General features: G+C 46.3%; 1 protein-coding gene across 1 annotated transcript; it reads right to left on the bottom strand.

The window, feature by feature from the left end:
• Nucleotides 1-38,356: 38,356 nt before the first annotated feature.
• On the bottom strand, nucleotides 38,357-64,314 carry LOC309856948 (matrix-remodeling-associated protein 5-like). The gene is made up of 7 exons (XM_082718750.1): nucleotides 64,122-64,314; nucleotides 61,957-62,172; nucleotides 56,251-56,380; nucleotides 55,642-56,032; nucleotides 48,355-53,304; nucleotides 44,827-45,727; nucleotides 38,357-41,412 (listed from the first exon to the last, which is right to left on the bottom strand). The coding sequence occupies exons 1-7, from the start codon at nucleotides 64,166-64,168 to the stop codon at nucleotides 39,504-39,506; spliced, it is 8,544 nt and encodes a 2,847-aa protein (XP_082574876.1). The 5' UTR covers nucleotides 64,169-64,314; the 3' UTR covers nucleotides 38,357-39,503.
• Nucleotides 64,315-72,089: the final 7,775 nt, after the last annotated feature.

The following is a 72,089-nucleotide window of genomic DNA, read 5'->3' as shown; positions in this document are numbered from 1 at the left end:
GTGGTTTCAAGACACAGAGTAAAAAGGGGAGACAGATGCCATGTGTGGCAGATACAAGAGTTCTAGGAGGTTTTAGAAGAGTAGCTCCCCACCAGGAGTCACTCTATCCCCCAACCAGGGGATGCTCAGCTATGACTGGGGATATTCTTAGGTGTCATATTGGGAAAAGAAGATTCTACTGGTATCTGGTGATGCCAGAGATGCTGCTCAGCACCCACAATGCACTGGGCGTCGCACCCCAGAGAATGGTCCAGCTCTGAGTGTTGTCATAGGAATGTTGAGAAGCTACACGTTAGCATGACAGACTATTTGCTGTTGGTTTATTGTCCTTCTATCCATTTTAGTGGTTAACCAATGAGGGGTGAACTCATCTCCCCCCACGGGAGGCATTTGGCAATGACTGGGGACAGTTGTGGGCCATTATAGTTGTGTAGTTGGCCAATGGGTGTTTCATGGGTGGGGAACACAAGAAAGCCCCCCCACCACCACAAAGAACTATCCGGCCCCAAATATGAGTTGTGCTGAGGTCAAGAAAGTGTGATAAATGACGTGTCTAGGAAAACATGGAAACCTAAAACGGAGACCGTGGGGGGAACACCACCACCCCAATAGGATGGTGAGGAACTGGAGCTTGCTTCCCATTTGTGTTGCTTTTGCTGTGTTTGTTTCCAGGATGGGAGTAGGGCTTGGGGCCAGGAGAGAGAGCAGCCAGAAACAGGACACCCAGGGGACCAGTCCCGTCCATGTTGCTATAAAAGTTGGGTGTTCATCCTTTCTGATGGAGGCATCATACTCCACAGTGTGTATGGACCACATCTTCCTTATCCATTCATCCATTGAAGGAAATCTTGATTCTTTCCACAGTTTGGCTACCATGGCCGTTGCTGCTATGAACATTGGGGTCCACATGGCCCTTCTTTTCACTACATCTGTATCTTTCGGGTTAATACTCAGAAGTGCAATTGCAGGGACATAGGAAAGCTCTACTTTTAACCTTTTGAGGAACCTCTGCATGTTCTCCAAAGTGGCTGCACCAGCTTGCATTCCCACCAACAGTGTAAGAGGGTTCCCCTTTCCCCATGTTGTTTCCTGTCCTGTTAATTTTGGCCATTTTAACTGGTGTCAGGTGGTATCTCAATGTGGTTTTGGTTTGAATCTCCCTGATGGCTAGTGATGATGACCATCTCCAGGTGGTGGCACCAAGAACAGCCCACCAATGCTAGGAAGGCTAAATGGAACATAAGAGAAGAAACTATTTCTTATCCACTCTTCAACTGTGCACATCTGCTCTTGCTGTCTGCCTCATTCCCTACACTTGTGGCAAAGCCTGATGTGCACAAAGAGGTCGTGCATGACCTAGTTCTCTTGCTCGTTCCTTCATCTGCTCCTAGAGGCAATGAAAGGGTTGTGCATGATTGATTTGACAAGGGCCAGGAGAGGGACAGCATGTGTTGGCTGGACGTGTGATTAATGGAATGAACTAGTGGGTCGAGCCACCCCCTCCCCACACCTTTCATTTGCTGGAACTCTAAGAAAGGCATCTGCTTTCCGTCACTCACAGGCTGGGGTACAGAGTGAAGCTTATCTACACCTCAAAGACCAACGTGACCACAAAGGTCAACCCTCATCAGAACGCCTCTTCTCCAGGTCCTAGGTCATGGGGATGTATGCGACAGGGTGACATCTTTGGGCCATGGGGTGAGATGGTCACTTTGCTTCATACCTGGACAAAACCTCAACCTAAGTTAAAGAGGATGCCGTGGGATAGCACCTCATGACTATAGATTATGGGCTTGCCTCCCAGCCGAAATAACCTTATAGAAAATTGTTTTGACATTTTTAATAAATAAACCCTCTCAAATAAGAGCCAATAAAAATACCCCTTATATTAAATCCTGCTGGGCTCTGGTAGCATAATCACAGAGGTCACGCCTTGCATTGGAACGTAGGAAAGGTACAGTCCTCTAAGAATATAATGAAACCCATTTGACTCGTTCCTTATCTAGAAAAGGAGGCTGAATTCACATAGGCTGGCCGACTTCCAGACCTGAGGCAAGTGTCCAAATCCACCCTGTATTTTCTTTACCTCCAAGAAACTTGACACCGTCTTGGCGATTAAAGCACAAATCTTTCCCAACCAGAATCCCAGTTTTATTTGGGAGGAAAAACTCATGTATAAACTGGAATTAAACAGAAACTTATTTATATGCACAGATACTTGAGATACTTGTATACACAGATAGAGTGAATTATTGACAGTTTCTTTATCTTTATACATGAACTGATAGTTTTTATAATTTGGAGAGTGACATAGTGTTTAGCTTGTCACAAACCCGCACATTTTCATGCCTTAGGTTATACCCAAGGCTGTATTTGGATCTGGTCATATTTGAGGCTAGCTTTGCCATGCACAGCTTTCATGTGCTTTCAACAAATAGAGGGAAGTAAAAGGAAGTGTGTTTGTGCAGTTCTATGAATGTGTGATACACCTTGGCCAGCATCTGGCCAGGGGCAGAATGGCCCCTGCAAGCGTGGGCAGTGAGCGTCTCATTAAATGGGAATGACAGCATTTTTCCCTCTCTGCTTCATGCTAAATTTAGCTACGGGGTTGCTTCATGTTGCTGTTCATGGAAGCGAAGTGAAGTCACGTTTATTTTTGGTTAATGTCTCCATGGAAGGAGCTTGCCAAGTCGGTTGCTAATGTTTCTGATGGAATTGTTGGGTTCCAGCCCTTGAAGAAGATGGTGCATGTCAGGATATGGGTATGTTAATGACACAGCTGGTGAGAGCAGAGGTGAAAAAGAGGAGAAGACATAGTCTCTCCTCTTTGGCATCTCAGAATCCAGTTTGGAGAAGAGACATTTATGGAATCAACAGGTCTTCAAGACATGCACATGCAATGGGAGAGGTTGTAAACACACAACAAAGCACTGGACAGGGAGGACAGATTCATGCCGACCTGGGGACATTATGAGACATTTCAAGGCAGAGGTTGCACTAACTAGGACTTTAAGTTGGCATAAAAATTCAAACGAGGGACGCCTGGGTGGCTCAGTGGCTTAAAGCCTCTGCCTTCGGCTCAGGTCATGATCTCAGGTCCTGGGATCGAGCCCCACATCGGGGGGAGGGGGGGGTCTCTGCTCAGCAGGGAGCCTGCTTCCCCCTCTCTCTCTGCCTGCCTCTCTGCCTACTTGTGATCAATCTCTCTCTTTTTGTCAAATAAATAAATAAAATATTTTAAAAAATCAAATGATAATAGAAGATGAAAGAGTTTCCAAACTGAGGTTAGCAGATGCAAAGAGCACTGTGGAGACATGAGGTCCCCCATCCAAGATACAGAGTGAGGCACAGCGGCCGTGGTGGGAATGGTAGGGGAAGATGGAACTCATGTGCGGAGCCAGAGCTGCTTTTCATAAGGGGAAGTGTTGGCTGAATGTGGTGAGATGGGGCTTTAGGTCGTCTCGGTGCTGAGAGGGATGCAGCTTACTTAAAGAGAGAGGGAAAGAAAGAGACAGAAAGAGAGAGAGAGAGATGGAGTGGGCAAAGAGGACGATGGAGAGAAAGAAAGGAAAGGAGAGGGAGAGGAGAGGAGAGGAGAGGAGAGGAGAGGAGAGGAGAGGAGAGGAGAGGAGAGGGAAGAGAGTGGGAGGGAGACAGGAAGGAGGATGGATAGGTAGACGATAGATATAGATGGTGGGTGGATGAGTGGATAGACACATATATACATATAATAGATGATATAGATTAGATAGATAGACAATACATGATAGATGGTGGATAGATGGATGGATAAATGATACATAGGTAGGTACGTAGGTAGAAACATTATGGATGGATAGATCGAAGATAGATGGATAGATAGATAGGGGATGGATGGTTAGATTGATGGTAGGTAGGTAGGTAGATAGGTGATGATATATAGATAGATGACAGATATACAGATAGATGATAGGTAGATAGATAGATAATGGATAGATAGATGATAGATGGATAGATAGATGGATAGATAGGGGATGGATGGTTAGATTGATGGTAGGTAGGTAGGTGATGATGATATATAGATAGATGATAGATAGATGATAGATAGATAGATAGATAGATGATAGGTAGATAATGGATAGATAGATAGATGATAGATGGATAGATAGATAAATTGATAGGGGATGGATGGTTAGATACATGGTAAGTAGGTAGATAGATAATGTATGAATAGATAGATGGTGGAAAGAAAGAAACAAAGAGACAAAGAAAGAAAGAAGAAAAAGATAGGAAGGGCGGGACAAAGAAATAAAGAAGATAGATGGATGATAGATAGATGGATAGAGAGGGGAGGGATGGTTAGATTGATGGTAGGTAGGTAGGTAGATAGGTGATGATATATAGATAGATGACAGATATATAGATAGATGATAGATAGATAGATAGATAGATAGATAGATAGATAGATAGATAGATAATGGATAGATAGATGATAGATGGATAGATTGATAGGGGATGGATGGTTAGATAGATGGTAGGTAGATAGATAGATAATGTAAGAATAGATAGATGGTGGAAAGAAAGAAAGAAAGGAAAAGAAAGGAAAGACAGAAGAAAGAAAGAAAGAAGATAGATGGATGACAGATGGTAGATAGATGGATAGATAGGGGAGGGATGGTTAGATTGATGGTAGGTAGGTAGGTAGGAGTGATGACATATTAATAGATGATAGATAGATAGATAGATAGATAGATAGATAGATGATAGGTAGATAGATAGATAATGGATAGATAGATAGATGATAGATAGATGGATAGATAGATTGATAGAGGATGGACGGTTAGATAGATGGTAGGTAGACAGATGATGGGGACATAGATATCTATCTAATGGATGAATAGATAGATGGTGGAAAGCAAGCAAGCAGGCAGGCAAGCAAGCAAGAAAGAGAGAGAGAGAGGCAAAGAAAGGGTGGAAGAAAGGAAAAAAGAAGATAGATGCATGATAGAGGACAGAGACAGAGCCGGACACAGACTGACACTGAGAGATGTCAGAAAGCTATTCCAAGAATTAGCATTGAGAGGCTGAAGGTTGACACCAGCATGACTGTTCTTTCTTCCTTTCCTTTTTTTTTCTTATTTTTAACTACAGAATCAGGGAGTTACTAAGGAGACTGACATCGTGTAATGGAAATGCCTTATGCGCTCAACATCAAGGGTCTATCTCCTAAAATGCCAATGCTCATCATTTCCCCACTTTCAATGCACATAACAAAAAAACTGGCCATTGTAATAACTTTGAAGAGTATCACCCAGGGCCATAAGTTCATGTATGGTATCGTGCAACCATCGCCCGTTTCCAGTTCTGCAATATTTCCATCACCCTCAAACCCACAGCAGCAGTATTCACAACAGCCCCAAAGTGTCCACTGAAGGAGGGGAGGATGGTCTCCCACAAGGTCATCCATCCATGAATGGACTATGACTCAGCCATGAAACGGAACAAAGCTCTGACTTCTGCTGCCCCCTGGAAGCACCTTGAAATCATGGTGGGTGCTCAGTGACAGAAGCCAGACGCACGAGGCCATCTAGTATATGATTCCATTGATAGGACATGTCCCCACTCTTTCTTTTAAAAGTCCATATATAAATTGATCGTGGTCATGGCACAGCTAACTGGAGGAAGAGGTAGGCAACCAAACAGAATTCTGAGTAAATCTCCTTCAAAGCAAAACCCACAATCTTACCTTTAATAGTAAATGGGGTCTTCCTGCACCTCATGGTGAAGTCTGCAGAGTTGCTGTTTCCACCATGGAGATGGGAGTGTCTGGGCTAGATCATGTCCACATCCTTGGGCCAACAGGCTTAAGGACGTGTTCTCCAGAAGGACAGAAATGCCATCATGCCCTCTGAAAACTGCCGTGCTATACCTTTTCTATGATTTCATTAGATGCCTCTCTTTTCTTCTTCTTTTGTTAAGAGCACTCCTTTATTTTTTTAAATAATTTTATTTTATTTTTCAGTGTTCCAACATTCATTGCGCATGTACCACACCCACTGCTCCATGCAGTACATGCCCTCCATCATACCCACCACCTGACCCTCCCAACCCCGCACGCCCATCCCCTCCAAAACCCTCAGATTGTTTTTCAGAGTCCACAGTCTCTCATGGTTCACCTCCCCTTCCAATTTCCCCCAACTCCCTTCTCCTCTCTAACTCCCCATGTCCTCCATGCTATTAGTTATGCTCCACAAATAAGTGAAACCATATGATAATTGACTCTCTCTGCTTGACTTATTTCACTCAGCATCATCTCTTCCAGTCTTGTCCATGTTGCTACAAAAGTTGGGGATTCATCCTTTCTGATGGAGGCATAATACTCCATAGTGTAAATGGACCCCATCTTCCTTATCCATTCATCCGTTGAAGGTCATCTTGGTTCTTTCCAGTTTGGCGACTGTGGCCATTACTGTTATGAACATTGGAATCCACATGGCCCTTCTTTTCACTACGTCTGTATCTTTGGGGTTAATACTCAGTTGTGCAATTGCAGGGTCATAGGGTAGTTCTATTTTTATTCTTTTGAGGAACCTATGCATTGTTTTCCCAAGTGGCTGCACCAACTTGCATTCCCACCAACAATGTAAGACAGTTTCCTTTCTCCACATCCTCTCCAACATTTGTTGTTTCCTGTCTTGTTAATTTTGGCCGTTCCAACTGGTGAAAGGTGGTATCTCAAGGTGGTTTTGATTTGAATCTCCCTGAGTTGCCTCTCTGTTCTGCCAATCTGGTTAGGTCATGCCAACAGGGACACATGTGTGCAGCTTTCCCCGTGCCCCAGGCGATGGTGGCCACATGGTGAGCCTTGGGAAAGTCACTGTTGAGTCAATGAGTGAATAAATAAATGAGCTGATTCGTTCCTGATAAGACCCAAGCACACTGGATGAGTCATCTACAATGTGGGCATATCAGAACTTTGATTTATCTCCAAACAGCCAACCCACAGCTCTCAAGGAGGAAACCACCACATTTTAATTTCATGTGTACCAATTATTTAGATAACGTCTCAAAACTGTTTTGCTAAGGATGTAGCCAGATAAACAGATGCTTATAAACTCAATTGCATAAAAGGTTTTACTCCAAGCAGATAGAGACATAATTTAGCTGAGTTTCAAAGTGCTTTTTTGGGGGGGAATTACTCCCCCAATGATTCATAGAGGCACCAAGGGCTATGGCCTCGGTTCTTACTGGCTCAGGATGACCTAACCCCAGAATGACGTCTTGTCAACCAGATGTTCCCTCTGTCAGGAGAACGTGATCCTGGGCCCATCCAACTTGATGTGGTGAGAGTCCCGTCCTCTGTTGTGTTTGGTTTCCGGGTTCAGATTGGAAATTGCACGCAACCTAACTAAACACGTAACCATGGATGGTCACAGACCTTGGCCTTAGCTGAGGGTGGGCTGGTCCTCCGGTGGTTCTTCCTAGATGTGGTCAAACAACACTTGGGTAGGTTTGCTTGACTCCTATATCCCCGAAAGCTGTGTGCTGTGGCACTGTTGCTCAAAAGTATTAGAGATTATTGGAACAACAACAACAAAAAAGCTTTTTTTTTTCCCTTTTTCATTTTTAATTTTACTTTTTACTTTTTCCCCATCTGATTTTGGAACATGTTAAAAACAACAACAGCAACACTTTTATTTGGAACAAATTGCTCAAAGTCCACTAACTGATGGTGAAAATAAAATAAAAATAAGAGACTTGCTGCAAACCAGAATCCATGGGGCTGTCTCTTTAGGGTTGCTTCCCCCTTCTGTAACCACGGCACATGCTACCAGCACTCTGTGACCCTGAGCCTGGGAATTCTATCATTCTGCTCAAGAGTCCCGACTGCTGGGCATGACGCAAGGTTTCTCCTTCCCCAGAACCTGAGGGGGAGCTTGGCCCATTTTCCAGAAGGAAGAAACCAGGCACTAGGTTACTTCATAAAAATCTGGTCCCGTGTTAATGGTCTTTGCCAGAGAGGTTAACCCTCCCTTCTGCATCACAGATAGAGATTGGTGATGCCCACCAAGATCCTTATGGTTCCCATTCCTTCTTTTCCTGAAAAACATAGGGGAGCCAAAACTTCCCAAGTTAGCACAATACGCCTGCCTCTCTGGTCTGTGGGGTTTCCTGAGCCTGATTCCCTGAGGGGGCAGGGATAAAGCATTCCCCTTCCAGGATAAGAGCAACCAGCATGTTCGGTGGGATCCCACCCTCAAGGCCATAGCCAGCATGCTTCAAAAGACATATGACTGTATTTATATCTTTTAATATTTTTAGGATTTTTAGCTCAAGCTCCCTTGGCTTGTGATATCATTTGAAATCTGCCTCTGTGTTTACGTGGCTTCCGTGTGTCTGTGTCTCCTCTTCTGTCTGTTAGAAGGACATCTGTCATTGGATTGAAGACCACCCCCAACCCAGAAGGACCTCATCCTGGTTCTTACTTTAATTACCTCTGCAAATGCTGTATTTACCAAGCAGTTCCCGTTCCCCAGGTAGCTGGTGTTAGGATGTGGACGTATGTCTTGGGGTTACCCTTCCACCCGCTCTAATATAGATGCTTCCTAAGTGAAGTGGGCAGAGATGTGTTTCCCAGTGAACTTATGCTGTCCCAGGCTTTGGTGGGCTGCTGACTTTTGGGGACAAGAGGACGTCTTCCTGTTTCAAGCTCCACCCTTGGCAGAGCATTTAGCGCTTACAGAACTGCCTCCGTTTTTGCTCTTCCAAGATGTCTGTAAACGGCACGGAAGCTCGTTATTCATGCTTCTTTCCCTTGTTCTCACGCTGGGAAGCCTAAAATACTGTTAATTCACCGAGGAGCATTTCAGACCATGTCTGAGTCAGTTATGTCACCCCCACCACTGTTTCTTTTTTCCACCAATTCCTCGGTATTAAAACCAAACACAACATTAACAGTAGCAACAGCAACGACGGCATACCAGTTTTAGTTAAATCATTGGAATCTAGAAAACATCGCCCCCTTTGCCAACATCCTGTTCCCGTGGCCACGGCAAAGTTAGGGCAACCGATGGGGGAACAAAAGGCTTTGCAAAAGGTTTCCTTGTCGGTAGGCACTGGCCCAGAGTACACCATGGTTCAACCTCATGACCATAGGTCACCATTTCAGAGCAGTGAGAAAGCATATTGTTTCCACGGTTCCTACAAGGAGCTCTCCCTCTTCCCAAGGTGGGGGATGAGGGGAGTCTTTGTGAATCCGGACACTGTTCAGCAGAGAATCATCCCCCCATCCCAAAATGGCAGAAGAGTTCTTGGAAGTTCATCTAGCACTGCCACCTGCTCCCCGGACAGAGGAGAAGGTGTACCACATTCTGTGAGCAGGTGCGTTGACCTATGCATGGTCTTGGGGAGGTTGTCCGTGATCTGCCCTTAGCAACGATCCCAGCTTCACACATTTCCTGGAGGTCAGAAGAGAAATGAACATGGGTTCTTTGGGTGCAAACACAACATCAAGACTCACTTGGTCTGAGCAGGGATCTTGGTCATCATATCTATGTACGCTTCTGAGCAATGCCCAGTAGGACTCAAGCATCTCCCAGTTGTTCCATGAATGAACCCAAGGACAAATGAATGCAGCTGGCACCACACCAGCCAAATTCCTCAGGGCATTGCAGATGCTACCTACAGAGCTCCAAATTTGGTGTTCACTTTTAATTCATGTTTAATTCATAATTCACACATGCACACTTGTTCCTTGCCAACGAGGCAAAACTGCTAAGCCTACATTCTTTCTCCACATACTTCCCACAGCGGAGGACAAGTCCAGATTTTACCCTTTTCCTTCTAGAGCCTCCGGGCTTGTTTTCACTTTACATTAGCTGGGTTCACCCATTGATTGTCTTTGAAAAAAATGACGTGATTTATGGGCTCTATCTGTCAGCCACAATTCTGAAGCACAGATGATAAGCATGTGTTTTTCATAGATTTTCCACTTAATGCAAATTTTTACAGTCCCCTGTTCCTTTTCCCTGTAACTGACTGCCATTAAATGAGCTTTTGTAGGATGAATGCCATCTTCCCTAAATTCTGGGAACATGCTAAGATAGGAATTTGGCCTGTTACTGAGATCCCATACTGCCGAGTTACCTCCTGGGAAACCTTGGGTTTATTTGTTTCGCTTCTCTGGGCATTTGCGTGGCGGTTCTCTCTGCTCTGGTGCTGAACCAGAAAAGTCATCTGCAGGAGCGTCCAGCTGACTCAGTCAGTAGAGCATGTGACTTGATCTCAGGGTGGTGAGTGTGAGCCCCATGTTGGGTGCAGAGATTACTTCAAAATATACTCTTTTTTAAAAAATCAAAAAAGAGGGGCATCTGGGTAGCTCAGTGGGTTAAAACCTCTGCCTTTGGCTCAGGTCATGGTCTCAGGGTCCAGGGATTGAGCCCGACATTGGGCTCTCTGCTCAGCGAGGAGCCTGCTTCCCTCTCTTTCTCTCTCTGCCTGCCTCTCTGTCTACTTGTGATCTCTGTCTGTCAAATAAATGAATACATTCTTTTAAAAAAAATTAAAAAAAATAAAAAGAAAAGAAGGATCATTTCCTACTTTCTGTGGTTCTCTGCATATGTGTTGAAGTGAGTAGGTTAATGATGGTCCTGAAAGTTATTTTTTATATCTGAGTCCCTGCAGTCTGTCTGTAGATATAATTAAGTGTTTTGAGATGAAGAGGTCATCCTGGATTAATCACATGACTCTAAATCCAAAGATGGCTATTCCCCCCCCCCCATTTTTTTCCCCTTAAGATTTATTTGAGGCAGAGGGAGAGAGAGAGTCTTTTAAGCAGACTCCATGCTGAGCAGGAACCTGATGCAGGGCTTGATCTCAAGACCCTGAGATCAGGACCTGAGTCCAAACCATTAGTCAGTCAGTTAACCTACTGTGCCACTCAGCACCCCAAGGATGAGGATTCTTGGATGACGTGCATAGAGAAATTATTTTAAGCTGTATTGTTCTTTTTAAAATTGTGTTATATTGGTCACCATAGAGTACATCATTAGTTTTTGAGGTAGTGTTCCAAGATTCATTGTTTGCGTGTAACACCCTGTGCTCCATGAAATCCGTGCCCTCCTTGATGGGTATCAAGGTATTACCAGGCTCACCCAACCCTCAAACCCCCTTCCCTTCTAAAACTCTCCATTTGTTTCCCAGAGTCCACAGTCTCTCTTGGTTCTTCTCCCCCTCCAATTTTCCCTATGTGATTCCTTAGGCTCCACAAATAAGTGAAACCATATGATAATTGACTTTCTCTGTTTGACTTATTGCACTTATCATAATCTCTAGTCCCATCCAGGTTGATGCAAAAGTTGGGTATTCATCCTTTCTGATGGCTGAGTAATATTCCATTGTGTATATGGACCACATCTTCCTTATCCATTTGTCTACACTGTTGGTGGGAATGCAAATTGGTGCAACCACTTTGGAAAACAGCATGGATGTTTCTCTTCAAAAAATTAAAAACAGACCTACCCTATGACCTGGCAATTGTACTACTGGGTATTTACCCCAAAGATACAGATGTAGTGAAAAGAAGGGCCATATGCACTCCAATGTTCATAGCAACAATGTCCACAATTGCCAAACTGTGGAAAGAGCCAAGACACATAGAGGAATGGATGGACACACAAGAAGAATGCAGTGTGGCTGTAAAGTCAGATATTTCAAGAGATGTGTCCACAAAACAAGTAATCCCTGCAGGTACCAGAAGCTGGGACAGGCAAAGAATGAATTCTCCCTAGCATTTGCTGAGGCAGAGCAGAACACCTTGATTTCGGACATCTGGTCTCCAGAAGTGTGAGAGGACACATTTCTTTTGCTGTTAGCCACCCAAATTGTGATCATCTGTTAACAGGAACCACAGGAAAACTCATGCCCCAGGTGTCTACACACTTGAGATTGTGTGCTCGTCATTTCTTCTCTTGTTTGAAGCACACGTTTGGTCAAAGTCAACGTTCAGGGAATCATTGCTTTCCTAAAACACCATTCACTATGATGCTGGGCTATAAGTGACCATTTTTTTTTCCCCATCATGGCTATTTTACATTATATTTAGACATGATTCAGTACAGAAATTTCATGCATTTCATTTCTCTGAGATCCCACCTCCTTAACAAATGGAATGCATTTTGCATTGTGGCTGGATGGCATTAAGTTAGATGGAACTGGGGTGCTCCTTGTAACCCTGTGAAGACAATTTTATTGCCCTGATGTTATCAAATGCCCATTATGAGTCCAGCATCAGTAATGAGCAGTAATGTAGAAACGAGCAAATCCAACGGGTTTCGAGTCAATGGAGGTCACCATCCAGCAGAAATAAAAAATGAGGATTACAGTCAGTTTTGTTATCTACAGTTGTGATGTCCTACAAAGTCACCATAAGCACTGAATTCCTAAATAGTGAACTATAAATACAGGATTAGGGTCCTGGGAGCTTCTGGTGGCATGACCACCCAATGGAACTGGGTGTTTTTATTTAAACATGTGTTTTTATTTAAAGACACCTTATCGACCAGACATAGTTGATTGATTTACATTGGAGGCCAACAACGTGAGAGCTCATGCCTGAACAATGCTTACCTGACACATGTATTTTCTTAGTAAGGCTCACCCCAACTTTCTTGCCCTTGGGAGTAGTGGAGAGTTCTTTAGTAGCACACATGGCACCATTTTAAACAGAAAATCACAAACAAGAAGCACGAAAACATGGCACCCAACAGACCACATGAAGAACACTTGATTTGATGTCTGAGAAGGGAAAGGAGGAGTCAGAGTGTCACCCTGGTCTTGCTTAGCTGACATTGTGTGTAGCAGGAGACACATTTTTTTTTTTTTTTTTTTTTTGCCACTCCGTGCTTGTCTGAAAATGACAGCAAAAGTTCCAAGTCTATTGACAGGGTCATTACCAATCAGCTCTAGTGGTAGGTGTACTGGTGGGTATGGATTCTGTAAGTAAGGAGGACAAGTGTGCTTGGAAAGAATATCCATAAAGCTCAGGTTTGCAGGGGCACCTGGGGGTTTAGTCCATTAAGCATCTGCCTTTGGTCATGATCTCAGATCATGATTTCAGGGTCCTGGGATACACCCCCATGTTGGGAATCCCTGCTCAGTGGGGATTCTGCTTCTCCCTCTCCTTCTGCTCCCTACCCCCCACTTCATGCTCTTTCTCTCAAATAAAATCTTTTTAATTAAAAAAAAAAGCTCAGGTTTGCAAACTTTTATAATGACACACCACTAACTCTTTGGGTCGTTAGTAAATTCTTCTGGCTTTGGATTTTTGTTGTTTTGATTATTTTATGAAGAACATGTTGTGTGAAAACCACTGTGCAAAGGCATTTCCATGCTTTTGTTTATTTTTAATTATTTTTTATTATGCTATGTTAGTCACCATAGAGTATGCCATGAGTTTTTGATGTGCCGTTCCAAGATTTCATTGTTGACATATAACACCCAGTGCTTCATGCAATCCATGCCCTCCTTAATACCGATGACCAGGCCAACCCATCTCCCATCCTGTCCCCTCTAAAACCCGCAGTTTGTTTCTCAGAGTCCATAGTCTCATGGTCTGTCTCCCCCTCTGATTCCTCCCCTTTCATTTTTCCCTTCCTTCTACTAATGGAAGATTAGTCAGCCATCAGAAATGATGAATACCCAACTTTTGCATCAACACGGTTGGGACTGGAGGAGATTATGCCCAGTGGAATAAGTCAAGCAGAGACAGTCAGTTACCATATGGTCTCACTGGAACATAAGGGATAGCATGGAGGACATTAGGAGAAGGAAGCATGCTTTTATTTTTCCCCTTACTCCGCACAAACTGGTGTGTGCAAAAGTCACTACTATTGCTTTTTTGTTTTGTTTTGTTTTGTTTTGTGTTTTTTTCTTTTTAATTGCACTTGAAGGATTAGGAAATATGCCCAAACTTGAAAGTAGTGACTCTGGGAATCCTTTCTGGGTCCGAGGAATATCGAAAGTTATTATTGGACATAAAATGGTGAATGGCTTCTGTCTGCATTTCCCAGTTCCTTAACCCCTTCTTCTGCTCTTCCTCTGGGTCCATGTGTATTTTCCATGTGTTCCCCCTCCCTGACCACACCCATGTCACTCCTCTGTCCCCACCACTCTGTGCCAGACTCCTAGCATTGCAAATCCCAACTGAAAAGTCATTTTGTTCCAGAAAATGACCATATTCATCTACCTGCAGTGAAACTGCCTTCTCTTCTCTCCTCTTCTTTCTTCTGGGGCTTTATTCCCACATGATATTTGCTCTTGCTGGTCTGCCTTGTGTCCATGATCTTTTTGCAGATGTCCCCATCTTCCCTGAGTCTCATCTACACAGGCAACGTTGAGTGTGTCCATGTTCATTCAATCGGCGGAAACCTATCAGCAACCAGAGATAGGCAAGATGGGTTCAAAGCCCTTCGTGCTGGCTTGGACAGGTGTGCAATGATCTAAGGTGTGGGGGAGGAGAGTGTGTTTCTGGTGGAAACAGCAAGGAAGAGTTTTTTTTCCACCTATGGGTTGAATGCTGGGGTGCTGGCAAGAGTTTTCACAGACCCTGGAGACAAGTTACTTGGGTTTCAATTCCGAGTACCAGGAATCCCTCCATTGATGCTGACAGTAAGAATTAGACAGGCCCAGGTAGGTCCACACCCCCACACAGCCGGCTGTATCAGGAACCCTCCATCTACGTTGGCCCACGCCACCATTAGCAACATATTAAACACACTTGCTTGCCTGGGGACACATATTTTAAAGCCACCTCATAAGAAAGGACATTCCTTTGATTTTGACCGCTAGGCTCAGAGAAATAAATATGGTTTTAAGAGACGGATTTGCATTGGAGCCTCTTAAAGACAACATTGAACTGGACAGGTAAATGAGATCCAGGTGCCTCCTTCTTCTTGGTCTGACCTGTGATCTGAATCCGCTGTGATAGGCATTTCCTCAGCTCTGATGCATGCGCGTGGTTGTTCCTCTGCTTTGCGCTGAACCAGAAAAAGGAGGCTTTCAGGCATTTGGTGAGCTCCCTTGCAAGTTATTTTTAAGAGTGAAAAGCATGCAAAAACATACGTATCTACCATTATCTTCACGTGGGGCAAGAGGGAGAGTCTGCTTGCTTTTTGCTAATAATGTGCATGCTTTTTGGCGCTACATTTTAAAAAATTGGGGTAAAAAACACACAATATAAAATGTATCATCTTAGCGATTTTTAAGCATATAGTTTGGTAGCTAAATATATATTCATATCGTTGTGCAACACATCTCCAAAACACATTTCATCTTGCAGAACTGAAACTTTACACTCACATAGGCCATTTTTCTTTTTTAAAGATCGTTTCATTTGATTTATTTTATCCATCATGATAAGTGCACGCCTTAATACCCATCCCTACTTTTCTATCCACCCACCCCCTTCTCCTCTGGTGACCCTCGGTGTGTTCTGCAGGGTTAAGAGTCTGTGTCTTTTTTTTTTTTTTTTTTTTTTTAATTTGACAGAGAGATCACAAGTAGGCAGAGAGTCAGGCAGAGAAGGGGAGGGGAAGCAGGCTCTCCGCTGAGCAGAGAGCCCAATGCAGGGCTCGATCCCAGGACCCTGAGATCATGACCTGAGCCGAAGGCAGAGGCTTAACCCACAGAGCCACCCAGGTACCCCAAGAGTCTGTGTCTTAATTTGTCAATATGAGTGAAATCTTATGATATGTGGAATTGAAGAAACAAAACAAATCAGCAAAGAGGAAAAAAAAAGAAAGAGACAGATCAACATTTTTTTGCTGAGTCATAGTCCATTGTAGCTATAGTGCTGGATACTCGACAAGTGAAAACATTTTTTAAAAATGTGCATTTAAAATGAGATTAGTATATAGAATTGTTTACTATCATACAAGATATGCAGTAGGCATTCAATTAAAAAAAAGCTGTTAAGAAAATAATAATAAATAATTGTATGAAGTAGGACTAAAGAAACACTCTATCATTAAAGCCTGTTTCCAGTGTTCTGGAGAAATGTTCTCAGATTCCTCCCATATTTGATTATAGGAATATTGTTTTAAAACTGTGTAAAATTGTAGAAATGTTTACGGTATTTTAAGGCATGAGAATCCATAAATCCACACAGGCACACAGGTAGATATCAATTTCTGCCCTTTGGTGGTTTAGAGGAAGAAAAATAAAATCTCCCTCTACCCTCTTATGTTCAGTCCCTGGGACCCTGTAAATTAAACTGACAAAAGACAAATTATCAGGAGAAAAGGCATGCTCATTTTCTTCAATATTAATATTTTTAAATTAATTGGTTTACCAACACATTAGAAAATAATCTAGTGAAAGAGAAACGGCATTAGCAAAGAACTCAATGGCCTGTATTCAATCAACAAGAGATTTTTGTAGATTGATATAGTATCCTGCAACTTTGCTAACTTATGAGTTCTAGTACCTTTTTTTGGTAGCGGTCTAAGAATTTCCTAAGATTATCATATCCTCAGTGAATAAAGACAGTTCTACTTCTTCCCTTCTGATAGACCTTTTATTTACTTATCTACCGATTTTTAAACCTTATTTCAATAGCCAGGATCTGTGTTGTAATGCTGAACCCAAAGGGTGAGGATCTGTTGTAGGGTTTTTGTTTTTTGTTTTGGGGGGTTTTTCTTTGTGGATGCCTTTTTATAAACTGGAGGAACTTTTTTCTTTTCTCAGTTTACTGAGAGTTTTTAGCATGAATAGATGTTGGATTTCCGTCAAATTATTTCCCTGCATCTGTTGAGAGGATCATGTGGTTTTTCTTTCTCATTCTGTTAACATGGTGAAGTCCACAGATGGGTTTGAGACGGCTAACTCATCTTGCTTGGCCATTTTGTGTTTTGAGACCTGTGTCAACCCCATTAGAACAAGCCCAGTGATCGAAAATGGGGGCCTAGCTGTAGTATAGTCTTGAGGGGATTCCAAGTCCCATCTATCCTGAAGGATAAACCCCAGGAGATTGATGTTGCACTGCCAGGGGACCAGGAAGGAACAATGGGAGATGATAATAGGGCCATGTCTCTATTCTGTGTCAGGACATTCAATAAATAGGCTCCTTTTCTCCGTTTCAGTGCCTGTCCAATTCAGGTGAACCACATGGCTGAACTGGGTAAAATTTTCAATGTCTGCTTGAATTTTCCAAAGCTGGAATGAAATCCATTGTTTAACCAATGCCAACGCTTTCCATGATAGAAGCTGAAAAATCACTTTGAGGTCTGATTCCCCAGCAGAACCATAGGAAGCTGTAAATTCCTATAGTTTGAAACGGCGTGTGGTTGTTTGATATAAAACTACCATGAGTAAGGAATCTGATCTGCCCTCAGCTACTTAGCTGGTTATCGCTGCTTTTGCTAGCTGGTGAAGATGTTTTCGATCATGGTGGCCACATGCAAAAATCCTCTCCATAAAGTCATTTTGGAGCCCGAAAATGGCAGACCCCAAATGTGTCAGGTTTTGTTGCCTTCTTTGCATTTCTAACATAAATAAATCCCATGACTGATTTAATTGCACTTGCCTGGCTAATGGCAAATACTCACATTGTGTCTGACCAAAGTCTTGCATAAAATAAATGTGATGCATTCACAGCTCTCTAACATACTGGCTCCCTTAGGCTCCAGATGTTATACATTAAATGATTATGATACATTTTATGGTGTAGGACTTTTTCTTGGTTTTACCTTTCCCTGCTATAGCATTTTATATTTTTTTTGCAAAGACCTTGCCTCCTTTCATTTTAGTGGAAAAGTTGGTATGTTCCCATAATACGATGTATCTCTTTCTGCCATTTGGTTGTACCATATTCTGGGTACTGCCATGGCTCTCAGACCCTTGAAAGCAACATCTGTGACAAGTCCTTCATACCTTCCCAGGAGAGAAGACAAAAAGTATGGGTAGAGTCAAGGTTGCCATGAAATACAGAGAGTGCTAAGGAACTCTACTAAGTATTGGAGACATGAAGGTAAATGAAAACAGGAACCTCTTAAATAGTTCACTTAGATAGAGAGGGAAAGCTCATAAGGGGAAACCCTATAGGGTGGGTGTTATATTGGGTTCCTAGACGAGGTAACCCTTGTACCAGACCTCAGAGAATGAACTGGAACCTACAAGTTGGAGAAATTAGGCAAGAAGTTTCCAGGTAGAGAAATGTGTGAGCTCCAAGGTTGGGAAGACACACATGCTTTTGGAACAAAGCAAGAATTTCAGGGTGTGTCAGGAGTGAGGGAACAGATATGCAACTGAGGGTGAACTTGAGGGCATAAACTGGGGTCCAAGACCTGGAGGGGCTCCCAGCATTAAGGGCTCAGAAACATATCTTTTGTCAATAGGAAGCCAACCAAAGATTTTCATGTCCTATTATGTTACTGAATCACAAGAGACGCCAGCGAGGACATATTTAAAAAAAAAAAAATTGAAACAGAGCTGACACAAATTGTTACATTAGTTTCAGATGTAGAACATAGGGATTCAACAGTTCTGTGTGTTGTGCCATGCTCACCGCAAGTGTAACTACCACGTGTCACCCTACAACACGATTGTCATATCATTGAGTGTGTTCCCTATGCTGTGTCTTTGATTCTCATGATTTGTTCATCCTGTAACACAATTCCGTGCATACATCCGACTCCCCTTCACCCATTTTGCCCATCCCCCAATGGCAGCCTCTAGTTTGTTGTCTGTATTTGTGGGTCTGTTTGGCAACGGCCATGCCACAAGGTCTTTGGGCCAGCCATGCCGGTAGCCTTCATTCTTGACTTCACCACAAACTTAGGGCAGAAGCCCAGTGCAAATTGTTCTGTAATCAGACCATTTCTGTTGAAAAGGAAACGGTCCCTGTCACTTGGAGCTGGCTTCAGTAACATGGTCAAACCGTGAGATGAATTACCGATGCAAAAACAACACGATGCTTCACATCCAAGTCTGGCTGGTGAAGGTGGAGGCTGAGAGCTTCCGTCCTGCCTACAGGCTTCCCCCCTCATTGACAGATTTGTTTCCATGGCTCTGTCTTTAGTAGACCGTTTCTTTGCCTTTGCTGGGGGAGAGCTGAGTTCTGCCAGTCAGCCCGATGTTGCAGCCACGCCAAGCGAATGCTTGGTTGACTGTTGGCTTCCTCCGTGTGCCAACACCCCTTCCCACTGCTCTGTCAGCCCACTAATCCCTGAAGGGACTTTCGTTCCAAGGTGGCCTTCTGCCTTCCAGCTGCATCTGTGCTGCTCCCCTGAATCCCTGCACTGTGGAAACCCCGTGTACGGATCAGCCTCTGAACCGACCGGCGTGTCGAAGCCTGCCGTCCCTGCTAAAGGTCTGAGGCAGCCTGGTGTTTACATTTTGAGTAGAAGAGCTTCCACTAGAAGCAGCAAATAAATACCACAGAGCAGCTGGGCGTGCAGGGACTTGCACACACACGGAGTCACGGGGACTCGCTCTGCTCCTTGAAGAAAAGGCGACCCAGAGCAAAGGAGTAAATTCGAGAGTTTATAAGAAATGTCTGTGTGGCTCTGGGACTGCCAGTAAATATTTCAGTTACAGACACATTTTCCACAATTAATGACTGTATGTGTGGGCAGGAAGTGGGATCTGTAAGAGAAGTTGGAATAACATTCTAAGACCATAAATCTTTAATGATTGTGGAGAAAGAGGGAGAGAAGGTGCCACCGTTCCAGACAAGAGAGTCCTCAATAGTTGAAAAGAACAGAATGAGAATGAGTTGTGCCTTTCCCATGTTCTCCTCTGTCCTAAGCCAATTCTCCTAGAGAGACTCTGTTTCTCTACCACCTGGTCCTTCACCATTCACGGCAGGTAGATGCTGTTGCATTGTGACCCCGTGAACCACAGCCGACTCAGAGCCCAGCAACAAGGGTGGTGTAAGAAGGTAAAGTAAAGCTGAGAACTTGCCAAGGATTTGAAACTGCCATTCAAAGAAGGAAGAATTTCTATACCCAATAAAGACAGCTTTTGCTCCAAAATGCCATCTCATTGATTGGGTGGTACGGTTTTCTTTCCTCAGCATGTGGCCAAATACTGGCCTTCTCATCTCCATGCATTGAAAGACGGGGATGATTTTCACCCTTTGGTGATGCCAGGTGTCAAATGCCTGGGTTTCAGATGGACTGCTACTGAGTGAAAGTATCGGGGTATCTGCAGGCCAGGTCACTGAGTCCCCTGACTGCTTGGGTAGCTTTATGTGAGCAAATACTGGAGGGAGTCTGTGCCCATCTGGTGCACAGAAGACTACCCTCTTCTCTCTGTTTGTCATTAAAACCCATCAAGCCTGTGGCGTGCATTCTGGAGTCACAAAGGGCCGTCAAACTGTCTCTTCAAGCTTCCGCCTGTGGCTCTGAGGACCACGGGGGCACATTAAAATCCTACCCAGCATGTGGAAATGCCAGGCGGATACGTGAGTGTCAAAATTTCTCATGCTTCTGAAAGTCAGATGAGGGGTACCTCTTCCCCCCAGTCCTCCCCCTCAGGGAGTGTCTGAATCAGTAAAAGCCATAACTGCCATTTTTAAGGGTACACATTTAGCTTTTGCTTGGGATGGGAACACTTTTTTTTTTTTTTTTCCCCCTTACAATCTCAGGAAAAAGTCAGCTAATCCTGGTTCTTTGTGGGGAAGTTCTCTTCTGCATGGATCACATGGGTTATTTTATGCATTCACAATAAGTTTTTATTTGTTCTTTTTTTAAAATTTTATTTTATTTTTTTTAGTGTTCTAAGATTCATTGTCTATGTACCACACCCAGGGCTCCATGCAATATGTACCCTCCTTAATCCCCACCACCAGGCTCACTCAACCCCCATCCCCCTCTCCTCCAAACCCTCAGATTGTTTCTCAGAGCCCACAGTCTCTCGTGCTTCATCTTCCCCTCTGATTTCCCCCAACACACTTTTCCTTTCCCTCTCCTAATGTCCTCCACACTAAACTTTATGTATTTGAAACACAGTTTGCAGTTGCTTCAGGATTGGATATAGAAGGGAGAGTACCAACACCTTCATGGAAGTCTGGGTGACGTGGGTGACTGGGAAGACATGGGTGACAGAGAAGATGGTGTGTTGGAAATGTTCAGTGATTCTCCTGACATGCATGAGGGTCCCTTTAGTTGGTTCTGTGCACCCTGCCTGGTTATGCATGTGCTTTGCTTCTCTCGGCCAAGACCCTCTTCAGAAAACAGGCCTTGGCTTCCTGGAACTGCATCTCTCACATCCAGAGAGGTGTGGATTTAGCTCAGCCCTCAGCCCAGGGTGGTATGAATCAACCCTGATGCATAAGTACCATCCAGAGTCCCTTGCAGGTTCAAGCAGAGGCTTCCTTTTGCAGAATTGGTCGGAGGTCCCACCTGGCTTGCTTTATTTTTTTTCCAAATATCACTCACACAATAGGTTTGTTGGGAACACTTCCTCTTGTGGTCTGCTTTTCAGAAATCAGACCTAAGGCAGATGAGTAAACCAATGCTTGAAAATAAAATGAACACTTGAGTGGCTCAGTTGGTTAAGCATCTACCTTGGGCTCAGATTGTGATTTCAGGGTCCTGGGATTGAGCACCGCATTGGGCTCCCTCCTCAGCGGGGAGACTTCTCTCTTTTCCTTGGCCTCTGACTCCTGCTTACTCTCGCTCTCTTAAATAAATAAAACCTTTTAAAAAAACTAATAAAATAAAATGAGGCAGAACGTGAAGATTTTTTTTTTAATAACTCAATTTACTTCTTTTTGTATGCATTGATGATAGCTTGGTTTTGCTTTTAGGATGAATGTATTAAATAGCTCAGGTTTTTATTTTTCTCTGTGGTGTATGTCCCCAAGAGGATCAATGCTGGCAATTTACAAGCATGAATTGTACTTTCTTTGTAATTTGAGTCTAGGGTCCAAAGCCACACAGAGTGCTTCCCAAGAACATTTCTGAATAAACAGGAATATTATACTCAATAACATACTTATCTGCTCTAAATATGTTTACCCCCCCTGCCCCCATGCCTACAGTGAACTGACAGTGGGTCTATGACCATGTGGGCCTTAGATGGAAGAAGCCAGACACCCCGATCTCTGCCTGTTCAGAAGGGCCAGGACAAATGAAAAAAAAGATGCTTCAGAGACCTGGAGAAAGAGCAGGGAAGTCTTACTCTTTATACTTTTTGGAAAAGAACTAGTCCTTCCTCTTTATCTCAACAAAGGAGATGAAGCTCTACTTTTGTTTTCTTGAAGGAAGGGAGTATTTTAAACTTAAGAAAATTCAGTTTTGTCTTATAGTTTTGGCAGATAGTTAGACAGGTTAGGATGAATGGATTGATAAGGATGGATGGATGGTTGGATGGATGGATGGTTGGATGGATGGGTGGATGGATGGATGGATGGTTGGATGGATGGATGGATGGATGGTTGGATAGATGGATGGATGGATGGTTGGATGGATAGATGGATGATTGGATGGATGGATGGATGGATGGACGGACAGACGGATGGATGGATGGTTGGATGGATGGATGGATGGATGGATGGATGGATGGATGGATGGTTGGATGGATGGATGGATTATTGAATGGATGGTTGGATGGATGGATGGACGGACAGATGGATGCATGGTTGGATGGATGGATGGATGGATGGTTGGATGGATGGATGGTTGGTTGAATGGATGGATGGTTGTATTGTTGTATGGACATGTACACTGGCAGGGAGATAGATATGAAATTCAAGGTTAGAAAGTTTCTCATGAGTATCCATTGGCTGGCATGCCGCTCAATGATCTCAGTCTTGGGTGGCAATGTGTCCCATGTTTTCTAGCCAGGTGAGATTGTGCTTTTGGTGTATGCTATCCAGAGGTCCACCATGTTGTTGTCATTGTTTCCATTATGCTCCACATGCAGGCAACTACAGGAGAAGTTCTTAAGGCAATAATACTCTTCATTCACTACAGAACAGACTAGCACATTGCTGTGCAAAGTGGACATCGATTGCCCACACACTGGCGTTCAAAGCCCAGCTCTGTTTGTTCCTCAATGCTCCACCTAATGGAAGTTTCTTTCTCTCCATCAACTTGGGCTAGGGGTCAAGTGGTTAATGAGGGTCTCCAGGGCGATCTGGAGGATGATAGACTTCAGTGTAAAATGTCTAGCCCAGGGCTTGGCTCCTGATGCTCGGTAAAAAGTCATGAATATTGTTGGCCATATGAAGGAAAATTCCAGAATGTGCCCATTCTATTTGATCTGGCAGATACATAACCTATTCAGAAGCCTGCTCTAGGCATGAACAATGGCGAGCCGATGCTGGATGGCGGTGAGAGGCTGACAGGCAGAGCTGCATTCTCCGACTTCCATTGCAGACTCTCAAGGTGTGTCTCCAGCATGGCCGGGAGCAGAGCTGAGGTGTAGCGGGTCTGACGCTACAGGCTCAGAATATCACCTGTCTTCTTTGAGTCCTAGCCACCACCTGGAAAACGGACAAGCGATGCACTGTTTACCCAGCATTCCTGACTAGTCCTGCGATCTAGAGAAAAGCACTAGTCCTGCGATCAGGTCAACCCTGCAGGACACTGGAGCTACCTTTTCATTCTCTTAAGTCGATGACCTTGCTAATTATTCTAGTTGCTCCTCAATGACCTCTGGCCCAAAGCAACACATTAGGAGGCACAATGCTTCACACAACATACAAATGAACCAAAACCACTTTTGCTTTGTGCAGAAATAGATCTATCATGCAATTTGTTACCAAAAAAATATTTCAGATCTGAGCTAGGCATCACATATTTCCTTAAAATCCACAACGCATGTGGCAATCTTCATCTCATGAAGACAAATCCATGCTAGTGTGGATGTGTATTATTTTTTGGTCTTAATTATGCAGGTCTACCCTGTCCATCACAAGGCTTTTGTCTGTCTCTGTGGTCGTCGCCCATATCCTGGGTCCATCTGTGCACGCTCTGGGGTAGGACTTGTGTTTGAAAGTTTCTATGACCCCGGTGTATGTGGTTTCCGCTATGACCCATCGTTTTACGGCCTTAATAAAATAAGAAAATTACAATGGAGGGTTTTCCAAAACTGATGGCAGTACGTTTTGTTCCGCCTGACCCTTCCTTTGTGTTGTCATGGTTACAGTCACCAAAAAATAAAATACAAATCCAGCAGACTGAAACAGCCCGCAGGCACCATTCACCCTGACCTCTGCTTTCCTGGTGCGTCCCTTGTGATGTGGGCTCCAGCGTGACTCATTCTATAGGCAGGCGAAAAGAGCTTTTGTGAGCTTTTGGTACAAGTGCAAGCTTCCAGGGGCTCCACCCTTGAAGCTGCTCCCCCAGCCTGGACGAGCCCAGCTTGCTTTATTTATGCTGGCAAACCAGATGGCAGTCCTCGGTCCATTTGTTGGCACCAAGGCTCTTTGAGCATCATTTAACATTTTAGACTAATGAGACTTGGGCTCACCTCACTGACTGTCAGCACTTTGAGACCATGACCCGTACCTGCTGGATCTCCCCTTGGATGCTGGCATCCCAGGTTTTGCAGAGCAGACATGTGATTCTTCCCCACCCCACTGGTTTTCTCTTGCTGGTTTCTGTGGTGGCGAGCAATAAGTAGCAGTGGAGGCTCTGAGTCATTGATCCTGGCTGAGAGGTTGGTCTGCATCCCACTGTTGCCTTTGGACCTCTGAAGGTCTTTTTTGCAGACACCTGGAGGGAAGATTCTGTGTCTGGGTGTCCTCGTGATGCCCCAGGTCCCTCCAGGTGGCCACGTGTGCAACATATCAACCTGGGTCCTCAGTGTTTCTGTGTGTGGCTTTGCAGACCAGCCGAGCCTCTGCCCCTGGGCCACCATTGTCTGAGGGGACTTTCCAGGGCTTTGTTACAACAGGCAGGTTTTTCTTGGTTGGTGCTTTATTGCCTCTACTTGGACCAACTCATGAGGGTTTTAGAGGCTCATAAATGTTCAGGAATCTGCAATCAGCACATGCTTGCAATTGTGATGATGGGATCCTGAAGTCAAAATCAAAACCACTCATTTTCCCTCCTTATGTGCATGGCCCAGGCTCCACACTGTGTGTGTGCCAACGGCCATGGGGCACTTGCCTCATACCCATGCCTGCCTTCTTCGTGTGTCTTTGGCTCAATGTGTATTCATGAATATCTAACTACTCCTCCCCCAACAAGTTAAACTTCACAATAAGAGGATCGGACAAAACATTTTTTAATGTAATTACTTCTGAATCTTCTGACTTTAAATGGACATCTTGTCATGTCTAAATACTTGCTCAACATTTTCAATCTACCATCAAGAAAAAAGCTTCCAATGGAATAGCACCAAAGTGGGGAACTTTCAATCTTCTTCTTTTTTTTTTTAAAGATTTTATTTATTTATTTGACAAAGAGAGATCACAAGTAGGCAAAGAGGCAGGCAGAGAGAGAGGAGGAAGCAGACTCCCCGCTGAGCAGGGCTCGATCCCAGGACCCTGAGGCAGCGGCCCAACCCACTGAGCCACCCAGGCGCCCCTCAATCTTCTTCTCTTGTTAAAGGAGATACATCACCCTTCGTCCCTGAGATCCAAATTTTTTTTTGATATTGATATTTATTTTTTATTTTCAATTCAATTAGCCAACATATAGCACAGCATTAATGTCAGACATAGTGTTTCACCATTTGTCAGTTGCATATAACACCCAGGGCTCATCCCACCATGTTCTCTCCCTAATACCCATCACTCTGTCACCCCATCCTGGCTCCCACCTCCCCTCCAGCAACCGTCAGTTTGTTTCCTAGAATTCAGAGTCTCTCATGGTTTTTCTCCCTCTTTGATGAGTTGCTATAGTTCTTCTTTTCCATGCATTCACCAAATCTTAAAGACCCTTCCTCTCTGATATTTCTCAACTTTCTTTTCTTCTATTTTTGCTCAGATCACCTTAAACTAAACCTTCATTTATACTTTTTTTTTTAAGATTTTATTTATTTATTTGACAGATGGAGCAAGAGACCACAAGCAGGGGAAGCAGCAGAGGCAGAGGGAGAAGCAGACTCCCCACTGAGCAGGGAGCCTGATGTGGGGCTTGATCCTAGGACCCTAGGATGACTTGACTTGAGCTGAAGGCAGATACCCAACTGAGTGAGCCACCAGGTTCCCCAAAACCTTTGTTAATTCTAAACCAAATTATGAAAATTGCCTCCTAATTAATTTTACCAGAAGCCCAGTTAATTTTTCTCAATGGGAATCAATCCAACTCTCCATCCCCTGCAATTAATTTTTTTAAAAAATTCCTTATTGGTCAAATAGTCTATGGTAGTGGCTTAAAACAAGCAAAGTGGAAAAGCTTGCAACCCTTCCGTGTTGACTATCCAATTCATTTCAGTATGGAACAGACTTCACAGCATAGTGCAAGGTACGTCTCCGGTGTTCTCTGGTACCCACACTCCATGAAATCCACATCCAAGCTAACTTGAACCACTGCCTGGTTCCTAAGACACCAGGCCTTTGCATCCCTGTGTCTTCCTCAAACTAATTTTCTGCCAGAGAAGCTTCCCTTCCATTTGTGTTTGAGCAAATCTTAACCATCTGTGAGTCACCCTTTTCCTAAGATCCCTTTTCTCTCTAAATGTATTCCCCATGTACAACTCTCCCAACCAATCATGTTAATGAGTGTTTAGTAGGAGATGTACTTGGTCACTGGGGATACTGGGATATCTTACTTATTTTCTCCATGAAATAGTGAATTGTTATCAACATCAGGTGTTCAGTAAATATGAGGAGATGTGAATGAATGAAACGGGTGTATGGAACAATGTTGAATCATCCTGTCTCTCTAGCTTAGGAGCTCCATGCAAGATGGACTAACCTTGGGATAAACATTTGACCTCCCTTAGGAACCCATGCAAGATGGAATAGCCTTGGAATAAAAGTTTGATCTCAAAAGGAAACTCACTTCGTAAACACATCAGGCTGATGTTCATTAGACATTAAAACACCTAAAAGAATAAAAATGGCGCATTCATCACATAAACCCTCCATAAAGTAAAACAGGTTGCTAACTTGAGTTGCTTACAAACACAAGACAGAGTCCAGGAAAGAAAACAAACAAACAAACAAACAAATCCATGTTTCCAAGATCCTAAATATGCAGACCATGCAGAATTTGAGTGGGAAGTAAAAGAACATGAATTCTTCCAAGTTATGCTCTTATTTTGTTCCTTTTTCTACCCATGTGGAACTCATTCATTGTCTTTTCTGTAGAGCATTCTGGTACACAGAGGGAATGACTTCTGTGGAAACCAAAAGAGTCAGGCTGGGTGGTAAGCTGATTTCTGAGGAGGTAAGTGTGTGGACCTTCAACAAAAAGAATCTTTAGAGAGAGATGGTGATTTGCAAGGATCTCCTGTGAATTCCACCATCAACGTTCCACCTCATCTATCCCTTCGGTTTCAGATTTCGCTCAAAGTTGCAAACCTTGATTCATCCATTCTGTGGTTTAGACATGCTTACTGAAGTAGCTTCTGTTTATTGTGGTAAGTGGCTTAAAAAAAAAAAAAAAGGCAGGGGAGGGTCTTCTCTGTATTCGATGTATATAATTCCAGGCAGGAAAGAGTTGTTTATGTATTTATGGAGTGGACTGAAAGTCCTGAAAAGTGACAAGGTCCAAGGTGATGCATCATTTCCTCAGGGAAATCTGGGAGCTCCTGGTCTGACTACATATGTGTGTTACAAACTCTGAAAGTATCTCCTTTATATGACTTATTGCAGCCGTGTGCATTAGCTGATTACCATTGAATCTTTACCTCATTATTCACATTTTTATCTTTTGTCCCCTTGTCTGTATGTGGAATTTCATCAAAAGATATGCAACATGGAGGCTTAAGTGGGTAGGAGAAGAATAAATGAAACAAGGTGGGATTGGGAGGGAGACAAACCATAAGTGACTCTTAATCTCACAAAACAAACTGAGGGTTGCTGGGGGGAGGGGGTTTGGGAGAAGGGGGTGGGATTATGGACATTGGGGAGGGTATGTGCTTTGGTGAGTGCTGTGAAGTGTGTAAACCTGGTGATTCACAGACCTGTACCCCTGGGGATAAAAATATATGTTTATAAAAAATAAAAAGTTAAAAATAAATAAATAAATAAATTAAAAAAAAAAAAGATATTTACTGAATAAATAAATGTATGAATGAGATATCTTTCATAAAAGTGATGGGCTAAGAAAACCAGCTCTCTGGTTTCTCCAAGACAACACACACGCTCTGATTTGTAGTGTTTGCCCATTCCCATGGTGTAAATCCTCCACTGTGGTTGATTTCAAGCGACCCATGGCTGAACAGGCGGCTCACAGAATTCCTGGATGCTTGATCATTGGCTTCTCAGAGCCAAGATGAGCCTCTCTGGTGCACAACTCATTCCCAGTGATGTGAATGTGGTCTTTGATTTATTCAACACCCTTCTCGACCAAAGAACACACTTCAAAAGTCAGAATCAGAAATATCATTCTTAAATGTGGTGAACATTTGCTTCAAGCTGCCTGATGTAGATTTTCATGAGTAGAAATGCCCCCGATTGTTTTTGGAGCACCTGGCAGAACCGGAACCAGACTTAGAACCAGAGGTCTGAGGGTGACCTAGGAAAATCTGCTCTATAGACCTTTTCCTTCTGCAAGAATCAGAAATGTCGCCAACCATTACTTTGGAACTTATAGCCAGTAGCGTGAAACAAGGAAAATAAACAAGAACTATGACTATGGAGAAAAGAATAAACTCAAAGTGTTCACAGGCAATATCATCTTTTCAATAGCTTAGCTTAAAATGATGCTGATTAAAAAAAAAAAAAAAGACCTCCATAAGAAAATTTAGCAAGTGAGTTTGAGAATTCTATGCAGGAAAGAATGGACCATTTCTGATACAGAAAGATGCTTATAAACAGAGGCACAACTGATGACCAGCTTATGACCTTCCATGAGAAGACACATGTACAAGATGTATGTCAATATATAGCACATAATGATATATGTAAAAAATATTTTTAGAACTTCGCAAAAAAAAAAAAAAAACCCTCAGGCATTTAAGACATTCTGGTTGAAATCTTAATGATTTTTGTCATGAATTTTTTTAAAAAATTTATTTGACAGAGAGGGGGATCACAAGTAGGCAAAGAAGCAGGCAGGGGGCAGGCTCCCCCCTGAGCAGAGAGTCCGATGCAGGGCTCGATTCCAGGACCCTAAGATCATGACCTGAGCTGAAGGCAGAGGCTTAACCCACTGAGCCGCCCAGCACCGTTGTCATGAGATTTTTAAATAAAATTTATCTCAAGGTAAAGATAGATAAGAGTAACCATGATAATAGGAAAAAGATTAAGAAACTTCCACTGTGGCGTTAAAATGTATTATAAAATACTCTACAACAGACCAGAGGAAACAAAGGTAAAGCTGTTTCTATCCCTGGGGAAATGCTAAATTAATATGTGGCCTTAGAATAATTGGTTTAATATTCAGTCCAAGAAAAGTTAGACTTTCACCTTATAGCACCGAGTCAAGTAGGTTCCAAATGTTTCATGTTTTAACATTTAAAAAGGAAAAAATATTATAAAAGCAGGTAGGGGACTATCTGGTCTCAGAATGAAGAAAGGTTTTCTAAACAGAACGGGGGAACCAGGGAAACATGAGAGACGCAGCTACCAGCAATTTTAAAAACTTGTGTACTTCGGAAAAAAACAGAAAACAAAAAACAAAAACTGCAGTTCTACAAACAAATTTGAAAGGAAAAGGATGAATAAGAAAATGTCACCAAATATTGCTACAAAATACTGCCAGGACACTAACGCCTGTTGGAGCATTTGCTATATTTAGGATGTGCTAATGCCTTGTTATGTAAATTCTTCTTGTTACTAAAAAAAAAAAAAATGTCTAAACAGCTCAACATAAATATGGGGACAGGCTAATAAATGCTTCCTTTATGAAACTGCCAAGTTCAGTCGTTTGTTAATTAATGTGCTTGACGATAGAAAGGACATATTTCTTTTCTAAGTACCAAATGAGGGGCTGTTAATATGATCGCAAGTCTTGGGCATAAAGTTGTTTGGTCCCATGCCAGCGTGGAGAAAATGGAAATTGGAAAGCCTTTGGCCAGAACCTCAGATGCCTTCTCCTTGTCTACTGTAGCAATCCTATATCCCAGGACTTTGGACATGAATGGAAGATTCTTGGCAGAGATGGCCAAGAAAATATGAAACGATCCAGATGTCCACCAACTCAGGATGAAAGAGTGTATGGTGTATCCGTGCAGTGAGATTTTAGTCTCATTAATGACACTGGAGTAAGAGAATCATAGATTGTTATGGAAAGTAGGTGGACTTTTAATCACATGGTTTGGCACATAAATAGAACTGATACACACACACACACACACACACACATACATATATATTTTGGCATATACACTTACCCATATTTGAGGACTTTCAGTGTATTTTGAGTAATGTGATCATGAATAATTTTTATTTTTTCCCTTTTTCCTGTATTGCTCTATCTCATCTATAACATTTACACTACGAAGTCGAGGCTGTACAAGAAGTCACTGCAGTACAGACCTTACGTGTGAAAACAGTAGAAATGTGGTCTTTCTCTCCCAAGTTCCTCCTGGCCGATTCCTTCTGGCCCTCTAACAACCTGGCCACATGGTGGGTGGCCTTCTGTTCACTTTTCTCGTTTCTGCTGGAAGGCTGTCAAGAAAGATTATTTTCCCCCACTTGAGATGTACTAAATCCAGTATTTTCTGTAGGAAAAAAAATGTCCTCTTTTTTTTTTCTTATTTTTATTATTGGTTTAAATCCTGGCTTAAGAAAAGTCTCATTTTCCAGAATCAACTATGAGAAAAATGAAACGGCAGTGGGTACCAATCCTGTCCTCTGAAAATTGTGTTTTTAATCTTCCTTTTACTATTTATTTAAAATAGACCTCAACCTCCTCCCATCATCCAGAAAGAAAAATAGAAAGAAAATTTTAAAAAGCTTTTAACCAGATCTATTTTTATAAGCATTCAGAGCCAGATTCTGAGGGAATATCATAACTTCCACCATCTCATTCACGGTACCGTTGAATTATTTGGACATATTGCACAAAAGTTTATACAACATAAAATAATAAATGGGAATTTGTGATTCTTTACGTTATATGTGAAACCCCTTCAAGATTTTGTTTGTTTGCTTTTTATTATTGTTTTAAAATTCACATGGCCAGACATTAATGGAAAAGAGCCCGTTTCTTTTTTTTTTTTCCTTTTTTTTTCCTTTCCCAAAGCAGCCTGTCTACATTTTCTTTTTCATAACAGAAATGTTGAATTCAGTTTTCACTAGCAACACAAAGTGCTCTCAAGGCACTTTATGGGTTTAAAAAAAAAACAAAACGAAAACATACTTTTCTCTTTCTGTTTCTTAAACGATCAAGGGAGAAGCCCTCAGCATCTGGACGTTTTGACTAGAGCATTGTAGGAAAATTTAATACGGGGCACCTGGGTGGCTCAGTCAGTTAAGGGTCTGCCTTCAGCTCAGGTCATGATCCCAGGGTCTTGGGATCAAGTCCCACATCGGGTTTACCTGTGCATTGGAGATCTGGCTTCTCCCTCTTTCTGCTGCTGCTCCCTTGTTCGTGTAAGCAGTTTTTCTCAATAAATAAATTTTTAAAAATCTTTTAAAAAAGAAAATTTTAATATATGCCATGTTTAAACATCCACCTGCAATTTTGACCTGGACTGCAGACAATCTTTCTGGGGCTCACAGAGGAGAGAAATGTGGGATTCCCCCCTCCCACCAGGAGTTCCTTGATCTAGAAGAAACCCTGAATGCTTAAAGTCCTACCATACATTTTAGATCACAGCCTGTAACAGAGTTTGAAAACCACGACTCATGTTCGCACTTGAGTTATCCTATCTACCCGTCAAAAGGATCATAATACCGGTAAAAGTCAGAGTAGCTGGTCTTTCCAAGTATTAGCTCATTTAAACATGGCGGTGTTTTTATGGTTTATGAGCTAATGTGGGGCTCTGCTGGGGGTAAAATAAATGGTTTCATCTCTTTTGTGGGACCCTCCTATGGGTAGAATAAACCCCAGGTTTACAGAGGCATAAACCTAATAAGCATGAGTCTCTGCTTTCAAGGTGGAAATGGCTCTCAAGACCTACGGTGGCCACAAGAGGAAGGATTTCAGAAGACAGGAGCACAACAGAACCTGCATGTTAGCCCATGCCATGTTCTAGATTCGTATTATCATCTCTATTGCATCATTTCAGTCTGGAAAGGAAACACCTGATTGGTGAGAATTGGTCACATGATTGGATCTGGAGGCAAGGAAGTCTGGAAAAGGTAGTGTATCCATTCTTCACCAGCTTAGACTGAAAGGAGACCTCTGATTGGTGAGAATTAGTCCCATGACTGGATCTGGAGGCAAGGAAGTCTGGGAAAGGCACTGTATCCTTTCTTCGTCATCGGTTGAACCTGGAAGGGAGACATATCATTGGTGAGAATTTATGGTATGACCCCATTTGGATGCAAGGGAGTCTGGGAAACGTGATGCATCCTTTCTTCATCAGCTTAAACTGAAAGGAGACACCCGATTGGTGAGAATTAGTCACGTGACTGGATCTGGCGGCAAGGGAGTCTGGGAAAAGTGCTGTATCCTTTCTTCTTCATCATCTTAGGCTGGAAAGGAGACACATCATTGGTGAGAGTGGGTCACATGCCCCTATCTGGAGGCAAGGAAGCCTGGGAAATGTAGTCTGTGCCTGGGAAATGGCACCTCACCAACAATATGCAATTGCAATATGACTGCGGATTACCTTCATGGTCATGGAAATCCCGTTTTGTTTTTTTTTTTAAGATTTTGTTTATTTATTTGACAAACAGAGATCACAAGTAGGCAGAGAGAGAGGAGGAAGCAGGCTCCCTGCTGAGCAGAGAGGCCGATGCGGGCTCGATCTCAGGACTCTGGGATCATGACCTGAGATGAAGGCAGAGGCTCAACCCACTGAGCCATCCAGGCACCCCTGGAAATCACATTCTCATGGACATCTTAATAAGGGAAGGGACTCAGAGACTAGGAACTGTGAGATAGATTCAGATCCAGGCTATCATCTGTGGTAGGGCTGCTTTTTAAAAATGCCTTTTATGTACCAAAATGGGAATGACATTCAACAGATGAAAGGATAAAGAAGATGTGGTCCATATATGCAATGGAATATTATGCAACCATCAGAAAGGACGAATACCCAACTTCTGCTTCAGCATGGATGGAACTGGAGGAGATTATGCTGAGTGAAATAAGTCAAGCAGAGAAAGTCAATTATCATATGGTTTCCCTTATTTGTGGAGCATAAGGAATAGCATGGAGGACATTAGGAGAAAGGAGAGATGCAGGGGTAGACATCAGAGGAGGAGAAGAACCATGAGAGACTATGGACTCTGGGAAACAGAGAATTTCAGAAGAGAGAGGGGGTGGAGGGATGGGTCAGCCTGGTGATGGGTATTAAGGAGAACACATACTGCATGGAGCCCTGGGTGTTATACACAAACAATGAATCATGGAACATTACATCAAAAACTAACGATATACTGCATGGTAGCTAACATAACACAGTTCAAAAAAAAGAAAAGAAAAGAAAAGAAAATGGGAATGACATATCAAATAAAATATCACCAAGATTTTTTTTTTTTTTAATTTATGTTTTCGGGATTGAAAATTTTTACCGAGTGAGGCATTCCCTCCTCTGTGTGACTTTTGAAATTACCCAGCTCTGCACTTGGTATCCCATCTCTTCATTTCTTCATCTCTTAATACATATTCTAAGAGAAAAAAAGACTTATAAAATAAGAATGACTGAACCTATATTAAGATGTGAGAAAGGGGTTGGATACCATTCAGGATTGTGGCATTTTATTTTGTGGGTGGAAGGCTTTTCACAGATATGTAAGACTCACCTGGCCAGATGAAATACAGTCAGTGTGGCAAAGGGTCATGAAAGGTCAGGTATGATATTTTAGGACCTGCTAGGGCATAGTGCACACACTGTGAGATTTATGTGGACATTTTGGGTAGTAAAAGATTTAGCAGGATCGTCTGTTAAAATACGAGTCTTTGAATCTTGAATCCCAATATAGCCATACATATATAATTTTTATATTAATTTGTATATATGTTGTACATGTATATATTATGTCCTCTATCTAGCCATCTACCTACCTCTCTCTCTCTCTCCGGCTTTTTTATTTTTTTAAAAGATTTTATTTATTTATTTGACAGAGAGAGAGATCACAAGTAGCAGAGAGGCAGGCACAGAGAGTGGGGGTAGTAGGTTCTTCGCTGAGCAGAGAGTCTGACGCGGGCCTCGATCCCAGGACCCTGAGATCATGACCTGAGCCGAAGGCAGAGTCTTAACCCACTGAGCCACCCAGGCACCCCTCTCTCCTGCTTTTTTGTTTGCATACCCTCACTGCTTTGCTCTCACATCTCAATGTGTTTCTGATAGTCTAGACCAGGACTGGACTTTCTTTTTACACAATCAAAAGGTATCATAGAGTTTCTAAAACAAACAAAAATGTATATTTATCTTTCAGATGATTGACGCTACCCTAATATGTGGTAGGCACAGCTGCAGGATTTTTGTTTTAAATAGGAGTTTTGACCATTGTCCCATGATCTGCATGTTATCTCAGTGGTTTTCCTAATAATCCTATAAAATGAGTGATGTCATTGTCATCTAAAGGACAAAGAAACAGAAGCTCAGGTAGATTCCACCTAGGTTCTCATAGCTGATAACGGACAGAACCTAAATTCATGCCCACCTCTCATTGATTCAAAGCCTTGTTTGTCCTGCTCTATTTTAATAAGCCTCATGGTTGAGCCAAGTCCAACCTAGTACATAGCTTACTTATGTTCTGGTTCTGGTTCTGCTACATGGTTCTGGGTGGCCAGGTCACAGCCAAAGTTGCATGATGTGGGAGTGGACTATATCATCACTAAGAACTCTTCCTCAGAATTCAAGTCTTCCAACAGCGTTTGTGAAGCCTAAATTGAATATAGTGTGTGAAACATGCTTTGAAAACCACAGCTAGTTTAAAATCTTTGGAAATAAAAGCACCAAGTATGGAAATAACAATGCTACCAAGTACGTTCAGTGGGTAAGTCTCTGTTCTAAGCACAGTATTTTCTACCTTAACAATGACCCTATAATGGTTAGGGTTAGGGTTAGGGTTGTTAAGGGTTTGTTTTGAGCTTCCTCTTTCTCTCAAGTCTGGAAACAATAGCACAGAAGCTAAAACAATTTAACTTAAATAAATAATGAGGTTCGAATGTTTATACGTGGAGGACACACCCTGCAACTTGGTGGAAACGATCATATTAGATCACCCCATAGAGCGTTAAACCATAAGGAAATGCACGGTGCCCTGTGGTATATATTCACTGCACAAAATCCTGGGCTGTGTTATAAATTTTCCAGACCACCTGTTGCCTCTTAGCACTAAACCTGCCACTTGATGATCTCAAACCTTGACATAGACTATAGTCACAGGGGCTTCTCCCTCAAAGACTCTCGTTTAATTGGTTAAAGATACGGGTTGGTGTGTTGAGTTGATCGATGGTCCCACAAAAGATATATCCACTTCTTAGACCCGGAAACCTACAAATCAATCTTATTTAGGAAAATAATCTTTGGAGACATAATTAGGTAAAACATTTCTACATGAGTTCATCCTTGATTAGCCAAGCGGACCCTGAATGCAATGGCAGGTCTCTTTATAAAAGACAGAAGAGGAGACACAAGCACAAAGAAGAAGCCATGTGAGGACAGAGGCAGAGGGCAGAGGTAGGAGGAATGTGGCCACAAGCCCAGCGATGCCTGGAGTCTCAGAAACTGGAGGAGGCAGGAAGGACCCTCTCTGGAGCCTGTGGAGGGTGCATGGCCTTGTGCCGCCTGGATCTTCCTGGTCTTGCCCCGCCTGGATCTCAGCAGCCCTGCCCCGCCTGGATCTCAGTCATGTGGTCCCCAGAACTGGGAGAGCATAAATTTCAATTCTTCTAAGCATCCTCCCAAATTTGTGTTGATCTGTTACAGCAGCCCCAGAAAATGATCACACCAGGAACGTGAGGAATTTTTAATCCCCTCCAGGTGACCCCAACACAAAGTCAAAGAGGAGACCTACTGGCTTCTTAAGATGTAACAAGGTTAACTGTTAAGAAGGCTGAACAGCCAGACATTTGGGATGTAGTCAAAATGACGTTGGGCTTTCCTTTCCAGAAATATCAGCTCCTCCTGGACTCCAGAAACTCCCACACCGCCCGTCTGTTGTTCGGTCTTACTCGATAAAAGTGGAGAAAAGGCCCCCATGGGATGCAGCATCCTGTGGTCTGGATTTAGTCTGGTTTTAGTGGTCAGAGGGAGGCCTCCATCTCATTCCCTGGAATGAGAGCTGCATATGCCATTAGAAACCTAATAGTAAAGAGAATTACCTGGGTTGGATTTTGTTTTCCAGTGGAACCCTGAGAGCAATCAAAGGTGGACGACTGAAGCTACTGAGGGTTTTGTTTCAGTGCACAGATTTACGAGCCCATATACTAGACGTGAGAAGTTGTGGAGGGCAGGGGTGGGGAGAGACGCACTCTAAGTTACTATATTATCTACAGATCATAATAGAACCATGAGTGATTCCAATTAATTATCTGGAATCACACACATCCCCTTTCTGGGCAAACTGATTTAAGTGCGTTTGCTCCTGGGGGACCAGTCCTTGTCTCCTACCCATCTCATTCTGCCCCACCACCCATCTTATGACTTCTCAGTCATAAAGATGTCCCTTACTCTTCCATCTGATGTGGCCTTTGAGTCCCCTAGAATCTGAAAGCTCTCTGAACCCCCTGTGATGATTCTGTATGTTTTAGGCTTGGAGTAAGCAGATTTGTACAGTTGTTCTACAACATTTGACAAGACATTGAGTGCAGAGGACCAAATGCCTCTTCATGCCATCCTATCTTGCCTACAGCAGGACATGGCAAGTCTTTAAGGATGTACCTTGAGCCCACCCATGAAAGTATGTCATCAATCCATCTATCATCTATCTATCCATCCATCATATGTATCTATCTATCCATCCATCCATCCATCCATCCATCCATCCATCTGACAATCCCTATCTCCCTTCTTCTCTCCCGTCATCCATCCATCCATTCATCTATCCCTATATCTCTCATCCACCCATCATATCTATCTATCAATCATCTAACGACCCATTCATCTATCCATCCACTCATTTATCCCTATATCTGTCTGTCTGCCTATCTGTCATCCATCCATCCATCCATCCATCATATCTATTTATCCATCTATCTATCTATATATCATCTATCTATCTATCTATCTATCTATCTATCTATCTATCTATCTATGTATCTATCATCTGTCTATCATCTATCTATCTACCTACCTATCTGTCTTCTTCATCTTCATCATCATCATCATCATCCTTCACATTTCTAGCATCTCGGACACTGGTTCTGACCTGGGGACAGTTGAGCAGTAACATCTGACAATATCTGGAGCCAGCTTTTGGTTGTCACACCTAGAGTGGGATGTGCTACCTGCATCTGTTGGGTAGAGACCAATGATGTTGCTCAACACCTTATAGGGCACAGGATGCCCCACTCACTGAGAAGCCTTCTAGCCAAACGTCCGTGTGTGGAGCATGAACTCTTGAAGCAGGATGTGTTTCCTACACATCTGGGTGCTTGCAGGGCTCCTCCCTGTGCCAGGCACATAGTAAAGGTTGTACTGCATGAGGAAATGTATGGGTTAATGAGTGAGACATCCTTTGTGCATACCACAGCATCACGGAAAGTCACACACTCTGACTTCAGTGACCACCATTCATCAAAGATGGACAACACTGTTCTTCTGTCAATGCTACTCTTCATGTATTTCCCAAAGCTTTCTCTTGATTTTTGTCTTTCTTCTTTGGGGAATGACCGTTTTTGCATGTTGCAGGAAGGCTAGTATATGTCCCCCAGATGTGGCTTTCCTAAAGAAAATTTCATGAGTGATTGCTAAGAAACCACATTCCCATCTCCAACCCCAGACGGTCTTGCTCCATATTGGACCTGTCACGCTCCAGGACCAAAGGATATCACCGTATATTCCTATCAAATACACCTTGGAGCCACTGCCTTTGCTTCTGTTTCCTTGCCTGATACACCCTTGCAGAGAACAGAATAGTTCTAATGTGGTGGGGGAAAAAGCAGTTTTTCAAGAATTGTGCTTTACCTGCAAAATCACTCAAAATGCTCTTGCCCTGGAAAATAGAACTATTATCATTGCCCAGTTACTTGGAAAATATTATTTTATTATCAAATGTACATTATATTGACCTTAAAAATACAGTAAAGCAGTCATGGGGATAACATGTGTCCTAGTTTCCATGAGCACACATTGATAGGGGGCTGGGTGGGGGAGATAGTTCCGGACTTTTCCAGGAGGCTTTGGATTCACCGTGTAGGGTCACGGCTTAGCTCTCTCCTGCCCTCTCCCCCAACTTCAGCTCTCAAGATAAAACCACAAACAAGGAAATCCAGCATCCCAGCCTCCAAAACCATAGGGCTGCTGGGGAAGGTAGTAAAATAGCAGTTACTGAATTTGCTCAAGGCAGTAGAGGGGATTTGCTTTTACAATTATATTTCCATGCCTGCTCTCGTGTATCCAAGTCTTGTAAAGACCAATAATTTATTATTTTTAATGAGACAGAAAGCATTGTTTTCTTTCTAGCCTCATCGTCTGATTAGAAAGAAAATATAAAATGTCTTTATGTAAGACATTATATAAAAAGTGAGTTCCAGGGAGAGTGAGTTCCATTATATATTAAAAAAAAAAAAAAAGTGAGTTCCATATAAAATGGTAGCTGTATTGTATGGAAGTCGTATGTTACAAAAACATCAGTCCCTGTGGTTCTAAGCCCTCAGAGGGCAAGCTGGAGGTCTAAAGGGACAGGAAGTAAGTGAAAGATGGGTAGTCATTCTAGAACATTCTATCATGTTAAGACTGCAACAGGTTAGCTAGGGGACGCGTCTTCAACAAGGCAGCAAGGCACCAGTCATCTCTATGGTTTATGTGCAGTGAGTGCTCCTTCGGTCAGCTACACACGCCCATATGGTGTCTTCAGGATGAGCCCAGTTCCTACGAAACGCCAGACGGGGGTAGGCATCCTGCTGTAAACCTGAATGAAAGTCCCCGGAGAGGCTAAACCATCCTTCCCATGTCTGCATTGCTTCCTTTTGCTGGCAAGCAGAGGTCAAAGTCAATATGAAACCCAGCTGAAACCCAGAAACCCTGAAACCCAGCCAGGGGCCACCGTGCACCATGACAGATCAGTTAAGAGTTCTGACCAACCGGACGTGGTGGCTTTCTTACAAATGATGCTTTGTTCTAACTTCCCAAGCAATGGTGGTGGAGTCCGTGTCCTGGGAGGAGGCATTTCAGTAGACGTGGATATAAGTAGTCTTTGAGTCAGTGCCTAGGATGTTCTTTGCAGTGCACTTGTAGAAGCCTGCATCTCTGTGCGTGGCCTGCTGGATGGTCAAGGAGCCTTGGGGGTGAAGGAATCTGTTCCCATAAAGACGGGCCTGTGCCCCGGCAGTCAGGTGTGATTTGTCTGGCAGGTCCCAGGTGATCTCGGCTTTGGGAATCCCCATGGCCATGCAGTTCATCTTGACGGTGTTGCCGGGCCGTGTGTAGATAACGGGTGTTGGCTCGCTGGTGATCCGGGGAGGATATGCTATCACGATAACCGGAAAGTTCATGACAGAGGGGCCATACTCAGTGTCCACCTTGCACACGTAGGTCCCCCTGTCAAACACGGAGGCATCACGGACCGTGAGGGTACCATTTTCCCAGAGGGAAAAGCGTCCCCGTGTTTGGGGGCCCTCTAAGAGCATGGTGTTGGGAAGCGTCCAAGAGAAACGAGCTGGCCGGCCCCTTGGAGGGACGCAGGACAGCTGCAGGGTTTCCCCGTTGATGATGCTCACCAGATTGTGGTACTGGTTGCTGACCTCGGGTTTCACGCCCACCTTCAGAGACACCAGCCTCTCCGTGTAGCCGGCGGAGTTCCGGGCCACACAGCGGTAAGCCCCGGCATCCATAGAGGAGAGGCCACTGATGTGCAACATGCCATCACCCTTATGGTAGAACCTCTGTAGCTGTTGGCCGCTCTGGAGCTCCGTCCCGTTGGGAAGGACCCACAGCAGGGTGGGCGTTGGGGTCCCTGCGGCCGAGCAGTTGAGACTGATGGTGTGGCCGGCCATGGCGGTGATCTTCTCACTGACTGGGTCGTGGAAGATGGGCTTCTCCACGGGCTCCAAGACCGTGAGCTGCACAATCAGCCTGGCTTCCCCACCCTCATTGCGCCCGATGCATGCCAGTTGCACAGAGTCGCTCTTCCTGAGACTCCTGATGTCCAACGTGCCATTGCGATGGATGGTGATCCGGTTCCCATAGTACGGGGCTGGCAGAACCACGCCCTCGGGAAAGGCCCACAAGACTCTTGGGGTGGGGATGCCTTCTGCCTGGCAGTCAATGAGTTTGCGGCTCCCGCCAGCAGCGATCTCCCGCACGGTGGTGATGGCGTTGGGGTGTCCATTGATGGTGGGCGACTGGACGTTGACGTGAATCCAGACGGTTTTCCTGTCCTCCCCGGCGCTGTTTCTGACCACACAGGTGTAATTGCCGCTGTCTGAGCGCTGGGCTTTCTGAATGAGGAGAGTGCCATCCTGATAAATCTGATACTTATCAGAGGAGGCGGGAATCAGCCTGTTGGTTGGAGAAAGCCACGTCACCCTGGGCGTGGGCTCCCCTTTGGCTTCACAGGCGACTGTGACCACATCACCGTAGGGGACCTGGACCACGGAGTATGTCTTGTTCCGGATGGCGGCGGGCTCGGTCACCACCTTGACCCGCACCCTCATCTCATCCTTACCAACCTGGTTTTCGGCAAAGCAGGTGTAATCCCCTTCCTCCCGCATGCCCACCTCATTGAAGTAGAGGGTCCCGTTGTTAAAAACCACGTAACGCTTGGTACGGCCACCGCCGTCATCAGACTGCATAAAGGAGTTGACCAGGCTACCATCCGGGAGGCTCCAGGAGATCTCGGGGTTGGGCAACCCAGTGGCCACACAGTCCACTTTCAGGTCACCCCCGTAAAAGACCTTGTGGTCATTCTCCTCCTTGTGCTCAATCTTGGCTGGTTTCATGACCACGTTCACCTTGAGCACGACAAAGTCATCTCCGACCTTATTCCTGGCAACGCACAAGTAGTCTCCTGCATCTTTGTCCGTGACGGATTTCACCACCAGGGTCCCGTTGGCAAACACCTTGATTCTGGTGTCAAAGCTGACCAGAAAAGAAAAAGAGAATGTTAGTCTCTTGTACATTCTATTCTGGCTTTTGGTCACTGGAATGAGACGAAAAAATATGGTTCTCAGAAGCTATCTGGGTACATGGTTGCTACTGCAAAATGTCACATCGGTTCTGCAGCCTGACCTGGACACTGATTCCAGGATGTGAAATGCAGTCAAAGACTTCTACCCTGTTAGTGTGGGTGTACATCCGTCCCTGGCGGTCAGGGCACAGCTTGTAGTAATGATAAAATCAGGCAAAATGCGACAGCCATGGGGAGAATGAATCTGAGTGAACCCAATAAAGAAATGCACTTCTCCCTGAATGAAACGGTTCAGACGCAATGTTCACCCTTGGCCATCTTGTATTATGTCATCTCCCATTATGAGGCAAGAGACTGCCAAGTGGCTACTGTATGCATCATGTGATTAGAGTTTTTTCCAGAGTTTTAATACTAACATTGGGTTCTTGAGAACATGACAAGATCAGTGGGATGTGTTCTTCCCTAGAACTTGTACCTAAAGCTGAAAGACATTCACCAGCTAGCACCCCCAGTGCCGTTGCATTCCCCCACATGAAAAGATGACTGTGCACCTCTGGGTTAACTGAAAATTAAAAGATTTTCACTTCAAAGGAGCCAATCATGGGGAGAATGATAGGAAGGTCTTCGTTATGCATATGACCTTTTTCTAAAAGTTGGGGTGTCCTTGAGTGTCAGAATTCATGTTTTGAATAAGAGGTGGAAAGACTTGGGAGGTTCTTCCTTTGTACGTGTCCTGATTGAAAAATCGGAATGACACATCATTTATGACGGTGATATTGGGGAAGGAGGCGGTTGAATTTAAATCCACAAAGAGTTCCTAAACATTGCATTATTGGAACAGCATGGGTGGAACTGTGTTGAAGAGCTGCAGAAGAAAAAGGAGGAGGAGGAGGTGGAGGAGGAGAAGAAAAGAAGAAGTCGGCCTATGGTAGAACCGACCTGATTACTGTACCTCAAACACAAACAACTATGAACAATGACCACATAAACTGTTTTGTTGGTTGACAGTGCAAACCAGGTCCGCATGAATCAGTAGCAGAGGAGCAGACACAGATATTTCAATGTGTCTTAGCGTTTAGGATCCAAAACTGTGTGCAGTAGCTCATGTCTGCCAGCGTTTTGAAACTTCAGAGTGGTGATTCCAGCCTGGGCTGTAGTCACCGTCCGTGGAGCGACCCAGCACGGCAGATGTCCCTACGCAACCCTAGGGATCGGCCTTCAAGAAAAGATCCAAAAATCTGTATTTTTAAAGAGTCCCGATGTGTAGGCACGGCATAGAGCCCGCCGTTTTACAAAACCCACATGCGTGGTTTAATCACACCTTCCTAAGAATGTCATTAGTCAGAATTTATTAATAACGAAGCAGCAGAGACAGCAATTTATGACTTATGGGGAGTTACTAGCCGAAAGGCTCGCATTCGTAATGAGATCACATTCTTTTGCTGCCGTTCATTCAACACTGCCTGAGCCGTGCCAAGAAGAGCTGAAAACAGTTCTCCCGCACATGGCAGGACATCTGCTGAGCTGGGAGATGGTCCAGGGAAAACTGCGTACGTGGTATTCTGGACGGAGCCTGCGAGGTTCACCAGGCACCACCCAACTGTCTAACATTACCACTCGGGCTGCGAGAAGGCACGTTTGCCTTGTTCCTGCATTCGGAAGAGACGGGGGAGGCCGGGCGCTGCTGCTCAGAGCCCCTGAGTGCTGGCTTCCCTCCTTGTCTCCTGGGTCTGACTGATGTCCACACACATTCCTGCCTGAGCAGCTGAGCCATGGATGCTGAAGACACAGCGTAAGCCAGGGCTTCTCCACCATGGCACCGCTAATGCTTCTGTGATTCCATTTTGCCAACCAATGTCTCTGTGCCCTGTACCTTGAGATGGGTCATGGAGAGATGTTGGCTCTTTTGGACCTAGCCTATGGTTTCTCAGACTGAGCACTGCTGACATCTGAGGCTGGATGACTTTCTGGGGTAGGGCATTCTGAGTTCCATAGGGTGCTGAGAAGCTGTCCTGGTCTCCACCTACCAGATGCCCGTGGCAGACTCCACTCTAGTGTAACCACCAACAATGTCCCCAGTCACTGACAGGTGTTCCCTGGTGCTGTATCTGTCTAGCTAAAAACCACTGCGATGATAGATAGATGGATAGATAGATGATGGATAGATGGATGTATCAATAGATAGATGGATACGGATACATACATAGATAAGACGGATGGTTAGATGGATGTATAGATGGATATATATCTAGATATAGATACGTAGCTGATAAATGGATAGATAGACATAGATAGATGATAGACAGATAGGATGGATGGTTAGATGGACCTATGGATGGGTAGATAGATGACAGATAGATAAAATGGATGGATGGATGGATAGATAGATTGGATGGATGGATGGATAGATGGATGGATGGATGGATGGATGGATGGATGGATGGATGTGTGGATGGATGGATGGATGGATGGTTGGATGGATGGATGGATGGATGGATAGATGGATAGACAGATGTATAGATGATAGGTCAGTTGTCTTTCCTGCTAAGTCAGAGGGTCTCAGCCTGGGCACTACCAACATTTGAGGCTGAATGACTCTCTGGTGTAGGGCATCCTGGGCACAGAAGGGCTCTAAATAACATCTCTGGTCTCTGCCCACCACATAGCAGTGGCACTCCCTCATTCCCTGAGTTATGTCAATCAAAAATGTCTCCAAACACCGTCCAAGGTTCCCTCGGGCCAAAATCGCCCCCGGGGCGGTTGAGAACTAGTATGCTAGGTCCATACATGTGGGAAATGGAAAGCACTGGATGAGAATCTGATTTTCTTTGCAGCCAAAATAAAGTGTTAGAACTGGATGTGCCCAGCCGGTGTCCTAGTCATGCCTTTAACCTTTTTGTGTTCAACACTGTTTCATTCTTAAGCTAAAGTCCTTTTACGACAAGATGTGCAGCTGCCTCTCTGTTTGGTTGAAATCATGCAAGACAGAGAAGGCAACCCAAATGTTGTAGCTACCATGATCTCTTAACACACGATTAAAATATACTCAGTAAAACAAAAGTTATTGGTTCATTGTTTCCCCCACCCTGCGGGGTGGGGAAAAGAGAAGGACAAAGTCCCAGTGTTTGTCCGCAGTTTATAAAGACAAGATCTCCGGAGGAATGTGCCCCTCTCCAGCGTGGCACACACGGGGAATCAGGTCTGTGCGTCCTTGTCTTGGACGCATATTCCCTTCTCTGACCCGCCCCGTGGAGAGGGTTCCCAGGATGGCCCCAGGCACATTTTAGGACGCGGCCCCCCGCACCCAAAAGAGAAGCAGGTGCAGGAGAGCAGTGGCCGATGGAAAGCCCGGAGTGGGCCCCTACCTGAAGAGCGAGTCTATCATTCGCTTGGACGGCAGTCGCCAGAGAATGCGTGGCCAGGGGTCCCCCGAGGCGCTGCAGTCCAGGCGGAGGGTCCCGCCGTAGCGCACGTCGGTCCTCTGCGGGGAGGTGCCGGTGATGCGCGCGTTGGCCGCCGCGCGCTGCACGGTCAGCTGCACGGTCCTGCGCGCGGAGCCCACCAGGTTGGCGGCCACGCACTCGTAGCGGCCGCTGTCCTTGGGCGCCAGGTTGCGGATGTAGAGCGTGCCGTTGGGGAAGACGAACAGGTTCCCGTTGATGAACTGCGACGGGCGGATCTGGGTTCCATCCCACAGCACCCAGCGCACGCTGGGCAGGGGCGCGGCCTTGGCCGTGCAGTGGATGTGGATGTTGAGCCCCGGGGGCAGCGAGATGTTCTCCAGCTTCTCCTGGTGGATGACCGGCGGCAGGGCCGCCACGTGGAGGCGGATGGCCAGGCTGTCCGCGCCCGCCGCGTTGCTGGCCACGCACTGATACACTCCCCTGTCTGAGAAAGTGGCCTCTTTGATGGACAGGGTCCTGTTTTCGTGCAGCGTGATTCTGCCCTCCACGCGGGACACGGTCTGCCACACCCTCCTGTCCGGGAAAATCCAGGAGATTTGGGGAGCTGGGGTTCCCTTGGCCAGACACTCCATGGCGATAGTGTCTCCCAGGTACACGGTGACGTCCTGGTAGTGGGACGCGAGGATCTGGGGCTGCTGCACAGTGACGGTCAGCAGGACGGCCATCCTGTCTACCCCGTGCAGGTTTTTGGCGGTGCACAGGTACTGGCCTCGGTCCTGCACTTGCACCTTCCGGATGACAAGGGTCCCGTTCTTCAGGACCTCGAACCGCTGCACTCTGGTGTTGGGGGTCATGAGAGCACCTGAAAGACAGAACAGGCGGAGTCAGGTTCTGCGTAGACACACACCTTTCAGGAAAAACCAAGAGGGACTGTTGGAAGGAAGCCGAATTCTCCCCTTTACGTCCCCAACAGCAACAGCAGAGACCAGCCCCACCTCCAACGTGGAGAAGACAGAACATTCCCCTGCAATATTTTCGGCTCTCACGCCGATGCCCCCTTCAAGCAAAAGGCAGCTGGCGTGGGTTTCGCAGAGTGTTCCAGAAGCTGCCGTGAGGCCCAGGCCTTCCGCAGGGGACCTCCTTGTCCCTTCAGGTCCTGGGACGGGTGTTGACCTCCTGAGCTCCCCAGGCCTGCAGCCACCTCCCACCACTCCCCGGCCAGGCTCTGGGGTCCAGCAGGAGCCAGCACAAACAGGTCCTTCACTGCCCATTGTGGCTGCGTCGGACGCCAGCTTCTGCAGTCCGGGGCCTGGGCTCCTCTCTCTCCCCCGCCCCGGTCCTCCTTGTGTTGTATGACACATCTCCTTGGGGGCTCTGCCAGAGAGAGGATCTGTGCTATCCAAGAGTTCCTGATGCTTGGACATCTGGGTCAGGCTGACCTTGGTGGGAGCATGGCCCCTTCCAGAGCTAGGCAATTCTTATACTCAGCAAGCCATTCACCTTCTATATGCAAAGCAAACAACACAGAGTCTACACCCCCAGTGCCTTGTCTATGGGGCTCCCCTGCATGCCCAGGCCACCATGCACCTGCCTTCATCCACCCAGGGCAGGTCCTAGGGAAATAGGGGATTGCTTGCGCTCCAGAGGCCACTGAAATCATTCCAGCCAGCCGGTGCTAAGTCTGCTCGCCCTGCCTCGCCTGTTTCTTCTCGCAGAAACCACCATAAAGGTTCCTGTGCTCCTTTCCGCCTCTCCCTCTGCCTGCCGACAGACCCCGGTCCTCCCCTGTGTGGTCCCCTCCTCGCGGAGACGGAAGAATAAACGGTCTTCTGTGGCCGGCATTTCCTGATGGGCTGGCCCGACCTTTCTGAAGAATAACAAGTCCCAGATTTAAAAACTGGAAAGCCCTGAGCTACAGCATTCTGTTCATCTCCCACGCAGCTGGGTTCCGGGGTCCTGCCTCCACCGCCAGCCATCGCGTGAGCTCTGGCCAGCTCCCTCTGCTGCAGCCGGCAGGAGAAGCTGACTCGTGGTGAGGCATATACATGTGTATGTCTCGTGAAGGGGCATGGCCCCCGATGCTCTGGTATCACACAAGATTGAGAAAACGCTACAGATTAATACAAACGGGATTGCCCAGCAGGAAAACAAAGGCACCATCCTTTTAGCATGAAAACCCCATGGTGTTCCCCACTCGCCCTTCGAGCAACATTCCTTATTAAATCATTATGAAAACGTATGACATCAATGTCGAGCTGATCAAAGACGGTCATAATTCCCCGTGACCCAGAGCCTCTGTTGAACTTTGGAACATTTCCAACGGGGGTGAGATAAGCCTAAGCAAAGAATGCACAGGTCCCTCAAGTGCTATGAACATAAATCATCCCTGTAACACCAAAATGGAGAAGAAGAAGGGAGGAAAACAACCCAAAAAACCCTCTGATCAGAATCCAGGCCTCAAGGATATGGCTGTGTTCATGGTGCACAAAAGAAAAGGAAGAGGGACAAGATAGGGTTTTCACAGAGGCCGTGGCTTCTCAGATGGTACTTTCCGCTGTCACCAGGCAGTTGTTTTGACCTTCCAGAGAGATGGTCATTTTTACAAAGCCGAGTGCTCTTTGGACATCCCAGAATTCCAAGTAGAGGTCATTGTTATGGGCTGAATGGTGTCCTGCCAAAATTCATACTCTGACGTCCTATCCCCTAGGATCTCAGAATATGACTGTTTGGAGATGGGGTCTTTCAAGTGATAAGGACATTAAAATGAGGTCACCAAGGTGCACTGTAATCCAAGATGACTTGTGTCCATATAGGAACAAGGGGTGAGGACCCAGACTGCACAGAGGGACAACCATAAAAGGACAAGGGGAGAAGATGGGGTCTACAAGCCAAGGACAGAGGCCTCAGGAGGAACCAGCCTTGGCCCTGCCTGGATCTCAGAGTCCCAACCTCAGCCCCACCTGGATCTCACACTTCCAGGCTCCAGGCTGCAATGCTTCATAGGGCAGCTGAAGCAAATTAACGGGAGCATATCCCTAAGTTCCAATCAAAGTGATGTCTGATGAGCCCAGAAGAAGCTGCTTCATCTCTGGTGCCAGTGGAAGGGGAAGGGGGATCTGCTCACTCCTCCTTACCCTCATGGTACCCCACTGGGGTGGTGGAAAACTTTTGTGCTAGGCTTCGCTGGGAAAAGGCAAGTGGCTGCATCATGAAGCGTTTCTGAGCCTACGTCATTCCCTACCCAAAGAACCTAGGACATGTCTCCATAGTCCCATTAAAATAGCATGTACTTTAGAGCTGAAGGAAGAGCTCTCGGTCCTTACTTCCTATCGCCTTAAAGTCATATCCTTGTATCTAGGTTCAAATGTCTCCTGCCATCCCATCCATCTGTCCTTTGCCCAAACCCTATAGTTTTGCCTGGGGTCACGGACTCAAGGAACCTCCTTCTACACGAGTTCCAGTTAAAATGCAGACCTGTAAATGCCTTACCTGTAGAAACCTTTGTCCACGTAATGAAAGGTGTGGGTTTCCCCGTGGCCTCACACGGGAACACAGCATCTGTCTCCGCAGTGACAGACACGGTCTGAGGGGATTTGGTGAGGATTTGGGGCTTTTCCCCAACCGTCCAAAAGTTGGATGCAGGGGGCCCTGCAGCAGAGAAGAGCTTTGAGCTGCTCTGATGGAAGCTTCTGGAAGGCTGGCCAGAAGACACCATGAAGGGGATGGAGCTCCGGGTGGAGTAGACCACAGGGATGTTCTGTAAGTTTGTGGAGGGTGGCCCCGTGGCCTGGGGCACGTGCGATAATGGAGGTGCCGGGGGACCAAAGTCCACGTGAATGACGCTCTGAGAATGTATCCTATTGTAGGGACCTGGGTTGACTTTTCTCTCTCTTATCACAGGGGTGGGAGAGGTAGGCGTCTGGGGCTTCAGAGTAACTCCCAACTGCGGGAAAGACAGAGTCTTATTGAAAAAGAAAGGGAATCTTCCATTGGGATGATGGGGAACTCTTGAACTTGGAAGCTTACCAACAGGGTCTCTGAGATCTGGGATGTTGTTGTTCCCAAACACTTTGGAGTTGCTGTTGAAATGGCCCATCCCTGGGTCAGTCAACTTAGTGGGGATGCCAGGTTTGGGCTTATGCACTGGAACAAAAGGAGTTGTCGTACTTGGTAATCTCGGCGTCGTCAACTGCTTGTTCTCTGGCAAAACCCTTGAAGGATACGACGTTATTCCTGGTTTGTTGGTCAAGTGACGGGGAGGCTGGAAAGTTACAAAGAATCTAAAGGAGCCTTCTGTAGCCGTATGTGGTGGTCTCACTGTCCCCCTAGGCAGGATCGGTTTGGCAGGAATTCTGGCTGGCTGGGGGAACATTTGGACTCTCCCATTCTGGTGGTTACCATCGTGGCCATGTGGAAGACTGTTAGGGGTCTTTCCATCCAAAGCTTCCTTTTCCAACGGCTGCTTTGGAGCTGGGTTAAATTTATCCTGGTTGGAAGAAGGGGTAGATAATTCATTTGGTGTCCATATATGTTGAGTTCCCTCATTATTCACGGGGAGTGCTTTGGCTTCTGGGATCCCCACGTAATTCAAGAAAACATTTTCCTTCGAATCTGTTGATGTTGGAGGTGTCTTTGAAGGAAGAGGTGTGGGCTTCGTGAAGGTCTGTACCAAAGACACAAGAGTGGTGGCCTGGGGTGGGGATGCTGTCTTCTCCATTTGAACAGGAGTTGGGGTGTGATGCCGAGGTCTAATTTCAACTGGAGTGCTTTCGTGATGATCTTGAGCACGGATGGTGGTTTCTGCCTTACTTGAAGATGGTTCTACTTTTATGCTTGAGACAGTGGTTGAAACAACCTCTTTTTCTGGTTGAAAGAGTGTAGAGGCTGCAACGGATGGTGGAGACTCAGAAGGAACACCCAGGTCCTCCACCTGTTTAAGAAAAGGTGAGTCTGTAAAGGTTTCCATGGAGCTGGCAAGAGGTTTGTCTGTCTGCAGCCTCCAAGGCTGGTCTACACTTGGGGTATTCCAGTGTGACGTTCCTGGAAAGCCAGAGGGAGCTGATTCCTCCTGAAATTCTCCCACAGTGGAGACCTCTGAGCCAGGAGGTGATGTGGCATTAGTGAAGGAGGAGTCAGGGACTGAGCTGTGGGTTTTATAGTCCTCGATGTTTGTGACACCATAATTCTTCATTTCTTCTCCATCCCATTCAGGCTTAGGGGTGACTGGAATCATCTCTTGGAATTTATTGGATGGTAAGTGACTTTTTGTGGCAGTGGTCACAGCAGCTCTCCCGTGAGGGTCCCCAGTTGTCAGGGAAATGGTTGTCGAGAGTACAGTTTCCAAACCAGGGGCAATGACATTTTTATGTTTGTTTTCCAGAGAAGGGCTGGGCGTGGTTGCAGAGGCTAGAGAGCTCACCGTAGAAGTGAAATACCGATGTTTATTTGGTCTCTTCCCGTGTTTCCTTCGTGGGGTCCCCTTGGATATGGGTTCTGCCTGCTTCTCCATCTCCAACTGCTTGGGGATACCAACGGTGCTGTCAACCCAAGATTTTGCTCCCGGCGTACTCCACACGTGGTCTGGAGCCTTTCCTTCGGGTGCTTGAGTAGGTCGAGTAGAAAACGCCTCCATTGGGGCGAAAGTCGTGGGTACAGTTTGTTTATGGCGGTGTCGGAATCTGTGGGGGCGAAATCTCCTCCTCCCATTGGGTCTCTTTCGAGAAGGCTGAGTGGTCAGCTCCAGAGGTGAAGTGGCCTTCTCGGTTGGCATCACTGCTGCTACCGTGGTGGTGACTTTGTCAAAGAGAGGGCCGAGTGTGGTTTCGCTGGGATGTGTAAAGGGAGTGACACCATTCACTCCCAGGGCCGAGTCAAGAAGAGTGGTAGATCCGACATGCTTTCCCATACTCTCAGGACTTTGGGAGTTTGTGGGGTCTTTCTCTGGCATATCTCCTTCCTGTAGGGCTTCGGAATTGTCCTCTGTGCCCTTTTCAATCACCAGGCTGCCTTGAGTGCTCAAAGCACCTTTCACAAGGTGTCTGTCATCTGTTTCTCCCTGTGGATGTCCTTGTGATAGAGCATCTGGCTCCCCCAATGTGAGCCCTCCTATGGGTTCCGATGTCCTGGAGTCATCAACCCATAAAACGGTGTTGGGCAGAAAAGGAGCGGAGGTCAGCTCTTCCAAGTTCTCTGCATCTGGTTGTGGGTTAGTCTCCAAATCTGGGGGCATATATGGTATAGTCTCGGACTCAGCCAAAGAGACGGCATCCAATGGAGACTCATAATCATTTGAAGTAGGCTCTGGAACGGATCCAGCATCTACTGGAGTCCAGCTCTCTGTGGCTGTATTTTCACCAGTGGACTCCTCAGAGACCAGGTCTAGGGTTTGCAGAGTAGGAGAAGACGCATGAGGCATGCTGGCTGTAGCCCACTTTGGGTCAACTTCAGCAGGAGCTGTATCCTCACTGTTAGAAAAGTCATGGTCAATGAATTCTTCCAGATGTGTGCTTGTCACTTTGGGATCAGAAAGAATTCCTCCATCCTGTCCACTTTCCAGTCCCATCTTGGTTGAGGACACAGTACTGGAAACCTCATCCTCCTCACCAAACAGAGATGCATCTGCTGAGGTTTCTTCGGTACTGCTTGTGGTCCATGCAGGAGATACCGAGGGAGGAGGAACAGCTGGCAGGAGGGGTGTCACTTCTGGACTCACGGATGGAGGAGTGGTGGTTTGAATGACCTGGGGTATTTCAGTTCCCTTTGGGAGATTTTTCCCACGTACTCTGGCTAAAATATCTGCCCAGTGCTCTGGATTAATCTGTTTGTTTGCCATGTTTATTCTTCGCCTGGACTCAAACACTCTGCGACCCTCTGCGATGTTCGTCTCAGGTTCTTTTACAGAATTCTTCCAGGGTTTGAGTTTTCTTCGCCCTTTTTTGGGTTTTTTACCTCCGGTGGTGGCATCATCTTTTGTTTTGATGAGTACCTCTTGGTCCTTTTTGTGTAGACCTCTCCTTGATGTGTTCTCCTCATCTCCTATGCCTGAACCCCCTTCGTCCTCCACAACATCTCCTAGCACTCTGGAAAGAGTCTTCCCACCTGGGTGTCTGCCCTTTTTGGATGACCTGGCAGATCCTTTCTTGTTCACCGTGACCCCCACGGTAAAATGATCTGCCCCTTGCTGGTTGACAGCCACACATCTGTAGTAACCGCCATCACTGACTTGGACCTTTGGGATGGAAAGAGTTCCATTTGCCAACATGTATGCATGTGAGCTGTTGGCCGAAGTATTAATTATCCGTTTGTTTGGAAGAATCCAGCTGAGCTGGGCTTCAGGGATAGCCAGAGCGCTGCAAGGCAACATCACTGGCTCCCCTGGGTTCTTCTGAATTGTCACCATATGACCATTGGGTGGTTGTGTGGCAGGTGGTTGGACAAGGACCCTGTACACCATCCGGTCCATTTCATCCCTCACTTGAGCAATGCACTGGTACAAACCCGAGTCTGACTGCTCTGTCGATTTGATCCTCAGCCAGCCACTGGTGAGGATGGAGAACTTGCCATTTTCGTCCTCCATGGGTGCTTTGAGGACCGAGCCATCTGGAAGGACCCAGAAGATGGATGGACTCTCAGAAGCCTTCACGTTGCAGCTCAGCTGGCATGGGCTCCCTTCCAACACAGTCTGAGCTCTTTGCACGGCTCTATTGGGCTCAATCATCACCCAGCTTCTGCTCCGAGACTGCCTTGCCTCTTTGGTGGGTATTGTTAATGCATAGTGGGAATAATAGGACAGCAGCACCTTTTTGGCCGTACTCTGACGTCGGTTGAGCTGGAGATCTATGGTCGGCTGCATGACCCATTCCGGTTCTGCGACAATGTGGGCTCTGACGCCCGTGTAGTAGAGGGCATCATCGTCTACATCTTGCCTGTACTGGTAGGTGACCTTGGGGTCTTTGCTGAGCATGAGTTCTTGGTTCAGCCTCACAGGGACCTCACTGTAATAGGCGATGAGTTTCCACAGCTTCTCATAGTTTTCCCGAGTCATCGGACACTCAAAGTCCAAGGCAACCGTTGCGTTTATGTCAATCTCTTGAGGGTCCGTCTGGTTCAAGTGAATTTTGTACAGATCCATTGGCTTCTTGATGTCGCAGACCAAGTTCACTGTGTTCCCGTGCTCATCGGTCATGTTCAAAGAGATGTTCCATGGGGGGAATTGGAACCCCTCCAGAGAAAGCTGGCTGTCACCATCCTCTTCGAGATCCTCCTCCTCCTCACTGTTCTTACTCGTGTTCTGTCGCAGAGGGGACTCTATGGAAGGCTTCAGACAAGTAATATCCTTCAGCTTGTGAATTTCTTGTTGGTGCAGTGTGGGGGGACTGGAGCACATGGCGCATAACTGACCACCCTCGTAGGCTTTATCCTTCTTACACTTCAGAGTCCCTAAAACAGATAACCAAAAAACATCCTACAAGTTAATGAACCCCAAAGCGGCATGTCTTGTACACAGCCAGAGAACAAAGTCTCTGTGTGTGTCTTTACATCCTCAGTGCATGGCCATCAGGATTTAATATCTTACATCTGTGACTTCACCAATGACCTTAAATCCCTTTAGCACACAGTGTAGCAAGGAACTACCATTTTTAGAACTATGTGGCAATGGATAATGAATACTTCTTTCTAAAGTGTTTTTTTTTTTAAATCAATTCTATTCACAGACATTATACAATTTACCTTCTCAAAAGGTCCAAGAGAATCTACATAAATTCAACCAATGAAAATAGTTCCAGGTTAAAGGACCCACTTTTGCCATGAATCATGTTGTATGTACCTTTTATAATTCTTGCTATAACTTTGCTTTTCAGGCAGTATCTATAGTTTGGATTCACATTCTACTCTTGGCTTCCTGAACATGAAGTCTTCCGGAATGTTCTCCCAATCTGGTCATTGCTCTGTTTCTTTCACTGTTTTGTCTTTCTCAGTCCCCCGACCCATTAGTGAGTCAGTGTTCCATGACTTGGTCTAGACCCTGCTTGATCTCGTTGTACCCCATCATCCATGGCCTAACCCACGTGTAGGTTTCTGTGAACAGCCATGATCCATTGATGGTTGCCGTATGTGCTTCTCCAGTCAACACACATCTTATGAGCTCCACGCCCAATTTTCTACTTGATGTGCCTATTGCAGAGTCCCAAAGTCTCCTCCGACTAACATTTGCAAGACCAGATTATGTTCTCTCCCTGCTCCAGACCTAGATGCTCCTTCTATACCAATAAATAGGAACCACACTTTCTTGCATTAGGAAAAGGAGAAAACTACAGTCCTCTTGATATCTGTCCTCTTGTTTTCATTCCCACTGGGAATAAACCAGTCAAAGGGCCATCATCTATGACTTGGAGGCACATGACAGTAGGACATAAGGTGTGTGTGTAGGAAGGTCCTAGATGGGCACAAGACAAGACAATAAGTAGAAATTGAGGACAGCAAGACCTCTTAAAGGTGGTGATTTAAAAAAAAAAATAAGATTTTATTTATCTGGAATTGAAAGAGAGAGAGAGCATGAGCTGGGAAAGGGACAGAGGGAGAAGCAGACTCCCCACTGAACACAGAGCCCCACATAGGACTCCATCCCAGGACCTCACGATAGTAACCTGAGCTGAAGTCAGATGCTTAACCTACTGGGCCACCCAGGCGCCCCAGGACAGGTGATGTTTTAACAAAGCTCTGAGTGCTGAAACTAAGCCAGACCCTGGAACATCTAGCAGATGTGTGGTCTTCGTGGGTCCAACGACACTGAGAGCAAAATAAGTTTGGAAGGTGTAAGGAAGCAAACTTAGGTGTAAGGACTGCAGTGCGACTCCAGTGAGTGACTAAATGGAGGACTCTCGTGTTGCAGAAGAGGGGGCACAATTGTGTAGGAACTCCTACAGGATTGTAGGATTGTACGTTCCATCCCAGGATCAATGGGAAACCAGTGGACTTTCAGGTAGCAGTAGGGCAAGACCACATGGTCCCTGTGACAATGTGTTCTGACCACTGCTCTGTGTGGAGTTGTTGGAAGGAGGGGTCACCAAGGCTGCAAAGACCTGCCCAGAAGCCCCGACTCTCCTCCTAGAGAGAAGGAAGAAGCTGGACCCACGTTGGGGACCATGAGGATGGACATGAGCCAACAGACCTGGGATATGGTAAACCCAATGGAGTCAAGGATGGGTTTCAAGTTGTGGCTTGAGGAAAGGGATAAAGGAAAGATAAAAAAAAAAAAAGATAAAATCTTCCTTATTTTGAATCAAAATCTATTATTTTGCAATATCTACATATCACTCCAGGTTTTTTTTTGTTGTCTGGATCAAGGCAGAACATCTCTCTCCCCATTCTTAAGAGAATAATGTCATAGCCACTGCTGGCTTTCCCTCTTCCAAACTTCCTTGAACACCTCTTCATAGGACAGGGATGCACAGAAAGACCCCCATTTAGCTGGAACCCAAAGCTGCTTATGACACTCCAGATATCCAACCAAAGACAATCGTAGTCAACTGTATATAACTGATTAAATGATCTTGACTTTAGATTTCGTGGAGGGATGATACATCTATTATAGAACAGGAGTGTCTTAACATCAAGGTTGTACATTTTGCATAAATGTTCTCCCCACCCCATACTGATTTGGTGATGTGCCCTTCACAAGATAAAGCAACGTCAGAACACCAGAGAGCGGAACATTTCCAGAAGGGTCAGGAATGTGCCATGGGGAGCCACGTTCGCTCTGCCCTCCTCTCTTACCTTTCCATTTGGCGTCCCACTCCAGAAACCACTTCATCTCACAGTCGCATGACCACGGGTTCCCATGCAAGTAAAGATTCTCCAGGAGTGGCATGTTCTGCAGCATCCCCGTGGGCAGAGTCCTGATCATGTTGTCTGCGAGGTAGAGGTGTCTTATGGTTGAGAGTCTGAAATAATCCAGAAACGTCAACGTGGAGAACGTGCCGGGATGCAGCTGGTGCAGCATGTTTCCCTCTAAGTGGAGCAGCCTCAGGGATGTTAAGCCATTGAAAGCTTGTGGGTGGATAAATTCGATCTTGTTGTGGTCGATGTGCAGCCTCATTAAGCTCCAGAGTCCCTGCAGGGTCTGCCCTGTGATCACACGCAGCTTATTGTAGCTGAACTTGAAAACCTATAGAGACAGGGGTGGAGTGGAAAATCCTGTTTATAATTTACAAAGCCACAAGCAGAGAAAGAAACCAGAACTAAGGGCAGGGAATAATGACATGAGGCTGGTTTTTAACGCTCTTCCAAAAATGGCAATTTTATTAATCGTTAGGGAGCATTAGGTCGTACCCACTCTTCATTAATGGTCTGCTATTACTGGTGCTCATAAAGGTGTGGGTTTACCTGGAGGGAACTGAGGTCTCTTAAAGCTCCATCGGGGATGCTCGGGATGTCATTGCCGTGAATCATGAGGAGCTCCAACTTGGTCAGTCCCGCAAATGAGGTTTCTGACAAAGCTTGTATACTATTAAATCTAAAAGAAAAAAAAATGATAATAGTAATTGGATTAAGAAACAGTGAATGCTTAAATCCCATATGGGAAAGATTCTATAGCCTGCCCAGGAGCAAGTTAGCAAAATGCTAAAATGAGATCTACCAGTGCCCTTCCCAAAGTATGTTTGTTGCTCTGTGTCCATGTCTGTTACCAGGGTCAAAAGGGAAGTGACACTTTTATTCACCTTCATTCCATTAAGGAATATTTTCTGGGCATTTTGACTAAGAACATGTTCATGGAGCTAGAGGTGATTTTAGGGAAACAAGTAGCATTCAGATTCTAAAGGAAGTTGGTCCAAATTGCTCTTCCTTGGAAACTTGCACTAGAAAGTGTCAGCAATAATGAAATGACATATTTGTTGAATATAGAGAATTAGCATGAATGCAAAGAGGTAGCTTGGCAAGTAGCTTTGTATCATAAAACAACAGAAGGAGCCATTCCAGGCTATAAAAGACCAAATGAAAGAGCTGACCACCCAACACACCAACACTGTATTTCACAAGCACAAGTGGCCATTTCTGAGGGATTCTCTACATTATTTGTCAACTTTCTGATGTGTTTTGGGTTTTGTATTTGCAACCACATGGGTTAAAATGTTTCCTTGACCAATCTGAAAACTCTTCATTGCTACATTATTGGTAACACAAGGGACTTCCCAACGTCAACACCTGCAGAAGGGGTTGTGAGGGGAGTGGAGGGTAGTTACTTTGTACCACTCCTTCTGCTGAAATAGAACACATCTCTATCCTGACATTCTGTGTGACCTCTCCCTGTCCCCTGGATGGAAGGAAACAGACCTATCCATCCATGTATCATCTATCTAACTATCCATCTATCCATCCTCAATCTAACTATCCATTTATCCATCCATCCACTGAGCCCCCCATCCCTCCATCCACCAATGTATCAATCCGTTCATCTCTCTATCATCTATCTAACCATCCATCCATTCATTGACCCATCCATCCATCCATGTATGATTTATCTATCTATATATAAATCTATCAGCTTATCTCTCCATCCATCCATCCATCATCTGTGTACCCATCCATCCATCCATCCATCCAACCATCCATCCATCCAACCAACCATCCATCCATCCATCATCCATCCAACCATCCATCCATCCAACCATCCATCCATCCAACCATCCATCCATCCATCCAACCATCCATCCACACATCCATCCAACCATCCATCCACACATCCATCCATCCATCCATCTATCCATCCATCCATCCATCCAACCATCCATCCATCCATCCAACCATCCATCCATCCATCATCCATCCAACCATCCATCCATCCATCCATCCAACCATCCATCCATCCATCATCCATCCAACCATCCATCCATCCATCCAACCATCCATCCATCCATCCATCCAACCATCCATCCATCCATCATCCATCCAACCATCCATCCATCCATCTATCCATCAATCCATCCATTATCTGTGTACCTATCCACCCATTCATTCATCCCTCATTTATCCATCCATCCATCTGTGAATCTATCATTTATCTCTCTACTTGGCCATCTATGTATCTATCTGTCCATCTATGTTAGTGGTCTCTATCCATCTGTCCATTCACTCATCCATCCATTCATCCATCCATCATCTATCTATCCATCCATCCATCCATCTATCTGTGCATCTATCATTTATCTATCTACCTGGCCATCAACTTATCTATCTATCCATCCATGTTAGTGGTCTGAACTGGGTGGTTTTGCCCCCCAGGGAACATTTGGCCGTATTTGGAATCATCTTTGGCAATCACACCTGGGAAGCTGCTATTGGCATCTAATGGGAAGAGATCAAGAATGCTACTCAATATCATGCAAAACAGGACAGTCCCACATCAAAACTACCCTCTGCAAAATGGAAAAAGTGCCCCAAATACCAAGTAGACTGAAGCTGAAAAACCAGAGTCTAAGTCAAGATGGGAGAGTCGATGAATGGAGGTAATGTCCCTGTCACTTACAATTTAGGATTCCACAGTGAAATCTGTCTGGGATGGTGAACCTAACAGGGCATGAATGACAGAATTGAAATCCCTTTCCATTTCTTGATGCCCGAGAAACCGTAAGTAAGGGGGAAAACAGTATCAGGTGAGAGAGGTTGGTTTGGGAGGCACCAGGCAGTCTAGGAGCTGGGAGGCATTGGGAAGGGGAGCTCTTCATTTGCTCCAACTTCAATGGAAAATGACTGGAAGGTTTTAAGAAAAGGTGCAACACAAAGGAAGGTATGTGTGAAAACAACAACGTTCTACTGTATGTAGAGGGAATAAGTAGGATCACCTGGGAAGACCCCAAAGGCAAGAAAAGAAGAAAGACCAGAAGGAGGAGGCAGGTCTTGGGGCAGAGGAGGTGAGAGTCAAAGTCTCCACAAACAAGTGAGAAAGATGTTGATGTTTTTCGGTGCTTCTTAACAAGTCCTAGAGTGCTCTGTGCTCACTCGCGTCCTTTTGCATCTTTGTTCACCCAAAAGTCTGACTTCCAATTGGAGAGTTGGGTATAATGGTGGTTGCCAAGGTGCAGGACAGGACTGTGTTTGAGGACAGAGGAACAGCCCTGTTTGGACGCCCTCACACCTCCATACGTCGTCCCCTATCTACGATGGGGGGCATACCAGCCACCCTGGCTTACTGTATCCTCTTGATGCTTGTTTTTAACAGACATCAGAGACCAGCAGATGCACCTGTCATTGGTCCCAGAGCTGTGAATAGGGAAACTGCCTCACCGATACTGGTGTGTATCACAAAACAAATTTTAAAATTAAAAAAATAAATAAATAAAAAGGGCCATGTGGGCATTTGGGAGGTTCAGAAAGAGGTCATTAGAATGAGTCTTTTCATCAAGGGGGACAGAAATCTTTAGAGCTTTAGAGGTCTAGAAGTATGACACTAAGTGGATGCTTTTTTTTTTTTTTTTTTTGGTTGTTGTTCACTCAAAAATACTTGGAAAGTCATTTTTGAAAAAGCTCTGTGGCTGTCCACATGGTAAATAGCAGATCTCTCTTTCCATGCTGACCAAGGACCCAGACATCTGTGTGGGAATGAAAGACTGCATTAGTGCTTTGCCAATAATCCCTCATTCCTTAAGTGTTTCTTCCTCCTTCCAGATGGCTGGAAGGAAAAGCAGACCCCGAGTTCTAGCTGTAGTAGAAGTCGCCCATCTTCCCCAACCCCCAGCAATGAAATGCCCAATGACAGCCTCATGCACTTGGAGATTAATTATCAGAGAAAGTCCTGAATACAAGGGTGATGGTATTGATTAAAATGAAAAAGTGCCGTATGAGTTCCTGTTATCAATGAAGCCAGATGGAAGTAATATATGTGGGCACAGCGTGGGTATTCCTTAACTGGTTTTCTTTTTGCTTTAATATCACACAACAACATCTCAAAGGACTATCGCCATCAGTAGGAAGAGAAAGCATCTTGATATCTGTGTTCTGGTCCCGTGGCAAAGCTTTTGGGGAGACCATAATTTGTAGACTTTACCATTTAGAGTTGGTTCAAATGCAACCCATGGACGCTAGGTTCTCACTGAGAAATGAAGTTTCTCCTGTACAAAATGTTTCCACGTAAAGAGGAGTAGAGGGAAAATATCTCAGAAATTGTAAGTGTGGTATATACGGCTTGACAAGCCATGGTCCAGTGGTGTTGCTAGGATCAAGCCATCACATCATTAACCTTGTGCTTAACTTATGGAGATGTGTGGCATCTTTCCCACCACGGTTCCCAACATGACAGCCCAGGGAAAATGCTGATGTCCTCGCCCCTGCCCCCTCCCAGACCCTCAAAACACAACAGGTGGTACATTCATGCGTTCTGGGAGGGACACACAGTGGGAAACCACTCTCCTCCAACCCTATTCTCACACTTTCTTAGGGACCCTACGAAAGCCTGTTGGACTGTTCCTTCAACCCTGTGCTCTGCTAAGAAGTCAGGCTTGTGGGACACAGTGACGAATCACAGTCCTATGGGACAATATGCTGACAGTGATTCACGAGAGCAACAATCCCCAAACAGAACCACGTTGCACACCAGCTGGTGCAAGAAAGAAGAGGAATGCCACATGAATTTCATTTCCCTTTCTACAAATGTAGCACGCTGCGTCCTGCCCTGATTCAAATCGGTCTTGGGTCCTTTTCCTTTCCTCTCTCTGTCATTTCACAAGTCGTGTGCCCACATAGAAGTGTAAGGCTGTAAAGGGAACCTGGTTTAGGATCGATATCCCCTCTACTGGCAAAGATGAACTGCTTCCCCAACTGCCCTATCCTTACTGTGGGTTGGATTTTTAGATAAACCAATCGTAAGGTCTCTGAAGATTTTATTGAGGAAACTATGTGATGATCTACTCCTTTCAATTAGGGAAATTCTTATCTCACTGTCTTAATTCCTATTCTCTTCTTCTACTGCTACTGGCCTTTAAAAATTCAAGAAGTTTTTTTTGGTTTTTTTTTGTTTGTTTGTTTGTTTTTTTGAAACTCTGTGCTACAAGATGTCCAAGCATATATACAATTATCTGTTCATTGATTCAGGTTTTGCCATTTTATTTCACCCAATTTCCCCATCAGTAGCCAGTCATCAAATTGTAAATTATTTTTGTTGTTTTGCAGGTGGTAGAAAATGGCTTCTACATTTTGTGGAGGAAGCCCTAATGGTTGTTGATAAAGTTACATGTGTGTACCTTTAATTCATCGCAGCTAATACTGATGTGTAGAAATCATTTCTGCATATGACATGGAATTTTAAAATATGCAAGTTCTGCCTGAAATGTTGCATAAAAATGTCTTTTAAAATATATTCGTATTTTAGGGGCACCTGGGTGGCTCAGCAGGTTAAGCCTCTGCCTTCGGCTCAGGTCATGATGTCAGGGTCCTGGGATCGAGCCCCGCATCGGGCTCTCTGCTCAGCAGGGAACCTGCTTCCTCCTCTCTCTCTGTCTGCCTCTCTGCCTGCTTGTGATCTCTGTCAAATAAATAAATAAAATCTTTAAAAAATAAAATATATTCATATTTTAAAGAGGCAAAATTTGCCGGAACTCTCTCTTTCCCCCAAGGTCCCGATTGCATCATCCAGATAACTTACAGAATATCAGAACTGTGCGATTTATTTTTAAATTATTTTAATAGCTTCTGAAGTCTATTGCAGTAAGCTTACTTATATATTTCCATGTGTGTCTGATGCATTTGTTCATAGCTACTATGTGGAAAATTACTTATCGAGGAAAAATCTTTGGACACCCTACAGTTGTGGATGCTTGGCTATGAGGCCTTATGAGAGTGGTTGCAGCTGATGGATATATTGAGAGAATCGCCCCCTCCCCCACCGCGAAAGAACTACATGGAGTAGAGCAAAGGCCCATCACCCCCCAATTGTGCCCATCTCGAGGTACACATGCTCAATAGAGAGACCCAGAAAGGAATATATACGTTTGTATTTACATCCATGCAGATCCATGTATGAAAAACAAAAACAAAAACAAAACAAAAAACCCACCACGCAAGCAAAGAGGCCGAAACTGTTAAGAATGTGGTACAAACCCCAGATTAATTCTTTCCACATGTTTAGAAATCCCAGCGGGCACAGAAGCCAGGGAGCGGAACGTGCAGTGGACCTCGCTCGGAACGTAGCAGGTGCACGGGTGAGGACAGGCCAGCGTGGGTCGAGGACGCCCCCAGAGCAGGATCAGCACCACGGAGAGGGCTGGCCAATGCGCCTGCGCGGGCATCTTGTCCCGGGGCGTGGTTCCTGGACACCTGTCGGGGAACCACACCAGGAAACCCGATTATGGCCAGGTAGCTCTTGGGCTCCGCGAACGTGGTTGCAACTGTGCGTTGTGATTTGGACCTTCCCAAGACACCCCGTGGTATCCTTTAGGGACACCAGCGATCCGAGCCACCCACGAAAATTCCTTTCCTCACCTCTCCCCGTTAACTTTAATCATCACATAGGATGCCACTGCGAACTGCAGACTTTCACACTAGGATTTGCAGATCTCCGTCTGCGATGAGCGACGGTATGGAATAGACACACACACACACAAAAATAAATATACATCGGCCCGTATATACCTATGAGTGGATACATGTGTATATATGTGGGAAGGAGAGATACATTTAGGTTTCCATAACAATAAGGTAATTAAAATAACTATGTATCCACCTCCAATGTCAATTCCGAGCCGTTACATTGTGTATATATTTGAAAAAAAAAAAAAACAACTTCTCAAGAGGGTCATTATTAACAGTATTCCCCCTTTTTAAAAGATATGAGTTAAAGTTTTCACTATATCTTCTGAAAGTGTTTCAAGAGTTTGCATTCCCTAACGCGGAATGCATTCCATTATAAGCGGGTTTCTATACTATCCTAATCCTTATTATTATTATTATTAATTTTTCTTGGAAGAACCACAGGTTTGCAGTGATACAGCGCCGTCGTTCATCGGGGACACACATTGTAAAATCTGACATTAAAGGGCGAAGAGAGGCACTACCTGGTGACGTTATGTTCAGGCAAAGGAAAGCAATCCGTGAAGTCATACACAGAAAAATGGGAACGCTCGGATATGTCTAGGAACAGGCGGCCTCAGCGGCCTCGTTTAGAATACCCGCGGCTTTTTCTTTTTCTCAAGCACTGGCCATCCCTTTGACACCTTAGACGCTTGTCATCTGTTCAATGAAGTTTCCTTAAAAATAGCAATGCCGGTGGAAAGCAAAGTGCGCGCCACAGAAACGCGGCTGCCCTGGGCCAGTGCTAAGGGCTGGTATCAAAGTCATCCGCGCACACAGGCTTATGGGTCGCCAAAGCCCGGAGCTTTTCCATCCACGAAATACATACGCGCTTAAGCCCGCGTGCGTCCTCTCTCTGAGCGGACCGTGCAGGCAGCCCCGCGAGAGGGAAATCCAGGCTCCACCTCTGCGCTCGGGGGCGAGAGGGTTCCTGCAGCCCAGCCGACTGTAGCCGCCTCGGCGCTGGGCTCCCCCGCCCGCGCCCACAATACGCGCTGCGCCCACCGGTGGCCTGCGCTCTCCCCGGAGACCGAGAGCGCGCGCCCCACGGAAGCCCAGGCCTGGTGCCGCAGGAGGAGGCTCCCTGAGCCGGCGGGGCGGCGGGGGCCCGCGGGGAACCCGGGGAAGCTTGGGCCGGGAGTGAGTTAGCCGGCGCCACGGCCCTGCGCCCTGGCCGGGTTCCAGCGCCGCTCCAAGGGAAAGATGGGCATTCCCCGAACGCAGGTCGGGTGGCCCTGCTGGGACCCGCACACCAGGAGCCACCTCTCCCGGTTGGTGACTTCTCCAGCTTCCGTGCGGCTCAACCCCTAGCGGGCTTACGGTCTCCCCTCCTTTGCAAGGGGAAGAGGAGGAAGGGGGTGAACTTCAGCGCCGGGCGCCGAGGAACTCAGAGGAGGCCCCGCAGCTGTGCTGTCCCCTCCAACGCAAGGCTGGCTCGCTTTCCCTTGGGGGTCTCCCGGGCCCCTCCCTGGAAACCGGGTCGGAGCGAGGTCGCCAGGTCAGGGAGGGAACGGGTATGGGAGAAAGGAATCCACCCGCAAGATTTGGCTTCTCTCCTGCCTCCGCACTGGCCACTCAGCTTCAGGGCCAGGGACAGTGCCAGGCGTCTCTTCGCCTTCTCGCCGCTGCCCAGCCCCTGCCTAGGCCGACCCCCAACTCCATCCCCCCCGGGCGCCCAGGCTGCCGTTGGTCCTCACCTGTCCTCTGGAAGCCGCGACACACGGGAGCAGGACGCCCTGAGCATCCGAGGGGCCGGGGCGCGCGAGTCACCTCCGGGGGTCCGCCGGGGCCATGCCCTTCCCGGGCCGGGGGCGAGGCAGCGAGGCTTCCCAGCTCGGCGCGGCGAGCCGGCTCCCTTTTATTCGCGTCGCCGAGAGGCTTCCCCGAGTCCACGCCTCGGCCCACCCCCACCCTGCCCTGCCCCACCCCGGGGAGACCGGGCGCGGGCCCGAGCCAAGGGACCCTGGCCGCGCGCGCTCTGCGCTCAGCCCTCCTCGCGCCTCTTCATTGCGCCTCGGCCCGGGAGGGCACGCCTCGCCTCCTCCGGCTGGAAGAGCGGCCTTGGCCCAGCGCGCACGGCTTTGGGGGGAGAGTGTTCCTGGTCCCGGAGGCAGCCCGGGGACCAGGGGCAGGGGGAGAGGCGGGGAGCGCGCGGCGAGCTGCAGCACACGGTCCGCGCCCGGAGCACGCTTCCTAGCAGGGCTGGGAAGAGGCTTTCTTTCTCCCGGGGAAGCGAGAAGGAGCAGGGTTTGCACTCCTCCGGGCGCGACGGCGTTTTGTCTGGCAGCTTCCCGGCACCCGTGTGCAGGCGGGAGCCGGCAGCCCCCAGCCCCCCGCTGCAGGCCGAGCTGCAACGTGAGACCCGCCGCCACGCCCTCCCGCCTCTCCTGTTGCTCCTGGACGCCGGCCCCTCTGCAGCCGCCAGGGCCCTCCTGCCAAAAAGGTGGAACCGCGCTCCTGTCGCCAGAGGAGCCTGCGGGGGCAGCGCCAGGGCGCGGAAGTGTGGGGAGCCTGGGGGTGCTCGCTGGGGGACGTGGGAACGACCTGGGGAGAGCGCAAGGGACAAAAACTGCAGAGCGTGGTGCGCCTATAGCCCAGAAGGGGAGGGAAGAAAGGCCATCTATCTGCCTTCCAGAAGGAACCAGACTGGAAGGAAGGGCTCAGGTAAGAACAGCCTTCAGCGGAGGACCCCCCGACCGGCCCTGGGGCAACAGGACGGAGCCACTGAGAAGAGGACCCAAAAAAGGCTGCCCAAGTGCCAATAGCCAGGAACGGAACATTCCAGAGGCTGTGGCAGAACCTGACGCGCACCCTGCACTCTGCTCAGGGCTATTAGGAGGTGGTCCCAAACAAGCCTGGGGCTGAGTTGCTTCGGATGCACGGAATCTGGGCTGCCTCAGTTTCTCCTAACAAGCCCAGTGTCCAGAATTCCTCTCCACCCCTTGCCCAGGGTGGCGCCCACGCGGTAGGTAGGTCCGCAGGAGGCACCATTTCCTGAATGGGTTGATCGCCTTGCTCTGTGGTGTTCGTTTTCAGCCATGTGCCTCGATAGGTTTTTCAGGGAGTCGTTTTAGGGATTCTCCTTCTGGGTGTGCCCCAGGCCCACTGACTGGATTTGTAAAAGCCTTGTCCCCAGGACATCTTCGTGTATTTCCTCATGGTATTGCGGCCCCTCTACTCCACTGAAGGGGCAACTCACATCATCCTCCCCATGGGTGTTCTCTGTGGGACCTCACAGTCAACTTGGGACCTCGTCAAGTCAAGGGGATCCTGACGCAGAAGAATGGGAGGGCCCCCACACCCAGCTGTCTCACTGCCTTATTAGGGTACCCAGGCCTAGTCTTCTGGTACTTCTGCCATACTTCTGGTACTTCTGGTACTTCTGCTCCACCAATTCCTCCTTTATTAAATCTCCAGTGGGTCACCCAAACGGGGACGGTTGTCCTCACCATCAAAACAAGTTCTGAAGTTGGATCTGGGTGGCACATGACATCCAAGGTCTTCCCAGATGGTCCCAGTGATGTTGCATCTGCTGGCAGGCCTGATTTTGAAGGATCGGTGGAGATCCCATGGCCTTCTGCTCCCCGTGTTCGTGCCTGTTCTCTTCTTGAAGTACTTGCTCGAGTCCATTCTTTGCTGCCCAGCTTCGTGTCATAGCATTTCCCAACATCCCTGCCCGTCCACGTGGCCCTGTGCTTCTAGCCATTTACCTACCTGATGACGCGTGTTCAGGCAAAAGGAAGCAATCAGACGTCTCCTAATTAAATGGTAACACAGTGAAACCTGGAAACTGGCATGGAGATAAGCATACCCGAGGGGCTCAGTGGAACTCACTTGGAGCGTGAACAGAGTGCATGACCAGATGACGTTCAATTCTGCTAAGAAACGTGTACGTTAACTCAGTCCAGGAACAAAGGCAGGAATATATCATTATGGATTCTCAGTGATTCCATAATTTAAAAGAAACAATACCTCGGTGCATTTAATCCTTTCGTTTTGACTTTGGTGTTGGCCTCACTGCCCGGGGCGTTGGTGGCTCACCCCATGGGCAGGACCCATGTTCTACCTGTTGAGTCTCCACGGATGCCAACAAGTTTCCTCAAATGCAGAAGGTTTAGAGATGCATGTCGGTTGAGATAAACTCACCTGTTTGCGTGCTCTTGCACCATAGAGCAGGTCGGGGAGGGGAACGGATGAAGGGTAGGTCAACCAGCTAGGAGAGCTTGTAGCTACCTCTAATGTGCTTGGAGCAGACCAGCTAGGAGAGCTTGTAGCTACCTCTAATGTGCTATGGCCAGAGCCCATAAAGTCTTCCCAGGAGCAGAGGAGTGGTATTGACCTCAATATTGGCCAGAGCCCATAAACTCTTCCCACTAACCAAATATGTGGAACTCAGTAGATGTGTGACCCCTCCACAGTGTATCAGTTATTACCTTTCTGTGTTCCTCCATGAACTACCAATTCTTGCCTTAAACCAGAATTTTGACAAAAGGTGTGCTACGGCCTGGACCGTCGCCTCCGAAGTCGTATGTGCAAGCCATACCCCTCCACAGGGATGGTATGACCAAGTGGGGCCTTTCGTACGTGATTGGATTGAGATGAGCTCATAAGAATGGAGCCACCATGTTGGGATTCGTGCCCTCATAAGTGGAGGAAGAGATCTGAGGTCCCTGTCTCTCTCCACCATGTGAGGTCACGGAGAGAAGACAGGCATCTGTAAGCCAGGAAGAGGGTCTTCTCTAGGAGCCAGATCTGCCAGGTTCTTGACCTTGGCTTCCAGCTTCCAGAACCACGGGAAAGAGATACTTTGTTCTCTAAGAGCCCCACCCTCCAGCCGAGGATATTTTGTTACAAATGTCTACGCTCCAGCACACTTGGTCATAAACTCTTGCCTAATGTGGTCTTTGATCTGTCTACAAGAGACATCTGTTGGCACGAAAACGTGCTTTTTAGAGGCCCCGTGATGCCCTTGACGGGGGCAGGGACTCCTGGGTGCCGAGAGGCCCCATGGTAGGCTGGTAGCTGGCAACGTTTGGGAGGCGGTACCTGGAAAACACATCACTGAGATGTGTGCGCTCTTGAAATCCAATGCTCGGGCAGCTGGGCATTCAGATGGAAATCCGGATGGCTTTTCCGGACCAGTCCCCCGCCCCCCCTTCCTGCCCTCCACCACACTTTTCTCTTTAGGAACAGGGGCATCCGAAACGCTCGTGGCTCGGAAATCCCTACTGTCTTGTGCATCGGGGGACCTGCCGTCCGCGAGGCCCGTATCGTGAGAACCTTAGCACTGTTTCTCTTGGGAGAAGGGTATGGACGTTCCCTGGAATGGGCAGAGCAATTGGGAATGGAGTCGGACTTCTGGGCTCGAACCACCCCCATGCTCTTTCCAGACCATGCCATGAACCCTCCCTAAAATCATAAAAGGAGGGAAATGACATCCACCTGTCAAGGGTAGGGTATTGACAATCGGGATAGGGCCCAGAGAGAACCCAGGAGCTGCCCCGGGTTAGTGTCTGCCTTTGGGCGAACCTGTCCTCACTTGTTTTTGATGCATTCTTGCCGTTTTCGCCAACTCCCCCTCCCCCCCAGTCTTACCCCAAGGCGGGATCCCTGGGGGATATAGTGGTTCTTGAATGACGTGAGGCTCCTAAGGGGAGTGGGTTTCGAATGGGAGAGTTTAATACTCCAAGAGGCGCCGCCCGTGGCCGGGGCACGACGTGGCTCTTTGCTCAACAGGGACTTTTAAAGTCAGTTATGAGTCCCGGGAAGGGACCCCCTCCCTGCTGCTGGCAGGGCTGACTCTCCGTCCTGTGGGATGACCCCGAGACAGAGAAAAATGTTGACCCAGGAAATGTCTACTTGCATAGCTCGGGAATCCAGGGTAAGCCTCCTGGGTCGATGCAGGGTACTGGCGATGTTGCCGAACACCAGGGGCTATTTTTGCTGTTTGCTCAGACGGACTAGAGTCAGAAATCGCCTGCTCGGTTGCATATACTAAAAGGCTTCGAGATTTTCTCAGTAGCGTATGTGAAGGGGCACAGGATGCCCAGGGAAGGAAAGGTGCCCGTCGGAGACACTGTGCAAATGTCCCCAGCACGGCAGAGTTACCTTTGCAAAATAAGATGGAGAAAATTCTGCTCCACGCGTAGGGCCTCAACGTACAGAAACCGATTATCGTGTGTGTCGATGGGAAGTCTGCGGGGCCCCTTGTGGGGGATGCGCCCAAAGGGGTTTTTGGGCTAGAGGAAGGGCGTCCATCCATCACTGCCCCTTGTCTGAGCAAAAGCATCTTGGGAGAAGGAAAGTCATAGGCAGAGGCTCCCTCACTCCAGGTCTCCAAATTGTGCTTGGTGGAAAACCGCGGCAGGGGGATGAGATCATGGAATTAATTCTCCCTCCTCCCTCTGCACACTGCCCAGGCCGGTGGCTGGCCGGCCGACGGGGCCAGGCAAGGCGAAGTCAGCGCACCCTGAAGCTTCCCCTTGAAGACCTCAGCTCCGGATGGCCCTTTGCCAGGAACCGAGATCCGTCGCACTTTTCAACATAAAAACTGCCAAAGGTCTCCACTTGAAAATGGTCATCTGAGAAAGATGTCCTCTGCATGAGGACTATTGAACACTCTCTAAAGGTATTGTGAAAACTTTTCTTTTTTCTTTTTCTTCTTCTTCTTTTTTTTTTTTTTTTTTGGCCTGCATTCGTGCCGACGCTAGGAATGCAAACCAAGTCTCTTCAAGGTCATTTCTTTCAAGGGCATTTCCAGAGGAAGCTGATCTAGAAGACAGAAGGACTGAACATCCTATGCAATTCCGTTGGAGCTCTGAAGGCTGGTGGGACCCGGCGTCTTGGCGGGTCCCCCGAGGAAATTGTTCAGGTGATTCCTGTCCCCTGCGGATGTATGAATTCAGGACACCAGGTGAGGCTCCTGATTTTCGGTGACGTCAAGTGGAAGAAGTAGCCTCATTAGTGGACAGAAAATGCATTATAGAGTTTAAGTCATTCTGGAAACACAGCAGTAGGAAAAAACCCTCGTGCCCAGTGGCCCTACCCTTCATGCAAGGAAAGAGAAGAATGCTGATTTCCCCTGCCGGGCGATGCAGGGGTGTGTTTGTAGGCACATTAGCTTAGAAGTCCAAACACAAGACAAACCAAAACAAAACTCCAAACTGAATTTCAAAGTTACCGACATGTTTCCGTGGTCTTTAAAGACCTAAATAGAATTCACTTGTGAAAAAAGTGGAAGGAACGCATGACTCAAGTGGCTATAAATGTTTTCGAGGAGAAAATGTCACTCCGACACAAGGCCCTGGATTCTTAACCCAGGAGGAAAAGGCGAAGAAAACATGTCGCTGAAGCAGAAGCGGTGTCGTGTGGTAACGACTTCTAATTAGGATTCAAACTCGGATACGACCTGCATGAGTTTCCTGGGGCTGCCTTGACAAATTAGTGCCATAAACCAGGAGTCTGAAGAACCTGGCAAAAGAATTCATCCCCCTGACCCCATCTCTGGAGACCAGAGTCAGGAATCTAGGTAGGGCAGGGTTGCTGAGATCCAGGTGAGGCAGGGCCGCTGAGATCCAGGCCGGAGAGAGGCTGCTAAGATTGTTTCCCTCTAGGACAGGTGCTGGACATGATGCGTTCCTGTCCTCAGCTACACCTGTAGAGAAGACAGGCTACTTCCCCTCCCCCAGCCATGCTATTACTGTTGGTGTCCCCTTGCTGTATCCAGATGTCCCTTCCTACAGGGAGCCAAATAACTCAGGCTTACGTGGTCGTCCTCGCCATTCTTTGCCAGAACAACCTGGGTGTGCTGGTAAGCACCTGTCCACCTTCCCGAAGCTTCCAGAAAAACCTGCCGATTCCCCCAAAGCAGACCTCTGCTGGAGGCCACTTTCTCCTGGTCTGAAAAAGAACACCGTTGCGCATCTTCAGAAACCAACAGTTTCACCAAAGTGTTCTCTGTTCTCTGACACCTTTTTGTAACTTGGTATATAGAGAATATATAAAGGCCCCAGGACCTTTGCACGGACTGTGTCAGTTACCAGATTTCTTTGCCTGCAAATCCCTCCATGATCTCTTCCAGCACCTTGACCTGGTCTTGGCTCAGTGGTTCCCTTTTGGCAAGTCTTTCCCTGAGCATTACCCCTATACTTTCCAGGCTTGCCCCCTGCTTTATTTTTGTACAGTCTGGGGCCGTGCAGAGGCAGGTGGACCCTAAGAGAGGCAGACGTGACCAGCAGCTTCAAGTCGAAGGTTAGCATCCCCGGGGACAGCACAATTTCATGATTCCCGGAAACATCCCGGAGACCTTCTCAGTGTCCCTTAAACCCATACACACCTTCTTGCTTTTCCGAATTTGAGCTGAGTTGGCTTGTTGTTGTTTTTTAACGTCCAGTGGGGTAAGTTCTCCATGATAGAACAATCAGGTTCAGATATAAACCCAACTTTTAAATAATTAATTCATTAATTAATTTGAAAGAGAGAAAATGAGTGTGAAGGAGAGCATGAGCAGGGGGAGGGGAGAAGCAGACTCACCGCTGAGCAGGGAGCCTGACAAGGCAGGGCCTTGATCCCAGGACCCTGGGCTCATGAGCTGAAGGCAGACACTTAACCGACGGAGCGACTCAGGGGCCCCGAAACCTAACTTTTATAAAATGGTGTCATTTAGGAGAAATGATCATGGAAGACCAAGCACTTTCTAGAGCAACAAAGCTAGGACGACCCCGTTAAGGGAATGTGCAAAAGAAAGCATATGTTTGCTTTCTTTTCTGTCTTATGTTGTTTTATTGTTATGATGTACGACGAGGTCTCCATGAGTCTCAGTTCTTCCTGAACATGACCACCAAGAAATTTTAAGATATTTTAAGCCACGTTTCATGTGTTCACGGTGCCGTGCGACCATCGTGACTACAAACTCCAAAATGCTTGCAACCTCGTCAGAGAAGACCTGTGATGTGGTCGCTGCCCATCCCTCACACCTGCATTCAAACCCTATGCATGAATGTGTCTGAGACGCCAGTGCAATCACTCAGCATGTGGCTTTCCGTGGCCAGATATACATGGCCTCCTGCTCATCCGACCGTCTACAGGAGGCCACACATTGGATCGTTGCACCCTCCACTTTCATGACTTTCCCTTCAAACCCTCTCTGACTCTCTCTAGGTCTACAAAATAAATCAATACAATAAAGGTATTTTTCAAAAAGACACAAAGTTAACAGCATCATCGGAGCCCCCGCTACGTCGAGTCCTAGGGGAAAGGGCAGAGCGTGCATGAATTAGGATCTTGAAATACGAGAGAGACCCGTGCTGTGAACGACCTGCCCAACGTCTCCCCACGTATCCTGCGGGAACAGGGAAGAGGGACGGGTTTGGTTGACTGGGCTGCCTGACCTGGATCCTTCAGGGATGCTATGTAACCGTTTCCAGCGGAGACTAAACATTTCAGGACTGTTAAGTAAGTTAAAAAGCAAGGGAACATGTTGATACATAGCCTCAACCCTGGGGCCCAACCACGTATTAAACACCTGGAAAATGATATCTTGTGTGTGTGTGTCTGTCTGTGTGTGTGTGTGTTTAAGAAATACAGATACAATGTACATACCTCCCACATATGGAAACAGTATCCTGCATATGTAATGCAAGTGGCAGAATTAATTGCAACCTAGG

This window comes from Mustela nivalis (genome assembly GCF_964662115.1).
Source record: "Mustela nivalis genome assembly, chromosome: Y".
Taxonomy (NCBI): domain Eukaryota; kingdom Metazoa; phylum Chordata; class Mammalia; order Carnivora; family Mustelidae; genus Mustela; species Mustela nivalis.
The sequence above is the reverse complement of the archived record's forward strand: the minus strand, read 5'-3'. Positions and strand labels throughout refer to the sequence as shown.

Excerpts from the sequence above, each read along its gene's own strand:
- LOC309856948 (XM_082718750.1), bottom strand. The coding sequence starts at position 64,168 with ATGCTCAGGGCGTCCTGCTCCCGTGTGTCGCGGCTTCCAGAGGACAG. Across the intron at positions 53,305-55,641 it reads GTGGGACGCCAAATGGAAAG|GGACTCTGAAGTGTAAGAAG; the intron begins GTAAGAGAGGAG and ends TATCTGTTTTAG. Across the intron at positions 45,728-48,354 it reads GTGGACAAAGGTTTCTACAG|GTGCTCTCATGACCCCCAAC; the intron begins GTAAGGCATTTA and ends TCTGTCTTTCAG.